General features: G+C 41.7%; 2 protein-coding genes and 1 pseudogene across 2 annotated transcripts; all 3 read left to right on the top strand.

The window, feature by feature from the left end:
* LOC138770493 (vomeronasal type-2 receptor 26-like) overlaps positions 1-3787 on the top strand; it is a 193824-nt pseudogene extending 190037 nt beyond the window's left edge.
* A 14739-nt stretch (positions 3788-18526) lies between these two features.
* Positions 18527-33729, top strand: LOC138770492 (vomeronasal type-2 receptor 26-like). Its single transcript, XM_069949598.1, has 7 exons — positions 18527-18600; positions 20114-20405; positions 27483-28283; positions 28405-28434; positions 31782-32003; positions 32595-32718; positions 32831-33729. The coding sequence occupies exons 1-7, from the start codon at positions 18527-18529 to the stop codon at positions 33727-33729; spliced, it is 2442 nt and encodes an 813-aa protein (XP_069805699.1).
* Positions 33730-43866: 10137 nt separating this feature from the next.
* LOC138770491 (vomeronasal type-2 receptor 116-like) lies at positions 43867-64342 on the top strand. Its single transcript, XM_069949597.1, has 6 exons — positions 43867-44056; positions 54162-54373; positions 58261-58911; positions 60477-60695; positions 62313-62436; positions 63429-64342. The coding sequence occupies exons 1-6, from the start codon at positions 43867-43869 to the stop codon at positions 64340-64342; spliced, it is 2310 nt and encodes a 769-aa protein (XP_069805698.1).
* Positions 64343-72089: the final 7747 nt, after the last annotated feature.

The raw sequence follows: 72089 nt of genomic DNA, 5'->3' as shown, positions 1-72089 counted from the left end.
TGCTGCTTGTAATACATTAAGTAGAGAAAAGGTATGTTGGCGGAAGTCCACCTCTCACCAGTCCTGTGTTGTTCTTAAAATCTACGGCCATAGATGCAGAGGATTAGATTAGAGCTCTGAACACCTCCTGGGGACATTTGACGTACGGGTACGTCATATGTCCCTAAGAGGTTAATAGTAAAAACAGAGAAAGAACGGTGACAAAAGAAAAACTGTGTGAACAACTAATAAAAAATGTTCGTTGTTTGCAAAAGACGTCTGAAAATGATTATCATGATCATTATTTTGACGTCTGCGGTGATAACGTCTGTTATTCAATACATTCTGTGCATTGGATGTCCGTCTTACCTTTTACTTCAGGTAGCAAGATTTTCTCCCCTTTATTTTCTAAAGTCTAATATATATTTTTCAGCTTTCGTATTACATTAAAAGAATAAACTTTATCAACACTGCAGGGGAACAAATTTACTTTGACAAGAACGGAGATATTCCACTTTCATTGGATATTCTTAACTGGCAGCTCCATCCCAATGGCAGCAACCAGTACAATAACATTGGCAAAATTGATAACCGTGCTGCGAAAGGAAAAGAGCTACAGATTGAAGAGCGAAAGATTGTGTGGAATGGTCACAGTCATGTAAGTTCTTCAACTACTTTTCTCATTTGAAAGCCAAGTATGAGTCCTACATAACGCGTGCTTAATTTTATCTATGTCTATTCACTCTCTATGTACCTTACATATGCTTTTATTATTTAACTTTCAGACCCCAGTTTCGTTATGCAGTAATCCGTGTCCAAAAGGATTTAGAAGAGCAATACAACAGGGACAGAAGATTTGTTGTTTTGATTGTGTCTCATGCTCAGAAGGAGAAATCCTCAATCCAAATGGTATGTCAATGTCTTTTTATTTGCAAAAGGTAAAAAACTGTTACAGAATTATGTACAAAAGTGACCAAGATGTACAGGAAAAAAACAGAATGATGGTACATATATCATATTAAAAGTATAATAAAGTACAAGGGACCAAACTTGGTATGGGAATTGATCATAAATAGAAGATAACATATAAAAAAGGAGAGGTGGTGGTGTGTGTGTGTGTGTGTGTGGGGGGGGGGGGGGTAAAGGAAGGATAGGGAAGGGGCTGGGGAGGTACAGGAGCAATAATTACATACCAGTGGCGGGGCAAAAATATTATCTAGTAGTCTGGAGAGTGTTCTTATAGCTTGAGGGCACAAGGTAAAGCTTCTAATGTGATAGAGATTGCCAGCTAATTTCCTCTGTGAAATCTGTTCTAAGTAAAAGAATGTTGGTGGTTTTTTTTTACTAGCATTTTGTATCTCCAATTCTTTAATATAAATTCTTCAGTCAAATGATGGTAAAATCATAGTAAAAGTCTTGTAATGAATAAAGTGATAGAGATAAAATGCAAATCTAGACTAATATACACAAATAAAAAAAAAAACTGCAACATGGAAGTAAAAAGAGAGACAATATGTTTTTTATGTTTTTTTCCAGCCTAATTAATGACCCTTAATAAACCATGACGTACCTCATACGTCAAACCATTAAGGGAGTTCAGAGGGGGGTCATGCCGTGACCCCGCTCTGAACCATTGCAAACCCGGCTGTTTTTAATTGGGACATTTCAATTCAGCTGTCAAACATGACAGCTGCATTTAAATGCCCTGCGGTGCCTCTCTGTGGTTGTCAGTGGGGGGATCCCTTCTTCTTACTTGGCCAGGCTTCAGCATTGGACTGACATTGATCCTTGCTCGACATCCAATGTGTCTGGTCTGTAGCAGCCCAGAGTAATACAGCACTGATCTAATGGTTCAGTGGTGTATTAAGTATACTACACTTATTTATATGATAGATCAGTGTAGTTGTATCAGAAGTCACCCAAAGGGACTTCTAATTAATGTGTATGTTAAAAAAAAAGAAAAAAAATATAATAATAATAATATTAATAATAATTAATAAAAAATGCCCTCTCCTAATAAAAGTTTGAATCACCCCCCTTTTCTCATTTAATAAATAAAAATAAATAAATAAAACAATGAACACATTTTGTCTCGCCGTGTGTGTGTTATCACCTGAATTATTAAATAATGCCAAATTACAATTCCAAAGTGTAAAATTGCTAATTTTTGATTGCATCAAATCGAGAAAAAATTGTGATAAAAAGTGATTAAAAAATTGCATATATGCAAACAAGGTACCAATAGAAAGTACAGATCATGGCGCAAAAAATGACATGTCACACAGCCCCATAGACCAAAAAATAAGTGTTATAAGCATGGTCATAGAGCAATTTTAAGGAACGTTTAGTTTTTTTTTTAAAATATATATTTAAATTGTTTTAAAAGCTGTCAAATAAATAAAACTTATGCAACTTGAATATTATTGTAATTGTATCGACTTGAATAACATATTTAACATGCCAGTTTTATCATAAACTGAATAGTGTAAACATCCCCCCCAAAAAAGAATAATAATAAAAAATAATAGTAATAATAATAATAATAATAATAATAATAATAATAATAATAATGTTTTATTTTCAAGTTCACTGCACAAGTTGACAGCATATTTTGTGCAAAAATAAAGTCCGTCATTGCAAGGTACAATTAGCTGTGCAAAACATGAGAGCTCATGTGGGTCTCTAGGTAGGAAAAAAAAAACGGCTGTGGCCTTTTAAAAACGAAAAGGAAAAAACAAGAATGAACAAATTAAAATTGGCTCAGACCTTAAGGGGTTAAAAGTTAAAATCAGTTCTTGAAAAAAAACTGCATGTAATATATATATATATATATATATATATATATATATATATATATACTAAGCTCAAAATATTTGTTTTCTTCCCAGATGATACCAAATGTCTTAAGTGTCCAGAAGATCAGTGGCCAAATTTATTAAAGGAGAAATGTGAGCCAAAATCCATCCAGTTCCTTGCTTATGACGAGTTACTGGGTTCATCTCTAGCTTGTATCGCCATTATTTGCTGTGCTCTCACATTTTCCGTCCTATGCCTATTCATTATCAAGCATAACACACCAATAGTCAAGGCCAACAACAGAGAACTAAGTTATCTACTCCTGATATCCTTAATGTTGTGCTTTCTGTGTTCTTTAGTATTCATTGGACGTCCCAATATTATTACTTGTATGATACGTCAAGTACTGTTTGGAATTATATTTTCCCTATGTCTATCTGCAATACTGGCCAAAACCACCACTGTCATCATGGTATTCAGTGCTACATATCCAGACAGTCGGATAAAAAGACTTGCTGGCAAGAGAATTCCAATATACATCGTCCCATCCTGTACAATCATCCAAATAGTCCTGTGCTTAGTATGGTTATATAGCTCTGCCCCCTTTGAAGAGTTCAATATGGCGGCCGAGATTGGAATCATAGTCCTGGAATGTAATGAGGGGTCCAAAGTGTTTTTTGCGTGTGTCTTGGGCTACATGGGACTCTTGGCTCTCGTCAGTCTTATTGTTGCCTTTTTAGCCCGAAATCTTCCAGATACATTCAATGAGACCAAATTTATTACCTTTAGTATGTTGGTGTTTGCCAGTGTATGGATAACATTTGTTCCAGCTTATCTGAGCACCAAGGGAAAACATATGGTGGCAGTGGAGATATTTGCTATTATATCTTCTAGCGCTGGGTTACTTGTCTGTATATTCTTCCCAAAGTGTTACATTATTTTACTGCAGCCGGAAATGAATGACAAGAGATTTATAACTGGGAGGAAAGGCAAACTGGGAAGTAATCAATGACATGAAACACACTATTGATTTTATCCGTTCTAATACTGTGTCAACTAAACAAGAGACTGATGTTTTAAAATAAAAATAATACACACAAAGGCTAGGTTCACACATCGTTTTTTTTTTTAAATAAAGAACGGACGTTGACTGCAATGACCTCAGCGTCCGTTCTTTACTTCAGGGGCGGCATTGCATTGAAGTCAATAATGTGCCTGTCAATTATTTCCGGACGCTGTTTACTGTTTACACAACACAATGTGCAGCGGCGGCCGTACATTGCATTGAGGTAAATGGCTGATTGATTTGCAGGGACACCCGACGGTACCGGCAAATCAATTGTGAAAAAAGAACGTTCCTCTGTATCGGCTGCATCGGTTGCTGTGCAACTGACGCTGTTAAACCTTGTAGATACATAGCGATAAGCTGAGCTTGGCTCTGAATTGATGATGATTCTCTTCACTTTATACTGGGGTATTACTTAGGGTTCTTGTCCACATTTTTTTTTCTTTTTGTCAGAAAGGTATTAGAATTACCCTCAGTGCTGAGTTTCACACACCATAAATATGACGTTGGTTTATTATTGGATGGACAGCATTTAACGCCAAATAACAGCCGTTAAAATAATGTTAACTATTAAATGTTAAATGCTGTCCAGCCAATAAAAACAGGCTTCTTCTTGATGTTTTGTGAATATAGCCTCATAAGCAGGGCCGGCGTTGGGGGGGGGGGCAAGCAGGGCAAATGCCCAGGCACCCCATCCCCCAGGGGCCCCCTACCGCAGTTCCAGTAGGAGAGGAGAGCACAGACAGGGTCCTGCAGCGTCTGTGAATGATCCCTGGCTGCTGCTATCAGGGGTCACGCAGAGGCTGCAGGACGCTGGGCTCGGTGTCTGCTCCCCCTCCCCCTCCCTCCAGCTCCTCTTACTGCACGTGACTTCCTGCTCTGGTGTGGAGCTGTCGGGACGATGGAGGAGAGGGCTGCCGGGTGAGGATGACAGCCTGCTGCTGCTGCTGCAAGGTACATGAGGGAGATTCACCACTACACCCAGCATGCTAGAGGGAGTAAGTATTCTGTACATGTAGTGTGTAATGTGTATGAATGTAAGTGTATAATGGATGAATGTAGTGTGTGTTACATGTCCTGTGTATAGTGTGTGGACTGGATGGTTTGTATCTGTATAATGTGTTTTCATGGATGTGTGAGTGTGTGTGTATATATATATATATATATATATATATATATATATATATATATATATATATATATATGTATATATATATATAATGGTGTGTGTGTGTGTGTGTATATATATATATATATATATATATATATATATATATAATGGTGTGTGTGTATAAGCACTGCTGACTCCAAGTGTTGAGGTGAATAGACTGTATATAGGAGCTGCAGCCATTCTCTGGCCTCATCAGTCTTATGTAATTGCCGCAGGTGACCACTGAGGCTGCTGATTGGCTGCAGCTCTTATGTATATAAGGCAATACAGTGAGAAAAAAAATAAGGTGGTATTCAGTCCTTAGGTGGTGGTCACTGTATGGCGGTAATATTGGTCTGTATATAGTGTCATTATGCAGTGGTCACTCTTTGGCATTAATATTGGTCTGTATATAGTGTATATATAGTCATTACTGCCATAGATTGACTACCACATAATGACACTATATACAGACCAATATTACCGCCATACAGTGACCATCACATAATGACTCCATATACACACTATATACAGACCAAAAGTACAGCCATAGAGTGACAGCCACATAATGTTGGTCTGTATACAGTGTATATAGAGTCATTCATTATACAGTGGAAAGTCTATAGCGGTAATATTGGTCTGTATATAGTGTATATAGAGTCATGCGGTGGTCACTCTATGGCGGTAATATTGGTCTGTATATAATGTATATAGAGTCATGCGGTGGTCACTCTATGGCGGTAATATTGGTCTGTATATAGTATATATAGAGTCATTATGGGGCGGTCACTTTATGGTGGTAATATTGGCCTATATATAGTGTGTTTTCTTCAATAACGGTATGGAGGTAATATTTGGTCCTGTTTATAGTGATTTTTTTATTTAATTTTTTTAATGCAATTCATATAAATAGTTCTTGTGTTTACACCACTAGCGGAGTCCTGGCATGTAGTGGCAGTCCCAGAATGTAGCAGCAGTCCTGGCATGTAAGGCAGTCCTGACATGTAGTGGCAGTCCCAGAATGTAGCGGCAGTCCCAGAATGTAGCGGCAGTCCTGGCATGTAGGGGCAGTCCTGGCATGTAGCGGCAGTTCCAGAATGTAGGGGCAGTCCTGACATGTAGTGGCAGTCCCAGAATGTAGTGGCAGTCCCAGAATGTAGCGGCAGTCCTGGCATGTAGGGGCAGTCCTGACATATAGCGATAGTCCCAGAATATAGCGGCAGTCCCGGCATGTAGGGGCAGTCCCGGCATGTAGCGGCAGTCCCAGTATGTAGCGGCAGTCCCGGCATGTAGGGGCAGTCCCGGCATGTAGCGGCAGTCCCGGCATGTAGCGGCAGTCCCGGCATGTAGCGGCAGTCCCAGAATGTAGGGGCAGTCCTGACATGTAGTGGCAGTCCTTGCATATAGCGGCAGTCCCGGCATGTAGCGGCAGTCCCAGAATGTAGCGGCAGTCCCAGAATGTAGGGGCAGTCCTGACATGTAGTGGCAGTCCTTGCATATAGCGGCAGTCCCGGCATGTAGCGGCAGTGCCAGAATGTAGGGGCAATCCTGTCATGTAGCGGCAGTCCTTGCATATAGCAGCAGTCCCGGCATGTAACCTTCTGAACTGAGTAGGGGCCCTAATACATGGAGCCAAAATAGTCTGAATCAGGACGCTATCGCTCTGTGAGGACACTGGGGAATATGATCAGGTAGTATATATCACAGTCAAGGCCTGAGGACACCGGGGAACGTGATCAGGTAGTATATATCTTTATTGTTTACTATATACAGCAAGGATTGCACAGACATCACTAATGATATACTGTATATATACACATAGGGGGAGATTTATCAAACATGGTGTAAAGTGAAACTGGCTCAGTTGCCCCTAGCAACCAATCAGATTCCACCTTTCATTACTCAGATTCTAAGTAGGTGGAATCTGATTGGTTGCTAGGGGCAACTGAGCCAATTCTTCTTTACACCAGTTTGATAAATCTCCTTCATAGCTTTTGCTGCATCATAAAATAGCCATGTAGTAGGCTCTCTAAGCGAGCTCCATTCTACCAGATTGGCGCTCACTTCTGCAGAATATCAGGCCGTGTAATACGGCCTTAAAAGTGGCCGTACACTTCCAATAACTGCTGGCTGAACAATCCTTCAGCTGACAATAATCTGTCCCATCCGGTCCCGTCCTCCCCATACACAGAAATTTGGCACATCTGAGTGTTCCTGTGTTCTCTATGAGAGAGGAAAGCCATAGCCATACAGATCTGATAGCGGCTTATCTCTCTGAGAACAAAGAGGTTGGGCGTTGATTTTCCATCAAGCTCGACCCCCTATGTCCACTGATATCATCTGTCAGTGGACTGTCCAGAGAGCCCATACACCTTACACTGACGGCCGAACCCACCAGGAGCAACAGGTACCACCAACAAAAGAGTAAAATGTATGGGGACCTTAAATTGTTGCTAAAATATTTCAGCATTTGGGGCCCCACCTTCAACTTTGCCCAGGGCCACATATAGTCTAAAACCGGCCCTGCTCATAAGGAAACCAACAAGTTCCTAGATAAAAGGCAAGGTAACTCAGAGTAAGGCTACGTTCATACAGTGTTTTATTTTACCCAAAAAAACTTTTATAGTTACAGACAGCTGTAAATAACGATCACTTTAAAAAAAAAGTAAATTTTTGTCTCCTTATTGAGCTAAACTTCCCGCACAGTATTTTTGCTCAGTATTGTTTATCAGCCAAAACCAGGAGTGGGTTGAAAATGGAGAAAACACTGTTGAAATTAAGTAAATGGCCATCATTTAATGGCAAAAAAAATTGCTGGTATTCTAAAACAACACTTTTGAAATAACAGACGTTATTTTGCATTAAATGATGTCCATCCACTCAATTTCAAAAGTGTTTTCTGTGTTTTTGGTTTTGGTTGCAAAATACTGAGCGAAAATACTGTGTGGGAACATAGCCAAAATCTGTATCTGTCTCCCATTCATTTATTTGCCTGCCAACAACAACATTTCCCTTATTATTATAGGACCATATTTTAGTCTCTAGATCTATAAAGGGGAATATGGTTCAATAATATGTTAACTGGACAATATGCAAAGTTTTATTATTCACATAAGTTTAAGCAAGTAATGTCAGTAATGCAATACAGTCGCATCTACAAATAAGTAAAAAAAAAAAAAAAAAAGCTAAAAGCTAAAAGACTTTGGTCATGTTCCCATGTTCCAGTTTGAGGCCAAATAACAGTCGTTATTTCACAATGGCTGTCATCATTTGGAGAATAATGGAGGTTATTAGGAAATAATGGCTGTTATTTAGCCTCAAACAGCGTCCCCCCACCCAAAAAAATAAAATTAAAAAAATAACACCAAAACATACAGAACCGTTATTTTTAGTAAAAAATCAAACAGGTGAACAAGTGAAAAAGAATGGTGAATGGCTAATTGATTTGCGGGCACAGCCGCCGGTGCCCGCAAATCAATTGTGCATAAAGAACGTTCCTGCAGCCGATACGGAGGTATTGGCTGCAGGAACGGGCTCAATGCAGCCCGGTGGCCGGCTGTTTAACAGCGTCTGTTGCTATGCAACGGACGCTGTTAAACGTTGTGTGAACATAGCCATTGACTTCAATCAAACAGATTATTGGTCTATGTTCACACACTTTTTATTTTTCATTTGTAACCGTCAGGATCAATATTTTCAACCATATTTATCAAAGAGACAGCCGCAAAACGACAGTGTGTGAACATAGCCTTACATTACATTGTGACTGTATTTTAATACAATAATATGCCTGTATTTTCATATAATTTTACTGTGTGTAAACATACACTCACCGGCCACTTTATTAGGTACACCATGCTAGTAACGGGTTGGACCCCCTTTTGCCTTCAGAACTGCCTCAATTCTTCGTGGCATAGATTCAACAAGGTGCTGGAAGCTTCCTCAGAGATTTTGGTCCATATTGACATGATGGCATCACACAGTTGCCGCAGATTTGTCGGCTGCACATCCATGATGCCAATCTCCCGTTCCACCACATCCCAAAGATGCTCTATTGGATTGAGATCTGGTGACTGTGGAGGCCATTTGAGTACAGTGAACTCATTGTCATGTTCAAGAAACCAGTCGGAGATGATTCTAGCTTTATGACATGGCGCATTATCCTGCTGAAAGTAGCCATCAGATGTTGGGTACATTGTGGTCATAAAGGGATGGACATGGTCAGCAACAATACTCAGGTAGGCTGTGGCGTTGCAACGATGCTCAATTGGTACCAAGGGGCTCAAAGAGTGCCAAGAAAATATTCCCTACACCATGACACCACCACCACCAGCCTGAACCGTTGATACAAGGCAGGATGGATCCATGCTTTCATGTTGTTGACGCCAAATTCTGACCCTACCATACGAATGTCGCAGCAGAAATCGAGACTCATCAGACCAGGCAAAGTTTTTCCATTCTTCTACTGTCCAATTTCGATGAGCTTGTGCAAATTGTAGCCTCAGTTTCCTGTTCTTAGCTGAAAGGAGTGGCACCCGGTGTGGTCTTCTGGTGCTGTAGCCCATCTGCCTCAAAGTTCGACGTACTATGCGTTCAGAGATGCTCTTCTGCCTACCTTGGTTGTAACGGTTGGCTATTTGAGTCACTGTTGCCTTTCTATCAGCTTGAACCAGTCTGCCCATTCTCCTCTGACCTCTGGCATCAACAAGGCATTTCCGCCCACAGAACTGCCGCTCACTGGATGTTTTTTCTTTTTCGGACCATTCTCTGTAAACCCTAGAGATGGTTGTGCGTGAAAATCCCAGTAGATCAGCAGTTTCTGAAATACTCAGACCAACCCTTCTGGCACCAACAACCATGCCACGTTCAAAGGCACTCAAATCACCTTTCTTCCCCATACTGATGCTCGGTTTGAACTGCAGGAGATTGTCTTGACCATGTCTACATGCCTAAATGCACTGAGTTGTCGCCATGTGATTGGCTGATTAGAAATTAAGTGGTAACGTGCAGTTGGACAGGTGTACCTAATAAAGTGGCCGGTGAGTGTAGATAAATGCCACAAGCACCATAGAAAGTCTTACTTCCATTACTATAAAGTGAGAAGGCCAAACATACGTCCAAAACCACATTGCCATCCTATTCCTGATCATGATTTTTTTTTTTTTTTTTAACTAAAATTGCTGTTTGGATTGCTTTACATACTGTAATATAACCTGTTACTATTTTTATGTTATATTTTTATTATTATTTTATTTAATTTTAAGTATTTTTTTTAATAAATCCTAAATAAAAATAACACAGTGACATTTGACTTCTCACACTTATTTTCACACTCAATTTATGGCTATGGTTTTTTGAAAAGGATCAGGATTTATTTGAATTTATAAAGTAACTGAACCGTCCTACACTTTTACCTTTATTTTCATGTCTTGTTACTTTTTGATATTTCTAAACTCCTTTTGCTTTGTCTCTGTTTAATTTCTGTATAAAAGTAGAATTAGCCACTATTCTGCTAAACTTATAAAACAGCAAGGGAATATCATAGATCTATAAAGTGACGATACCCGGCAGACAGTTCTGTAGAGGTATAGGGAAGCTGCTTGCCGTATACATCACATCAGTGGATGGCTATAGAGAACACGGCTATAGAGAACACGGCACAACCTGTGAGATGGAAACAAGCAGCTCTGAAGTGATTCTTTTTACAAATCATCTGAAGTCTCTCGTAATCCTTATGTGTTTCCTGACTATATCATTATGTTCTCACAATGACTTGGGATGTGAGCTGCTTAGCAGTGACAATGATTCGCCTATGGGATATTCAAGGGACGGCGATGTCATCATTGCTGGTATTTTACAAATCCTCCTTACACATGATGAGAATATAGTGGATTTTTTAGAGAGACCCTATACTGATTGCTGTGCGGGGTAAGGAACACAAAGTAATAGGAGTAGCTTTCCAAACTTTATTGTGATTAGTTACCATTGTAAAATATTTCCTAGTTAGGCTATGTTCACACACAGAAAAATAATACAGTGGTTCCTCAATGTATTATATTAATTGGTTCTGGGAGGACCCCTGTATGTGGCATCCATTGTATGTTAAGACTATAAGAGATAAATGGAGTTAGATAGGGAATAGATAGATAGATAACAGATAGATAGATAGATAGATAGATAGATAGATAGATAGATGATATACACACATATAGACACATAGATGAATAGATAAATACAAAACGAAAGTCCCAAGCACTCTAGCATAAGTGAAAGAAAGTAGTGGTTTATTGCAAAGTGCAAAAAAATACAAAGATGCAACGTTTCAGTTCCCTCTCAGAACCGTTCTCAAGCATGCAAGATGCTTGAGAACGGTTCTGAGAGGGAACTGAAACGTTGCATCTTTGTATTTTTTTGCCGTTTGCAATAAACCACTACTTTCTTTCACTTATGCTGGAGTGCTTGGGACTTTCGTTTTGTATCTGGGGATCCCTCCTGCCAAGGGACTTACATCCTGCAGCACCCGCTACATCCACTAAGAAGTGCGGCTCCTACTTCTCCTCTGAATAGATAAATAGATAGATAGATAGATGTGACATACAGTATATCAGGATAAAATAATCTACAGATAAGGCCCACAAAAAAAAAATGTGATGTCTACAGCTGGATGCAGTCTTTGGATTGACTTAAGCCCCTATTCCAAGGGCCGACAGTGAGGAGCAAACGAGCTGCTCGCTGTCACCGCTATTACACGCGGCAGGAGCGAGTGGGTGAGTGCAGGGGGGCTGCTGAAAGCTGAGAGGGGGGGCTGCTCGGGTGGTCCCTAGATCTTCTGGGCAGCCCATAGAGGATAGTGGCGGTCTGCTGCCGCTGCTCCTATTCCGCCGATCGACGGCAGCAGATCTCTGCTATTACAGTCGTTTGTTGTTCAACATTTTTAAAAAACAAACGACAGCAACGATCAGACGACATGAACGTTGTCGGCTGATCGCTGCCTTCTATTCCACGGGACGATCATCGGCCGTAACGGAATCGTTCCGTGGAATAGGGCCTTAAGGATCATTAAACAAAGCGATTTTTTTTGTTTGTTTCTCAGAGTAAGTATAAATGATTGCAAGTAAACGCTTTAGTGAATGACATGTAACCATTCACCATTATACTGTTCACAGAACAATAGCCATTAGTTACAACCATAATTAGGATTGTTATTACAATCATTTGTACACTGCATAATACGAGGGGATGAATGATATGTACATACATCTAATGATTAGAGAACAGTTGTCAATGTTTTTATTGTCAGCTCATAAGATGCAAGCAATGGCACACAGATTTTCGTTAGTCGTTTAACCATTGCCGGCATACACAGGGAAAGATTATCGCTTAAATTCAAATGATATAACAATTTTTGGCACAATAATCTTTCCGTGTAATAGGACCCTAAAACTAGGTCTCAAAGTGTACCTGTCGTTATAAAAAAAACTTTTAAAATGTCATAGATACATTTCAAAAAATTGGATTGGTCCGGGTCTGAGTGCTCAAAACTGTCAAAAAGAGTCAGATTTATATAGGTTCCTATGGAGCCCTACTTTTTGTAATGCAGAGCGGAGAGAGGATGCGCTGCAGCTGCGGTCCTCTCCCCGCTCAATCTCCCGACCGGTACAGTTCTGAGCACTTGGACTCAGACCAATCAAAACTTTTGACATGTTTCTTTAAAATGTCAAAAGTTTTTTTTTTTTATAACAACCGATACACATTAAGAGATGATGCATGACACCATCCTCTTGACAATGCTGGTACTGCCTGGGGTCTAGCCTGGCACACAATGCTCTCCCTTCCTTTCTCCCTGACAAGGGGCATTGTGGGTCCCCCAGCTTCTTCATGTCAGCTCTGGCACTACACACATCTAATCTAGCACTGGCTGCTCTACCTTCTGACCTCCTAGACAACGGACTCTGCAGGGTTCCCCTAGTTTCTGAAACTAGTGTCTGAAAATCACACACTCACAGAAGCCTTCACACAATCCCAGTCCCTTGGCTTGAAGCTGCTGTGGCGGGGATGAGGAAGTCTGTGTGATGGAACAGGTGGGGTGTTCTGGCCTCACCCTCTTTCCATATGACAGCCCTACTGTTTGTATTTTAGTCTATTTACTTATTTTCTGTGATGCTCCTGCACTGTTTTGGTATTCGGCAATGTGATACTGCATTATATTATATTTATACAGTTTTACCTTGGTTTAAGAGTAACTTGAATTGAGAGCGTTTTTCAAGAAAAGCTCACAGATTTTCAAAATTGTAACTTGGTTTAAGAGCATTGCTTTGGTTTAAGAGCTCCCTTTACTGGGTGGGTGGGGGAGGGGCATGGTTTGCATAGCATGGTCTACAGCACTGTACTCTGACCCAGGAAGTCTCCCTCACCTTCCAAATCACAGCAGATCCATTTCAGGCTGGGGCTTGCATCAGGGGACAGGACTGTGAGGGTAATATCACCAGGGCCATAGCAAGGGGGCAGCTGCCCTGGGCGCAAGGCTTAGGGGGGGGCACCAGTCTCCCTGCACACTCCTGCCCCCTCTGCTATGCCTGTTCATAATCAGGCAGCGCTGTTGTTACAGAGGCAAGGCAGGAGCAGGGCACGGCACTTGGGGAAGGGAGGGGGGGGATTGAGGTGGAGTGATGTACCCTGACACACACACACACAACAGACAGGCGGACAGGACACTGTACAATGCACACAAGAAGCGTATATGCCAGCATGTATTGTCTATGTGTGTGTACTATGTACTGTGTGTGTGTGTGTGTGTGTGTATATATATATATATATATATATATATATATATATATGCTCTGTGTGTGTACTATGTACTGTATGTATATATGTATGTGACTCTGTATTGTCTGTGTGTGTATGTTCTGTATGCATACATGTATGTGCTCTGTGTGCATTGTCCATGTGAGAATACAGAAGGAGAACACCCATCCGTGCTCTGGCTGCTTCTGGGGCTCCTTTAGGTCCTGCTCAGCCAATCAGTGCGCTGTCCCGCCACAGCCACTGATTGGCTGAGCAGGAGCTAGAGGAGTTAGGAGCCACAGAAGCAAGCCGGAGCACAGACAGGTAAAGTATTCTCCGGTCACCAGTGGGTTAAAGGGGGGCGGCATTTACATAATCGCAGTGGAATGAAAATTCCGCTGCTAGTATGTGAACCCATTCAAACTGACAGTACAGGGAATCACAGCAGATTTCACGCTGTGAGCTCCTGTCATTTTCTATGGCTGTACATACTTGCAGAAGCTTTTTCATTCCACTGCGAGTATGTAAAGCCCCTTCCCACTAAACCCACCGGTGCTGGGCTAATATATTGCCTGCCCACGTTCCTGCTTGCTTCTCAGGCTGTGCAGGACACTAGGGGGCCTGTGAAGCAAGCCCGGATGGGACTGAAGAGGAGCTGCAGCAGCTTGTGACAGTGCTTATTGTCTGTCTGCTGAACATTATAATGTAGAGGGTGGACTGGGTGAGGAGAAGTACAGAGAAGAACTCTTCCCCCTCAACATACAGAAAATGCTTCTCACCTGTGCCCCCCATTTCCAGTGTGTCCATCCCTCTTCTCTGCTCTTCTCCCCTAGAGTCTTCAGTAGTCCCCCCTAAACTACTACACCCTTGGGTTACACAGTGGTTTTGGCTATGATAGGAGACGTGGGACTGTAAATTGCTATCTCGCTATGCAGGAGATCTATGCTGTGTTAGATTAAATGGGCACTGTCATAAAAAAAAACGAAAGGGGGTGCAAAACTGAATCTTTGCCCTGGGTGCAGGAAAGGCTAACTACACCTCTGATATCACTATAGCTGTAACCCCTCTCTCCCCGGACAGAGAGCGCTGCATTTATGTTCCCACATCTGCCCTGCTCATTCCTTCATGCTCTGTCAGCCCATACTCTCCATTCCTGCTAGAATGTGCCTGCACTCTCACTCAGCTATACACACTACTGCTACAATATGCCTGCACTTACACTCAGCTAAACACACTGCTGCTATAATGTTTCTGTCACTGTCTTCCTGCACAGCTCAGTAATTCTCACTTTCTGATTGTTCCATGCTAAACACACACCCCTTCCCCATTGCTGTCATGTGCTGTGTGGGACCATTTGTCTGCATTTCATTCATTCCTTATGGGAAAATTTGCTTTGGTTTAAGAGTTGACTTGGATTACAAGCACAGTCCTGGAACTAAATATGCTTGTAATCCAAGGCACCACTGTATTGGTTTGTGATTTCATCCTGTATAAATTTTTACCTTTATTTTATACCTTTATTTTCACTTGGTTATATTATGTAGTGTGCTTTGTTCTGGCTTCCATCTCATTTTTTAGGTCCCATTAGATTGCATCATAGTTAGTGAAGTGTTGAGTGTGTGTGTTTTTTTTTAAAACATATTTTTAATTGTTTGTCCCTGCATTTATGTCAAGTTTTTCTAGTATGTAAGAGTTATTTGTGAGGTGCAGTCCATTATTTTTAGCTTGTTTGTTGTTTTTATTCATGGGGGGGGATAACTGACATAACAGATGCCTGGATGCATTGTATTCACTTGTGCACTGATGGTCTTTTCCCAATAGATATCAACTGAGCACATTGGGGGAGATTTATCAAACTGGTGTAAAGTAGAATTGGCCCAGTTGCCCCTAGCAACCATTCAGATTTCTCCTTTCATTTTTCAAAGAACGTGTGAGGAACGGAAAGTGGAATCTGATTGGTTCCTAGGGGCAACTGGACCAATTCTACTTTACAACAATCTCCCCCATTATTTTAATTAAAATAAGGTCGTATTTTGCTTATATTTTACTGTGTGTGAACCAAACCTTTCACTCATATCTATGATAAGAAATGTTCTACATGAAAAAGGCAGAAGAAGGAATAAGGAATTCAACATTCAGTTGAGGTTTTTGCATTATTTTGTGAAAATTCTGACAAAACATGTTTATTGGGTCCTTTAAGATTCTTAACCCCTTAACGACACAGGGCATATATTTACGCCCTGTGGTCGCCTTGGGGACTTCAGAGGGGGGCTGCATTGCGACCCCACTTTAAACCCCCGCGGTCTCGGGTGCGGCATGTAGCGGGCACAATCCGATCGCCATGCCCACTAATCAGCATTTTAAATGCAGCCGTCAGAAGGTACCATTACCTGCCGGGGTCTGCGCCGTAATGGCGTTGATCCCGGTTTGGCACTCGATTGCTTTTGGCTGCAGCAGCCGAAAGCAAGCTAGTGCCTATCTCATTGATCTATGCAGTATAACTATACAGCATAGATCTCAATGAGAGATCAGTGTGCATATACTAGAAGTCCCCCAGGGGGACTTCTAGTATATGTGTTTAAAAAAAGTGTTATTATTAATAAAAAGTCCCTTCCTCTAATAAAAGTGTAAATTACCCCCCTTTTTCCATGTTATAAATAAAAATAAAAAAATAAATAAACAAACATGTTAGGTATCGCCGCATGCGTAATCACCCGAACTATTAATTTATCACATTCCTGATCTCGCACGGTAAACGGCGTAAGCGCAAAAATTCCCAAAATGCCAAATTGCGCATTTTTGGTCGCATCAAATCCAGAAAAAATGTAATAAAAAGTGATCAAAAAGTCACAAATGCGCAATGAAGGTATTGATAGAAAGAACACATCATGGCGCAAAAAATGACACCTCACACAGCCCAATAGACCAAAGGATAAAAGCGCTATAAGCCTGGGAATGGAGCGATTTTAAGGAACATATATTTGTTATCAATGGTTTGAATTTTTTACAAGCCATCAGATAAAATTAAAGTTATACACGTTACATATTGTTGTAATCGAGGAACATATATAACAAGTCAGTTAACTCCGTTAAAACAAATACCCCCCAAATAAAAGATATGCGTTTGTTTTTTTTACAATTTCACAAAACTTTGAATTTTTTTCTGCTTTTGCAGTGTACTTTATGAAAAAAAATCAGCCTGTCATTGCAAAGTACAATTAGTGGCACAAAATAAAAGGGGCTCATGTGGGTGTCTAGATGAAAAAATGCAAGTGCTATGGCCTTTTAAGCACAAGGAGTAAAAAAATGAAAAATGCAAATTGGCTCTGTCCTCAAGGCGTTAATAACATGATATATTTTGAGAATATTTTGTGGGAAACAATTATATTCATAATCCATAATAAGGCTATGTTTACACACAGTATTTTAACCAGTATTTTGGTCAGTCTATTTTTAACCAAAACCAAGAGTGAGTTTAAAGAGGACCTGTCACCCCCCGTGCCGGGGTGACAGGCTCCCGACCCCCCATTAGAGCCCCCTATACTCACATGATACTGCCGGGTCCCGCTTCCTGAGCCGGTCGGATCACCGAGATATCAGCGCCCGAAGCCCGGCACTCGCGCTGACAGGAGAGTCCGATGCCCATAGAGAATGACAGAGCATCAGACTCCCCATTCATTCTCTATGGGCATCTGACTCTGCTTTGGGCACTGATATCTCTGTGACCCGACCGGCTCAGGAAGCAGGACCCGGCGGGATCATGTGAGTATAGGGGGCTCTAACGGGGGCTCGGGAGCCTGTCACCCCGGCACGGGGGGTGACAGGTCTCCTTTAAAGCACAGAAACTGGGCTATTCTTCCCATTATAATTTTGCCCTGTCAGTTCCACGCCTGATTTGGGTTAAAAAAAAAAAAAAGAAAGACTTACCAAAAGTGTGTGAACATAGCTTTAAGGGGAAGGCTGGATAACTATGAGCAGCCATGCGGCAGCCAGTAGCTGTATGATTATGGTGGCAAATTTGTGCCACTATTGCCTGCTACCTTTCTGCAATGGTTACTTGTGTGGCCTCTCTGTTAACTGTTGACCATGTGGCCTAACTGTTGATCGCGACATAGTGCTCTCTGCTGACATCTCTGGCCGAGACAGGAACTGTCCAGAGCAGCAGAGGTTTTCTATGGGGATTCATTGAAAACCGAGACAGAGTTCCTGTCTCGGCCAGAGATGTCAGCAGAGAGCACTGTGTCAGACTGAAAATCAAACAACATTTCCTGCATCACATAAAGCAGCTAATAAGTATGGGAAGACTTGAAATTTTTTAATAGAAGTAAATTACAACTCTGTATACTTTCTGATATCAGTTGATGTAAAAGAAAAATATTTTTTTGCTGGACAACCTCTTTAACAGACGTTAAAATAATGAAGTGGGAACTTATGAACTTGAGTGTTTTCCATTGGGCATAAGACATTCCAGTTTATAACTTATGTTTCTATTTGTAGTGATATTTATGCCTATTGCACTTTGTTTGTGAATATTCACCTATTCTGCTATTATCTTGCATATGAGGAATGTATGTTAAATTTGAGAGAAAAATTTGCACTTATTGACTCATCTGTGCCTAGTGGCTATTTAGAAGGTACTCCACAGATAAAAGACTTTTACCCATTGTACCTGACATCTTAGTAAAGTCACTATAGAACAATAATGCCTAATTTCCCTGTTTGCTGATTTCTTCTGCTCTTCATCAACGACAATGGCATCACCTGACAGGTTTACCCAAGAAATGTGGACGGTGGTGGATCACTGGCTTACAATGACTGAATGTAGGTAAGTGATACACCAATGTCCACAGCTCTCCTGTGTGAAGTTAATTCTGTCAGTCACATGTCAGGCTACATCAGGTGGCCTGCTGTAAAAACCCTGTCAGGCAGAAGAATAAGTGTAATTGTAAATGACAGTTATTTTGCTGCCAGACATCATTTTTCAACAGGCCACCTTATATAGTTCAACAGGTGAGTCACTGGGCTAACTTAAAACAGGAGAGCTGTGTAAAGGGTGTACTTGCACACACATTTAAAGTAGCCATTTCTCAGATACACAGCTTACACTACTACACTGACATTATTCATCTGTCCCTGATACTTGATCAACCTCTTATAACCCTCTTTAACCCTGCCTCTACCTACAGTATCTTTTTCTAGTTAGTATCAGGGCCGCTTCTGCCCTGAGGCGGAATGAGTATCCCACCTCGGGTGGAAGATTCTGCGCCCCTGCAGGGGGAGGCAATATCTTCACCGCTGTCATTTTAGTTAAGTTTAACTTTGCTAAAATGACAGCAGCAGTCATGGCCCCACCGCACATCTTGCGCTCCCCGGCATCCCACACATACCACCGGATTTCTTGTCAGACGTCACTCGGCAGCCTTGTCCCTCATTGGTTGCACAGCTGTGTGTTGCCCTGCACTCTGGTAAGCTCCAGGGGGGAGAGAATGGGTGTGCGGCGTGGGTGTGTCTGAAATTATGGGCCCTCAGGGGTGGGGGGGAGGCGGCAGCCTCTCAGCTTTGCCCTAGGTGGCACAAAGCCTGGAAATGGCCCTGATTAGTATAAATGTATGTGTTCACTTCACTGTAATTGAGCTGACTTGCTCCAATATAAAAATACAGTATAGTGAAGGAGGAAGTGTGACATCACAGAGGGATGCCTTGCAGCCCATTGTCTGGCCCCAAGGGATTATGGATAAGGCACTGCACCTGGGATTTGGCTGCAATGTAATGTACAATGTACCTCCTCCATTTTGAACTTCGATTTGTTCGAATTATTGCAAAAAAAACAAACAAAAAAAAAACGATTCAGGGACAAACATTTTTTCAAAAATTTAGGAATGAATCTCAGTTCGGGAAGTTTACTCGCACTATAGAAATAAACCCTCAAACAAGCAAACAAACATTAGAAAGCACCACAAATTAAGTACTTAAGATAGTTTGTCCTGCAAATAGGAAGACTTAGCTATATCTAAAATCTGAAAATGTATGGTCCTTGATAGTTGAAAAAAAAAAAAAAATAATAAAGATAATATTAAAATGAAAAAAAAAAAAATAATAATAAATAAATAAACAAAAAACACAATAAAACTTAAAATTGCCTGCGTTACAGATCCTGCTTCTTCTTTATATTGAGCTAGTTAATTTAAACATTGTTTTATGATAAATGGGCTGATACATAAATTGTATCTTATGATGTCAAAAAGAGCAAAACTGCATGGCCTACTTTCAGCAGCTGCAACTTAGAGGTGTCAGCAATTTTTCTTATTAAAATAAAGCATGTTTTTTTTCCATTATAGGACATCATTTAAGTTCCTAAAGCATCTTATGGCCTTCATATATGCCATTGAAGAGATTAACAATAGCACTGAAATTCTTCCCAATGTTACGTTAGGATTTCAGATCTATGATTCCTGTACCAGTGAAAATTTAGCTATAAAAAGTACTCTGAACATTATTTCAGAGTCTTGGGCACCGGCTCCAAACTATATCTGTAAGAAGACACAAAAGACAGTTGCCATAGTTGGGCATTTGTTATCATCTTCCACCTACACCATAGCAAGATTAACTCAACATTATGGATATCCACAGGTAGGATTTTTATTTTAAGGGTTTATCCACCTTAAAAAATAAAATAAAAAAACTTTTAAAGGGCCCTCAAAATAACCATCAGGTGGACATTATGTGATCTCTGTAGCCAGTGAGCAGAATTGGAGGTCATGGACCGTTATGCTGGCATCACTGCTCAATTCATGGGAGTTATAATTCCCTTTAGCCCCTTAACGACATCGGGCGTAAACTTACGCCCTCGCGCCCTGGTACTTAGCGCATCAGGGCGTAAATTTACGCCCGATGTTTCCCCGATCGCTGCATGTTCACACACAGCGGTCGGGGAAGATGGCCTGCTATAAATCATAGCAGGCCATCATAGCTTCTCGGCACGGGGGGTGGTTAACACCCCCCGTGCTTACGATCGCCGCTATAGGCTAATCAATTCAGATCAGCCAATAGCGGCGATCGGAACCTTTCCGGGTCAACGGTGACCCGATGACCCGGAAAAAAATGGCGGTCGGTGCTGTCCGAGGACGGCACCGACCGCCATTACTGTAAAAAGTAATGGTGTTCACCGTGCCACCGGCCCGATCGCCGTGAACGGCCGGCCGGCCGTTCACGACGATCGGGCCGGTGGCACGGCGATCAGAGTCCAGCAAAATAATAAATACCTGCCCTGGACCCCTCAGCTAGGTAGCGGAGGGGTCCAGAGCAGGTATTTGTACATTACTCACCTGTCCCGGGCTCCTGATCGGCGTCTTCCGGGTTCGCGGCGTCCTCCGTCATTCCGTTCGGTCTTCGGGTCTTTCCGCCGTTCCCCGTCGTCTTCTTTCGGCTATTTTCGGCTCCAGCCTCGTCATTTTCCGGATTTTGCGCTCTGCTGCCCCCTAGCGGCTGATATGTGTAATACACTTATCAGCAGCTACAGGGATATTCAGAATATAGAAAAAGTTTTGTTTTTTTTTCCAAAATTTTTTTTTTCTTCTATTTTCCGCACCCTATCGCCGCTGAGTGTTGATCAGCATTGCACGAAAGTGCGCTGCTAATCAGCAACTCCTCCTTTTTGGCGTAGGGTGTTTTTTTCTATATTCTACTGCCACGGTCTGCTGATAAGTGCCGCACATAAGTGCGGCATTTATCAGCAACTCCTCTGTTGGCGTAGGTTTTTTTTTATACTTTCTGTAAAAAAAAACACGTAAAAAACACTACATTACACCACACTACACTACATTGAATAAAGTTTGACACTACACCACTACATACCCCATATACTAGTCCCCGTATAAAGATGGCCCCCAGGGTGTTTTCGGTGTCAGAGGGATACGTTATTATTGCCTCCGACACCGAAACAGCCAGTGAGGATGAATGGGGGGTCCTTCTTTCCTCCATTCATCCTCATCATCCTCATCATCCAGTGACGTGTCTGGGGGTAGCGTAGCGTACGCTGCCCCCCAGACACGTCTTTTCCGCCAGTACCGTCCCAATAAGAGATGACGGTATGGCGTGAAATTCTACAAACTGTGTGAGCCTACCTCTGGGTACTCTTACAGATTTAGGGTACGTGCACACTGCGGAATGGCGAAGGATAACCCTTTGTGCATTCCGCAGCTGGCACCCGCCGGCAGACTGATGCGGGCGCATGTCTCTATCCGTGTCATAGACTCCATGTTATGCACGGGCGGATTCCGTCGTCCATCCAAAGAATGAACACGTTGGACGGAGAGCGGAATCTGCCCGTGCATAGAATGGAGTCTATGACACGGACGGAGACGTGCGCCTGCATCACTCCGCCAGCAGGTGCCAACTGTGGAATGCACGAGGGGTTATCTGCCGCGATTCCGCAGTGTGCACGTACCCTTAAGAGTGTATGTAGAAAGGGACACCCAAATCCAGCCCCCAGATGCCCCCACAATGCCCCCCCATCCTCGGAACAAGTGGAAAGATCGTACGGGACCTGATCTTCCCACTGCTGGATAAAGATCACCACCTGTACGGGGATAACTTTTATACCAGCACCCCCTCTTCCGGTCCGTGGCTGCCCGAGCTACTGTAGCTTGCGACACGATCCGAACATATCAGAAGTAGTAATAGCGCCCTAATATTTAGCAGCCATGGAGCGGACCCAGCGCTTCTGGATATGAAGGACCCCGTATCGCACCAGGGCAACATTTTCCAGGTGACGTCCCCCACACTGGAGAACGGGAGACCCCAGAAGAAGTGCAGAGTGTGGCGTAACAGGGGGATCAGGAAGGACACCATTTTCCCGTGTGACACCTGTCCTGATCCCCCCGGCCTCTGCATACTGGATCGCTTCAAGGCGCACCACACGTCACTGGGGTTCTACATTATCTAAATTCTGTCCCTTATTCCTATTTCAGGGGTCACGTTGATCCAGGGATTATTCTGATCGCCATTATGGAGTCGGGAAGGAATTTTTCCCCTGTGATGAGGCTACTGTCGTCTGCCTCACAAGGGTTTTTTGCCTTCCTCTGGATCAACACAGGTTGAGTTTGATGGACACCTGTCATTTTCAACCTTATAAACCAATAGTTGGCCTAATACCCCCAAATAAATTAGAATTGTCCCTTTTCCCCAGCTAAATAGGTATGGCCGCCATTCCCATTAGAGGATGCCATGATGCAATTACAGAGCCTCTGTGCGGCCAGGACAGTAGAAACCCCCCACAAGTGACCCCATTCTGGAAACTACACCCCATAAGGAATCTAACAAGGGGGGCAGCGGAAATATGGCCCCCTGGTGACGGACACATTTGGGACGTGAAAATGAAAAAAATTGTATTTTTTATTTTCTCGGCACATGTTCTACGTAAGTGCCTGTCACCAGTGGGGTCCATATCCTCACTGCACCCCTTGTTAGATTCCTTATGGGGTGTAGTTTCCAGAATGGGGTCACTTGTCGGGGGTTTCTACTGACCTGGCAGCACAGGAGCTTTGTAATTGCGACATGGCCTCCATCCTCCATTCCAGCCTCTAAATGGCGCTCTGTCCCTTTGGTGGCTTGCCCTGTGCCCATATGGCATATTATGCCCACATATGGGGTATTTTCGTAATCAGGGGAAACTACCCTACACGTTTTGTGTTAATTTTCTTTTTTAACCCCTTGTGGAAATGGAAAAAATCAAGGCTAGACCAACATTTAGTGTAATTTTTGTAAAATTTTTACTCTAAATCATTAATCTTGTCATGATTTTTTCATTTTCACAAGGGGCTAAAAGATAAAAAAAAACACTAAATGTGTAGAGCAATTTCCCCTGAGTACGGAAATACCCAACATGTGGACATAAAGCGCAATGCGGGTGCAGGGTAAGCCTCCGAAGGGGAGGAGCGCCATTTCGTTTTTGAAGGCTGGATTTGGATGGAATGGATTTTAAGGGGCCATGTTGCATTCAAAAGGCCTCTGTGTTGCCAAGACAGTTGAAACCCCCCACAAGTGACCCCATTATGGAAACTACACCCCTCATGGAATGTAACAAGGGGTGTAGTGAGCATATGGACCCCACTGGTGACGGGCACAAATGTGGAACAATGTGGCGTGAAAATGAAATATTACATTTTTTACACTATAATGTTGGTTTAGCCTTGAATTTATCATTTTCACAAGGGGTTAAAAGAGAAAAAAACACACAATATGTGTAGAGCAATTTCCCCCGAGTCCGTAAATACCCCACATGTGGACATAAAGCGCCATGTGGGCGCAGGGCAAGCCTCCGAAGGGAAGGAGCGCCATTTGGATTTTGGAGGTTGGATTTGGCTAGAATGGATGATGAACGCCATGTCGCATTTACAGAGCCCTCGTGCTGCCAAAACACTGGAAACCCCCCACAAGTGACCCCATTATGGAAACTGCACCCCTCAAGGAATCTAACAAGGGGTGCAGTGAGGATATGGCCCCCTTGATGACGGGCACATTTGTGCCATGAAAGTTAAAAAATGAAATTTTTTACTTTTACGTCACATTGTTCCACATTTGTGCCCGTCACCAGTGGGGTCCATATGCTCACTGCACCCCTTGTTAGATTCCTTGAGGGGTGTAGTTTCCAGAATGGGGTCACTTGTGGGGGGTTTCCAGTGTCTTGGCAGCACGAGGGCTCTGTAAATGTGACATGGCCCTTGAAATCCTTTCCAGTGAAATTCAGCTTCCAAAAGCCAATTGGCGCTCCTTCCCTTTGGAGGCTCGTGCTGCGCCCCCTTGGCACTTTATCGCCACATGTGGGGTATTTCCGTAATCGGGAGAAACTGCTCTACACATTTTGTGTCTTTTTTTTCCTCTTATCCCTTTAAGAAAATGAAAAATTGAAGGCTAGAACAACGTTTTAGTGTAAAAAATAAATTTTTCTTTTTTCACGCCATATTGTTCGGAAAATCTGTGAAGCACCTGTGGGGTCCAAATGCTCACCGCACCCCTTGTTACATTCCTTGAGGGGTGTAGTTTTCTAAATGGTGTCCCTTTAGGGGTGTTTTTTAGGTTTTGGCACCCCAGAGCCTCTGCCAACCTGAAGTGGTACAGTCAGAAATGACCAAATATAACGGAGGCGTTGAAATTCACTAGGCGCTCCTTTGTATCTGAGGCTTGTGGTTGCGTCAAATAGCGCAATAGGGTCACATATGGGGTATTTCTATAAACTGCAGAAACAGGGCAATAATTATTGGGGTGCATTTCTCTGGTAATAGGTTTATAATTATGAAAAATATTGGATTACAATAAAATCTCTGCACAGAAAATTAAAATTTTCAAATTTCTTACACACTTAGCTTTTATTTCTGTGACTCCCCTAAAGTGTTAAAACACTTTCTGGATATTCTTTTGCAGAGTGTGGGGGGTGCAGTTTCTGAAATGGGGTGCTTTGTGGGGCTTTCTAACATACAGGCCCCTCAAATACACTTAAACCTGAACAGGTCCCTAAAAATATCTGATTTTGAAATTTTACTGAAAATTTGGAAATTTGCTGCTAATGTTTTAAGCTTCCTATTGTCTAAAAAAAATTAAAGATCGTTTAATAAATGCCGCCAACATAAAGTAGACATGTTGCTAATGCTATTTAATATATAATTTATGTGGTATAACCACTTTCTGTATACGCAAAGAAGTTTCAAAGTTGGAAAAATGCAGTTTTTCACATTATTTGGGTTTTTTTCATAAAGATTTGTTATGATTATCGACTCCAATTTACCAGAAATGTAAAGTACAATATGTCACGAGAAAACAATCTCAGAATCAGCCGGATAGGTAAAAGCATCCCGAAGTTATTAATGAATAAAGTGACACTGGTCATATTCATAAAATTTGTCTCTGTCATTAAGGCCATTTCAGGCTCTGTCCTTAAGGGGTTAGGAAGCTTTACTTTTTTTTTGTTTGTTTATTTATTTATTTATGTATTTTTTTTTTACAAAATATGGATTACCTCTTTAACAAATTTGACATTAATTACTAAGGAATATGTGGATTGTGGGTGGAATTTAAGCAAAACGTAAAAAGTTGATACTACATTGATTTCCTCATCTCAAACAATTTTTTGAAACAAAGGTCAACAACAGTGGTGGGTAAACCCCAACAAAAAAGTCAATGTCTCAATAACTTGTCAAAGTTAAAGCAAGGCGACAAAATCTCATGTTCACAAGATGACCTACTGTCTGTCATGGCATGGCATCACACTCTTTTTGAAGGCCTCAGGTCATTGAGGTATCCTCCCTCTAGGTAGTCTCCATGGTAGTTGGCCCACCAGTAAATATTATCCCCAATGTAGGTAATCCCCTAGTAGTTAACCCCTATATAGATATTCCCTTTAGGCAATCCTCCAGTAGGCAGCCCACCCATGTAAACATACAAACCCATGTATGTAATTCCCCTAATAGTCAGCCTCTTTAGGGTGCCCTCACACACTCTGGGTCCGAGGCCGATTTCAAACTGCGAATTCACAGTAAAAATTGCTGCGGATCCATTGCCACTTCTTTCCTATGAGAAAACATACTCGCAGCGGGATTGATATCCCGCTGCGAGTATGTAAGTTAACCCCTCGCTGGCTGGAGCATACATCACCTGTTCTTCGTGGTTCCCGGCATCTGCACGTCCCGCTCAGCCAGTGTGCTGCCCGTCGCAGCCACTGATTGGCTGAGCCGGAAGTCCAGCCAGGAACCCCCCGAAGTAAGCCGAAGTGTGATGTGTGCTCTAGCCGGCGGGGGGTTAACTTACATACTCGCAGCGTGATATCAATCCCACTGTGAGTATGTATTCTGATAGGAAAGAACTGGCAATGCACCCACAGCAGATTTTGCACCCTTAGAGTAGGAAGTATCACCCAATTCAGACATCTCCCTATATAGAATCCCTTCTGGGAGCCACCCCAGGAGATTGCATCTCCATGTTAGGCATCTCCCCTCTCCCCTTATGTAGGTATCAAACCTGTGTAATAAAAAAAAAAGCCATGGTCACCTGCCTACAGTCCTCTGGCATCTTCTCTCCCTGCTCTGCCAGCTCACAACAGAAGTTAATTGTGCTTAGAAATACTTGGGGAGGAAGTATCCTGTTTATCCTGTAAAAAAAAAAAAAAAAAAACTAATCTTATGGTTCCTTATAATTTTATTTAACACCTACAGTATATTGCCTCTGAAATGTCTTCATGGGGTACAGTCTTTTGAGTGATGTAGTCAATTTATACACAAGTGTATGGTATAAGTGTTGTTGAGCTTTTGTAATGTAATGTTTAATGAATAAGCCCAATAATACTTTAAAGGAGACGTCTGGTGGGGGGGATCATCACCCACAGGGGTATGCTTACCGACCCCCGTGCCCATGCTGTGGCCCCTTCAACAGCTCCCGTGCCTTGCTGGATGCCGTCTTCTCCAGACTTCGGGGTCAGCTGACATTTCAACAGGTAGGATTTAGTCTCATCAGCCAACCAGGGACTGCAGTGGTCTCTTACACCAGTCAATGACTGGCTGAATGGGGCACTCGTCAGCTGGGTCGTGATATAACTGCAGTAGAGCTAGGAAGACTGCCGGCTTGTATCCTTTTCCTTATATCGTTGTATTGCAACCTCCTGCTTCACTGTTTTAAGAATGGAAAAACTGAAAAAGAATTAAAAATTTGAACTTGCAGATTAGTTATGGAGCACTCAACTGTGCCTTTGGTGACAGTGAAAACATCCCATTCCTTTACCAGACTGTTTCAAGTGAATTATCTCAGTTTTTCGCCATTATTCAACTTTTGATCCACTTTGAGTGGACATGGGTTGGGATTATTGCAACAGATAATAACAGTAATCAAAAGGCAGCTGAGGAACTTAAGAAACAAACGGAGAAACATGGCATTTGTGTTGACTTCTTAACATACATTTCAATGAATCCAAATAATCATCCAAAGAATAAAAATAAAGTTTTACAAATAATTCTAAAATCATCTGTAAAGGTCATTATTTTATTTCGCATGGACAGTTTCTTTGTTGGAATTTTGGAAACTAGTTCACATGGGGTTATTGGGAAAGTATGGATAACAACAATAGGAACAGACCACTATTTCAATTATAAATTTCCTAATTTTGTTAGTAAATTTAATGGTTCCTTAGTAATAACAATCCAAAAAGGAAAGATTCCAGGGTTTAAGAATTTTTTGTATCGATCCACATATATGAATATGCCTGATAATGTCTTTATAAAATCCTTTTGGCATTTTAATCTTGAGCGTACTGATGGTTTTGACCTATCAAGCAATAAGGAAATTTGTGCAGCTGAAAATTTTTGGAAAAGTCTTGTGTCTGAAGACGAGGCAACTATCTATCGATATTCTTATACCATTTTTAATGCTGTTCATTTAATTTCTGAGGCTTTGCATCGCATGAATTTAGAGAAACAACCACTTGAACAATCATCAATAAACCTTCTGGATAAAGTGAAATTTAAAGTTAGTGATATTCACATATCTAAATAAAAAAAAAATTGCTTGAGAAAAAATTAGGTTACAAAATGGACATTTTTTTAAAACTTATTTTACTGCTGTATTTTGCTTTTTCTTTGTCATATAGACAAAAATGTTGTCATATCGACCATTGCAAGTAAGATGGTGTGTTTGAAGCTGTAATGTACGGGGTAATTTAATTTTGGAGTACTGTGTAATAATATCTTTTTCTGTTATGAAGGGAAAGATCATTAGTAAAGAAGTCAATCAAACAATAGTAGCATGGGATGGATCAGTTATTGTAGTTTTTTTTTTTTTTTTAATTTATTGCTGGTAACTAGAGATGAGCGAACCTCGAGCATGCTTGGGTCCATCCGAACCCGATCGTTCGGCATTTGATTAGCGGTTGCTGCTGAAGTTGGATAAAGCCCTAAGGCTATGTAGAAATCATGGATATATGCCTTGGCTGTATCCATATTTTATAGACAACTTTAGAGCTTTATCCAACTTCAGCAGCTCCAGCTAATCAAATGCTGAACGATCAGGTTCGGATGGATTTGAGCATGCTCGAGGTTTGCTCATCTCTAGTTACCAGCAATAAATTAAAATAAAAAAAAGAGCAAACTAAACAAAAGTTCGGTTTGGCAAGTTGAGGTCTGTCCAAACATTTTTTTTTTTTTAACTTTATTAATCTTTTTTAATTTTCTTTCCATTCGATACAGATAAATATACACTTTAAAAACAATATTGTACATCCATCTTTATAGAGGGGAACAAAAAGGGATAATACATCCCCATGGGTACATTCCATTGAGAGTGGAAACATAACACAGTAAATTAAAATTTATCATATCCCTTCATCCAACTGCTTATATTAGTTTTACTGACCACTTCTTGCAGCTTCCAGCTTCCCTCTATTTCCATACAACCCCCAACCCCTCCCAGCTCCCCCCCCCCCCCCCCCCCCCCCCCCCCCCCCGATTTCCAAATTTGCAAAAACTTTTGTTGCATCCCCCTCTTTTTCTTAAGGAACCATATTATTTCATACTGGCAAGCCTTAAACCAAACCTTAAATGAACAGCACTAAAATAGCTAAACAAATTGCAGGCATTTAGCTATTTTAGTGTGGTTCACAAAGTTCCCTCTTCTATACCTGTCTGAGCTCTCTGGTTGTTCTCCTTCTCTAGTGTTCTCCGGGGCCGTCAAAATCCCACTGAATCACTGACTGAGATGGCACAGCACCGCAGCCAGTGATTGACTGAGTGACAAGAGTGACAGCCCACTCAGCCAATCACTGGCTACAGCACTTTCCCTCAGTCAGTCAGTTATTGGCTGAGCATGCTGTCACTCTCATCTCAGAAACACCTACCCAGCTTTTCAATTAATCACACTCCAATTTTTCACAATGGTCAAGACCAAAAAGCTGCCTAAATACACTAGGGACAAAATTCTAGACCTGCACAGGGCTGGGATGGGCTACAGGGTAAAAGGAAGCAGATCAATAAGAAGGCAAAAACTGTTGGCACAATTATTAAAAAATAGAAGAAACACAAGATTGCTATTTTGCTGATTCTGGGGCTCCATGCAAGGTCTTTCAAGGCCTCGTAAAGATAATTGTGAAAAAGCTCAAGATTCCGCCAAAACTATATGGGAGTAGAGATGAGTGAGTAGTGAAATATTCTAAAGTTTGAAATTCAATTTAAATAGACCAGGATACTTGATACAATTCTTTAGCTGTTTTAGTAAAGCTCGTTTAGATTTGAATTTTCAATTGGATACTCAATCGAAAATGAATCTTTGTAGTGCAATACTTGATCGAATAACTACTCGATCGAGTATTCCTCGCTCATCTCTACATAGGAGGACCAGGTCAATGGCTTGAAGAAAGCTGGGACTAAAGTCTTAAAGATTACCATTAGTAACACACTATGCGGTCATTGATTAAAATACTGGAGGCGTACTTATTTCATGCAAAAAATACAAAATAGTAATTTGAAAATCATACACTGTCATTATATATATATATATATATATATATATACATTTTTTTTATAGATTCTGTCTCTCATATACCTACGATAAAAATTACAGACCTCTCCATTCTTTGTAGTTGTGAAAACGAATAGTGGCCTTACTTTATTTCAACCATGTAAAGGCTTTTAAAGCCATTTTAGTGATCAGCATAAGTCAGTGATTTTGCGCCAAAATTTCTGCCGTCCCAGTAGGCTGCCATAAAATGGCCAGAAAACATGTGGGAACATAGCCAAATAATGATCATTCTCATTATTTACAACCTGCTTTTATTTCACTTTCTTGCATCCTTTGGGTATTTTCTTTACATTTTAAGTTTTCTGTAACTACACATTTTTTTTCGATACTTGATTGCTATGTTCACACAATGGTTGAGATTAATCAAAGGGTGTAAAATTTAGACTGGTGAAAACTGGCCACAGTGACCAATCATGGCTCAGCTTTAGGCTCTAGTGAAAGTAAAGAGGAGCTGTGATTGGTTGCTGTGGGTAGTTTGCACCAGTCTAAATTTTACACCCTATGATAAATCTCTCCCAATGTCTTTTTATGCAAAATAAAGGCCATTATTATCAAATAACAGGCACTTCCTTGCTGGGATGGGCACAGTGTGTGTTTCAGGACACTGAGCTTGATGTGTGCCCCGCTCTGGTTCCTGCAACTTTACTCAGCCAATCAGTGACCTTGCATACAATAAAGTCAATGTTCCAGGTCTGGAGCCAGCCACAGGAAGGAAGGGGTCACTGAACAGGTGAGTGAAGGTTAGTGTTTGGACCTGAACATGGACTTTAGTGATGAAGTTCATGTTCAGTTCCAAATAGTGACCCCAAAAAATGCCAAACTGCACAAGTGAAGTAAAAAAATTCCACAAAAGAAAAAAAAAAGTTATAACATTTAATAAAAATACCACACACAGCTAAACACCACTAAAAACCTGTGTCTGGGGGCACCCTTTCAGCTTGATGTGTGCCGGGCTCTGGTTCCTGCAACTTTACTCAGCCAATCAGCAACCTGGCATACAAAAAACTTGATGTACCAGGTCTGGAGCCGACCCTAGCAAGAAAGGGGTTACTTAACCTCTTCTTTTCTGGTTGAGGTGAGTTCAGGTTAGTGTATGGACCTGAACATGATTTCAGCGCTGAAGTTCATGTTCGGTTCTGAGCACCGACCCAAAAAATGCATAAAGTAAAATGAAGTAAAAAAAATCCATAAAAAAAAAAAAAAACAATAATAAAGTGCAAAGGTTTGAAAAAAATACCACACACAGCATTGGTGTATTTTGTGGCTTTTTTGGAGGCAAGAAAAACATCACTAAAAACCTGCGTCTGGGGGCACCCTAAGAGTTATCTTGTGATCTTTCAACCAACAGATGTGTTCCTGTTGCTGCTTTAGATGGTAGTAAGTTACTTCTCAATAAAACTTTAGGTAATATTAAGTAATGTTAGTACTTATGTACTTTTCCTTGTTTTCGTAAAGCTAAAACATTATTTAAAACGTGTGAGTCTGAAATCATCATCTGGTGAAGATATTTTCTTCAATCAAAAAGGATATGTTGAAGGAAACTTTGATATTTTAAACTTGATTGCAGATAAAAATAATAAAGTAAGAAAAGTAATTGTAGGCAGCTGGATGCCATATGCTCAAGACAAGCTTCAAATGAACAATAATGCAATTTTATGGAATCCACATTTCAATAAGGTAAAGTATAAGGGGGCGGGGGTTTAGGATCAGCATAAATAGCGATCTTCCATGAATCCTTGTCCATATATCCTGTGAAAGGCGCACGCTAAGGGTATGTTCACATCTCGTATATGTCAACGTATACAGCAAAGAAAAAGTAAAAACGCATGCACTTTTGAACCATCTGTTTCCTCTTTCCTGACGGATCAGTCGCATCAGTCGCATCCGTTTTCATACTTTGTATTGTTAAAAAAAGTATACTTTTTTATAAAAAAAAAAGGAAGAGAGGACATTATATACATATATATATATATATATATATATATATATATATATATATATACATACATATATACACACACACACACATATATATATATATATATATATATATATATATATATATATAAATATATATATATATATTTATTTACATACTCCTCCCCTCCTCCCCTGACAGGAGGAAAAAACTAGATGTGAACATACCCTAATACGTCCCTTTGCACCATGACACATGTTCCATTTAGGTTTCTATAGGTTTTCTATATGCTAAAATATTCTTTAATGGACTCTTGAGGTATATACTCATACTTCCCACTTCCTCCTCAGATCCCGCAATCATTGTGCAGTTATCCTTGTTCTCCGGGTTACCGGAAATCTATAGCGAAGGGTAAATTAGCATGTTGCTTTGACTGTGTATTGTGTACAGATGGAGAAATAACCACTGGAACAGGTACTTATAGTACATGATGGGAATTAAAGATATACCAATTGCAAACATATAGGGTGGTGGATAGCACTTGGTACATAGTGTTATTCTACTGTGCAATCTTGTTTTCTTTTAGCTATGGAATCTTGTGAAAGTTGTCCCGATGACAAATGGTCTAATCCTACGAGAGACAAATGTATTAAACGTCCTCTACATTTCCTCTCCTATGAAGAGGAGTTAGGGATGTCATTGGCGGTCATTGCGGCCATGTTCTTCGGAATTACTACATCAGTGCTCTGGGTTTTTGTTAAACATAGGAACACTCCTCTGGTCAGAGCCAACAACCGTAACCTGAGCTATGTTCTCCTGGTGTCTTTGATGATATGTTTCCTTCTCTCATTCTTATTTATTGGACATCCTGAAGAACTCACCTGCCTCATGAGACAAGCAGCATTTGGCTTTATCTTTGCTGTTGCCATTTCCTCTGTTCTTGGCAAAACAACAACAGTTCTCATTGCCTTTAATGCTACAAAACCAGGAAGCAAATTAAAAAAATGCGTAGGATCCAGAATACCCAACGTACTTGTTATTCTGTGTTCTTTGGGTGAATTTATAATATGTGTAACTTGGCTGATCTGGGCTCCTCCATTTGTTGAGCTTGATACTAAGACCATTCCTGGAACAACTATAGTACAATGTAATGAAGGTTCCATCATTGCTTTTTATGTTGCAGTCTCATATAATGGTGTTTTAGCAGTTTTAAGTTTTATTGTTGCATATATATCTAGGAGACTTCCAGACACTTTCAACGAGGCCCAGTACATTACTCTCAGTATGCTGGTATTCTGTAGTGTCTGGATGTCTTTCTTTCCTACATACATATGCACTAAGGGAAAATATATGGTTGCTGTTGAAATTTTTGCTATTTTATCTTCTAATGGGGCTATATTATGTTTTATATTTTTGCCCAAATGTTATATTATTTTACTAAAACCCCAATACAACAGTAAAAGAGATATTGTCATAAAGGCTTAGTTACTTGAAGCATCAATTTATTAAACAACAAATATAACAACAGAATATAAAATTCTTAAAGTGTACCTTTTATTTCACTGGCGAAGCAGGATACGTTGCCAGAACTCTGACAGGTATGCTGTCCTCTTCTAAGGCAGGTGGTCAATGGAACTTTCGGAAAGGCCATAGACAGCATTGTAAGTGTATTAAAGTGAGCCTACAGTGCTTCGCTCTAGAATAGGGCAGCATACCTGCAGTTATTTTAAGTGCATATCTTGTCACACCAGCGGAATGATAAGTACCCTTTAAGCATATTTCATTGGTGTCAAACATACCTATAGAGCAGCAATGGGCCTGCTCTCTCTGGTTATAATATATAAATGGTATTTGGGCTTTTTTTCTGTACCTGTTCCTTATTTTTTTGCTCTTCCATTTTCACTATTTATCATCCACAGTCATTGCTATGTCAACTTTCTGTCTGAGGCAGAATGGTACCTGGGAAATGTAACACTTTTGGAGTTATTTTCTTGAAAATAAAGAATGAAGCTAGTATGAAGCTGTGACTCGTTGTGTAATCTCAAAAAAAAAAAAAAATACATGTCAGATGCAAATGACAGGCAAACCAATAGAATGTAGAAATATGGAGAAATATGAATATCTATTTAAAAAAACCAAGTGTACAAACAGTGGACAAAAAGTTTGCGCTCATTTTGCGGGGATGGCGGTCACTGACTGACACGGTGTTGAGTTAGTGTAGGGACTCATGTGAACCAGGGGACCTGCACGTGGTACATGAGGCAATATGGTTTGATCAAATGATATACCAACATCCTGGCGCTGGTTTTTAAATGTAGTCGAGAGGCATTAGTGTCAGCCATAGGTGTGAGGTGCAGTAGCTCCTTTCTCTCCATGTCTGCAAGTGTACAAATAACTAACAATTCAAAATAAAAACACTTACAAACCTTATTAATTCCAAGGGATTGTTATAAGATTAAAATGGAACCCAGGACACACCGACATGTAAAATGGAATGGACCAGTCATGACCTATTACCTAGTACATAAAAATGAAACAGTGAAAAGGAAAAATACGAAAATAAGTAGGGGTTAGTGATGAGCGAATACTGTTCGATCGAATAGATATTCGATCGAATAGTAGGGTTTTCGATCTATCGAATATTATCCCCCAGCTTCCGGTTTTTACTTCCAAGTAGTTGAATAGATGTTTGTTTGTTTTTTAACTGTTTATTTTTCAGGTTTTCAGATTTTAAATTTTACAAAAACCAAAGAAAAACAAAACAACAACAAAAAAAAAAACACCTATTACACAGAGTCCCGAGATCAAGCATGGCAGACATATGATACAGTCAAAAGTCTCATATAACAGTTCAGCAGTGTATCCGCACATACTAATCAAAAAGGCAGGTTTCCGTGTCCCCCAATATAAACAAGTGAGACAAGCAAACCAACTCCCTGGCATCAGTCCCACTGTGAGAAGGCAGGAGTATAGGGGGAATCCTGACATAAGAATACAGTGCCTATAGATATCCCGGACTCAAAACTATACAACAACCAAAATATTAAGCAACTTGAAACTAGGAAGAAAACCAGCTGTTCACACACAAACAGAAATACATAAAACTTTGGACATAACAACATCAAACATTGGGAAGACACAGTAAGGAAGGAGAAAGGCTGTGGGAGAGAGAGGGGGGGAGGGGGAGGACAATCCCATTCCAGTGACTCCTATGTGTTGTGGGTCAGGTCCCATGGGCTCCATATTAGGTTAAATTTATCTACAGCCGAGTTGTTGAGGGCTGAAATATATTCCATGCGTCGAACATCCGCTATGCGATTCATCAGCTGCTCTCTAGATGGGGGGGTCAGGGATTTCCAATTAGTCGCTATCAAGCATTTAGCTGCGGTGAGTATATGTAATAGCAACTTAGCTGAATTTTTTTCTCATAGTTTTTGGGGGTAGGTTGAGCAGGTAGGCGCCGGCCTCGAGTGGAATATCCACTGAGAGGACCGAGCGTACAAGGTCCCTCACCATTCGCCAGTAGTCCCTTAACAGGGGACAATCCCAGAATATATGAAATAGGGTCCCCCCAGCACGAGAGCAGCACCAGCACACATCTGGGACTTGTGGGAATATACGATGCAATAAACTCAGTGTGTGGTACCAGAAGAGTAAAATTTTATATTGGTTTTCTTTGAAGGACACACAGGACGAAGATTTTGCCGCTTTGGACCAAGAAATTTGCCAAGTCTCAGTGGAAAGAGTTCTACCTAGATAGGCTTCCCATTTAGTCATATATCCATGCCGGGCAACGGGGGAATCGAGAGGGGGTGCCAGGAGGCTGTAGATATCAGATATCAGTCCTCTGGTGGACACTGCACATTTACAAAGCCACTCAAAACGTGTGGGCTTAGAAGCCGGTTCCGGGCCGTATAAGGTTTCTATCCAGTGAGCAAGGACTTCATAGAGAGGACGGGCCTGAAATGGTAGTTTGTACCTTTCCTGCAATTTATGAAAGGGCAAGAGTTTTTTCTGAAACACATCCACTATGTCTGCTAAGTGAAATAGTTTCGCCGTTTGCCATGGCCGTATCATGGGGCCAATCATACTCTCCGGTATAGCTGGATTACAGAGGATGGGAATCAGAGAAATACAAAACGATTGCAAAGGATATAGCTTGGTAGCTGTAAACCAGAGGTCCTTAGTTAGTTTCATAGGGCCCAACAGTGAAATACTACCACGTATTCCCTGTGGGAACCAAATCAGAACCCCTGGGTGAATTGGAGCTATTAACAGTTTTTCTATCTCAAACCACCTAGAGAAAGCCTGGAGAGCCGTCCACGGCGATATTCTACGAAGGTGGGAAGCTAAATAATAGTGGTACAAATCAGGTACCCCCATACCACCCCTAGAGGTCCTGGCCAACATCACCGAAGCCGGTATTCTATGCCTCCCCTTATTCCATATGAACCTAAAGAATTTAGATTGGAGGTACCTGAAAGCCGATCTGGGGATGGGTATCGGGAGGGTTTCTAATAGATATAGAATCTTGGGTAGAATAGACATTTTTATCGCCGTAATCCAGCCAATAAGTGAAAGAGGGACAGTAGCCCATCTAGTGAGTAAGGAGGAGATCTCATTAAACAGCGGGAGGAAATTATGTTTATATAAGGTTGTGAATGATGCAGTAATATTAGTACCTAGATACCTGAGGGGCGTATTTTTCCACGTATAGGGGTACGAAGCTTTAAGGTTGTCTACCTCAGTTTTTAGGAGATTAGTACCTAGATACCTGAGGGGCGTATTTTTCCACGTATAGGGGTACGAAGCTTTAAGGTTGTCTACCTCAGTTTTTAGGAGATCCGTTTTTGTCTGATTAATTTTATATCCAGAAAGCCGCCCATACTCATCAAGCAGTTTATGGAGATTGGGGAGGGACGTACATGGGTTCCGCAGTGACAGTAATATGTCATCTGCAAACAGTGACAATTTAAATTCCCTGTCTTGGACCTGTATCCCTTGGATGTCCGGGCAAAGATGGATCTGGGCCGCTAAAGGCTCTATACATAAAACAAACAGTAAGATTGAGAGGGGACACCCCTGCCGAGTACCGTTACTAATCGTTAGTCTAGAGGAGGTGGCATGTGGAAGACGCACCATTGCTCCTGGGTTGGAGTACAGGGTCTGTATGGCCGTCAAAAACGGACCACAAATTCCAAAAACTTCTAGGGTGGCCTGAAGGAATGGCCAACTGAGCCTATCGAAGGCCTTTTCTGCGTCCAACCCAAGGAGCAGGCCGGAAGCATTAGTTTTGCGAATAACTTCAATAAGGTCAATGGTGCGCCTTGTATTGTCGCCGGCTTGGCGTAAGGCCACAAATCCCACCTGATCCTTATGTATAAGACTCGGCAGGAGGGCCCCCAGTCTATTAGCCAATATTTTGGTAAAAAATTTTAGATCGGCATTCAGCAATGATATAGGTCGGTAGCTACCACACTCAGATGGGTCCTTGCCCGGTTTAGGTATGACCGTAATAAAGGAGTCTAACATAGTTTGTGGGATCGGGAACCCAGACAAAAAGGAATTCTATAAAGGCAACAAGTGGTGGGACAATACATTGATAAAAGATTTATAATAGAGATATGTTAACCCGTCGGGGCCTGGGGCTTTACCGTTAGGGAGTTCCTTCAGTACCTCTAGCAATTCCTCCGAGGAGATGGGGGCGTTGAGTGTGTCTCTATCAATCTCCGAGAGGGTCGGCAACAGACACGAATGCAAGTACTCCTGAAGGCAGGCAGCACGGGTCGGTGGATCCGAGGGCAACTCAGGTGGGAGGGAATACAATTTGGAATAATAGTCTGCAAATAGAGAAGCTATACGATCTGGCGCGTATTGAAGGCATCCAGTCGGATCTTTGACAGCTTGTGGAAAGGCCTGAGCTTTGTCATCTCGCAACTGAGAGGCGAGCAGGGAGTGGGCTTTGTTGGCTCGTTCGTAGTATTTATGTTTGGTATTGACCAGCATTTTGTCAATTTGGAGGACCATTAGATCCTTCAACTGGGAGCACACTGCCACAAGTCGTCGCAATGTAGAAATACTGGGGGTAGCAGCCAATTTACTTTCCAGGGAGCGCATCCTGGCCAGCAATTGCCGTTTTAGTAGATCAGTGTTTATCTTTAACCTGGAGGATAGGGAGATACAATGTCCCCGTAATACTGATTAGTGTGCTTCCCAGAGCACGGATAACAAAGAAACACTGCCAGTATTTTCCAGGAAATATTGATGTATACATTGCGCCAGAGATTCCCTATGCTCCGGTACTCTAACCAAGAATTCATTTAATCGCCAGTGGCCTCTTTTACGGGAAGTAACCAGTGATTTAACCCCTTAATGACAAAGGGCGTATAGGTACGCCCTATTGCCGGTAAGGGCGTTCAGAGCGGGGCCGCATGGCCACCCCGCTCTGAACCGCGGCGGTCCCGGGTGCCGCTTGTAGCCCGGGACCGTAGGTATTAGCTGCATCCGATTACCGGATCCAGCGTCTCCCTGGGGTCTAGTGGCGGAGATCGCTCCTCCGGGATGTTATCCCGGAGGAGCGATCTCAGTTTCTGAAGCCGGCCGGGGACCGCTCCAAGATGGCGCCATCCCCGACTCGGCACTCATTTACTTCCGGCTGCAGCAGTCAGAAGTAAACGAGTGCCTATCTCATGGATCTCTGCAGCATATCCATGCTGCAGAGATCTTAATGAGAGATCAAAGTGTATATACTAGAAGTCCCCTAGTGGGGCTTCTAGTATATGTGTAAAAAAAAAATATATAGTGTTGTTATCAATAAAAAGCCCCCTCCCCTAATAAAAGTCTGAATCACCCCCCTTTTCCCAGGTTATAAATAAAAGTAAACAAATAAATAAATAAATAAACAAACATGTTTGCTATCGCCGCGTGCGTAATCGCTCGAAATATTCATTAATCACATTCCTGATCTTGTTCGGTGAACGGCGTAAGCGCAAAAAAATCCCAAAGTACAAAATTGCGCATTTTTGATCGCATCAAATCCAGAAAAATTGTAATAAAAAGCGATCAAAAAGTCGTATATGCGCAATCAAGGTACTGATAGAAAGAACACATCATGGCGCAAAGAATCCCACCTGACACAGCCCCATAGACCAAAGGATAAAAGCGCTATAAGCCTGGGAATGGAGCGGTTTTAAGTGACGTATATTTGTTGACAACGGTTTGAATTTTTTACAGGCCATCCGATACAATATAAGTTATACATGTTATATATTGTTTTAATCGTAACGACTTGAGGAACGTGCATAACAAGTAAATTTTACCCCAGGGTGAATGGCGTAAAAACACATTTCCCCCAAATAAACAAAATGCGTTTTTTTTTTCAATTTCACCACACTTTGAATTTTTTTCTGGTTTTGCAGTGTACTTTATGCAAAAATTCAGCCTGTCATTGCAAAGTACAATTAGTGACTCAAAAAATAAGGGCTCATGTGGGTTTCTAGGTGGAAAAATGCAAGTGCTATGGCCTTTGATGCACAAGGAGGAAAAAACGAAAACGCAAAAATCGAAATTGGCTCTGTCCTTAAGGGGTTAAAGTCCAGAAGCACAGGTGATCCGACTATGTGATGCCTGTAATATCAGAAGTGTCTAGCAGTCTCAGGCCTATAATGTTACTAAAAAAATAATCTATGCGTGAGTGAGTGGAGTGAGGGTGGGAATAAAACGAGAACGCCTTTTCAGAAGGATGGGCAATCCTCCATAGGTCAAACAGTTGATATTTGCGCATGAGTTGCCGGAACCTCTGGGAGAGTTGGGTTAAGGGGGCCGGTATGGGTCCTGACCTCAAGGATAATCTATCAGAGCTCGGGGAAAAGGGCATATTAAAGTCCCCTACAATGAGGAGTATCGGAGAGGTAAGGGGTCGCAAGGTATCAGAAATGAGTGAAAATAACCTAGAGAGAAAACGTATCTGGCCCGTATTGGGACAGTAAACATTGCATAAGAGTACGGGCGTGTTCTGTAAGCTCCCCACCACTAGAGTGGGCAATTCTTAGAGACTAGGATGGCTACTCCCCCTCGTTTATGGTCTAAGAAGGCTGAATAGGCCGTAGGGAAGTAATGCTTAGCAAAGTTAAAAGTGCTGGAGCCATCATGATGCGTCTCCTGAATGAAGGCTATATCCGCACGGGAGGACTTCAATTCTTACAAAGGAAGCCTTCGCTTGCGGTTATAATTAAGGCCCTTAGCATTGATTGTCAGGAAACGCACCATGACTGCGATTTAAAAGAGTTACAACCCTGCATCGCCCTCCCAATACCCTTTACCTCCAAACCGAGAGACCACCAAGGACCAATTGTGTGTGGGCCAGCCCTTTGTGACTGGATCCAATAGGGAACAGGATCCACATGTGCAGCACAGTGTCCACCAGAAGCTGGAAGAGAAGCAAAATTAGTAAGGGGAAAAGAAAGGGAAACAGCAAGGGAGGGAAGAGGGGGAGACCAGACACACAAGACAAAGACAAAAACATAACAATATAAGATCATCCAGCTGTAAAATAAATATTCCATAACTAAGAACGGAGAACCCCTGATACAGCTCCTGCTAGAGAGTGAGATAATCGCACAGTCAGTCTAAAAGTGATACAGCAGAATCAAAGACCCTCTTCAGTACTGAAGAGAAATGGGTAACCCTTAGCAGCTACAGGGGGAGTAAGACCAATATCAGGTAAGGCAACTAAAGTATAACAAAGTAGTGCGGCGCCGGGGGAACGCCTGAACTGTCTAGCATATGACAAGGTGCAAATTAACAGGGGGAAAATGTAAACATGAAACCAGGAAGTGTACCAGGCCCTCAATAAACTGTAAACACTTTATAGTAAACCCAGCGGGGAGAGGCCTCTGCAGGGCATAAACGAAGGACTAGCAATGTAGTCTAATTAAGTCATAGGACGCCATTCATCGTAGTTTAAGGTCTCCGATTTCTGGAAGACCTCTGGGACTTCTGTGGCGAGTCACGCGGCGGGGTACGTTTCCTCCTATTGCGTTTCTTGGTCCAGACCGGGGGCGGTGGGGGTGGAATTGGCACCATTTCCCAAGGGGGCAAGCTCGGCGGGTCCAAGCCTAGTTCCTCACAGAAATCTCTGAGGTCCGCAGCAGTACGCATAGTCACTGAGCGGCCGTCCTTTCGGGCCGTCAAACTGAAGGGGTAACCCCAACGGTAAGGAATGTTGGAGTCCTTCAGCAATTGAAGGAGTGGTCGAAGTAGGCGTCTCTTCTGAAGGGTGACCCACGAGAGGTCCGGCATCAACTGTATCTGGGCACCATTGAACTCAATTTCCCTTAGGTTCCTTGCTTTAGTCATTATAGTCTCTTTGAGCATGTAATCTGTCACGCAGCATATAACGTCTCTCGGTTGAGAGGATTTATCTTTAGGGCGCAATGCTCTATGCGCTCGATCCAATTGTACTGTGAAGTCAGAGGGAGCAGAAATGATCATATTAGACAGTGAATTGAGAGTTGTTCGCAAGTCTTCCTCCCCATGAATAGATGTTTTTTAATAATCGAATACTTGTTCCCATAGACTTTAATGGGATCGAATATTCGATCGAATAATCGAATATTCTGGAGACATTCGTACGAATATCGAATATTCAAAATTTCACTATTCACTCATCACTAGTAGGGGTAAAGGTAATGGAAAAATATCACCAAGTGTATGACATGTCAGATAGGTCCATCTCATGGTCTAGTGAGCCCCATGCATTCCGTCCCTCATTGGAGACTTACTCAGGAGTAAGGGCAGTTGGAATAAAAAGATGACTTAATCAGAACAATCAACACTTGTGATCTTATACCTGTGTGTAAGCGTCTAATCATACCGAGAACCAAATCTCCAAAATGGGTGCGGTATGCAGGATAGAACAGTGTGCATACCTATGGTTCACATGTCATGATTTTTAGCACCCCCAGTATACAGAGCAGTGCATGATCCATTCTTTGGTTGTCATTGTGTAATCTTACACTTTTCAGATATAGAAATCTTTCCTGCCAAGGCTCTTGTATGGGATCGGACTAGATAGGCAAAACTTTACTCACCATGTAAATCCTTTTGTACAAAATCTGACTGTTAAATTGCATACTATTATATCCCACCCTTTGATAGGTGCCATTGTAGCAGGATCAATAATCTTATTCCTTTCACCTATCAAAGAGATATACTAGAGAGTAGGGATGGTACGAACTGAGATCGGTTAGGGTTCGTACGAACCCGAACCCTCGGTAATGATTCCCGCTGTCTGCCCGCTCCATGCAGCGGGCGGATCGCCTGGAAAACTGGGATACAGCCATAGCCATAGGCTGTATCCCAGTTTTCCAGGCGGTCCTCCCGCTGGATCCGCCTGCTGCACGGAGCGGGCAGACAGCGGGAATTCGATGCCGAGCGTTCGGGTTCATGCGAACCCGAACCATCGGCGGGTTCGGACCATCCCTATGAGAGTTATTTCATCCTTAGGTGTGCAGTTAAATCCAATACCTTCCTAAATGCCCCCCCCCCCCACACACACACACACCAACACATACACTACACCTACACCCCGTGTTTCGGACATAGCCTAAAAGATAAGCCTCCTCACCCATTACTTTCTGGGATATAAATGAATGTCATATTTTTGGAAATACAGGGGGAGATTTATCAAACATGGTGTAAAGTGAAAGTGGCACAGTTACTCCTAGCAACCAATCAGATTCCACCTTTCATTCCTTTGGACTCTTTGGCAAATGAAAGGTGGAATCTGATTGGTTGCTAGGGGCAACTGAGCCAGTTTCCCTTTACACCATATTTGATAAATTTCCCCCACAGAGTCTATATAAAAAAATATAATATATCCTTGACCGAACAGGAATCTAAAAGTGTCAAGAGTTTGAGACTACTTCTGCTCATAGATGACCAACCTACATTATGATCACAAACTAAACGGACTAAAATATTTAATAATAAATCCTTTCCAGAAGTAAGCAATTATTAATCCCCATTAAGCCAGTCACCAATGTTCCCCCTAAGCTTTAAGGTGCGTTTACATGTAACGATTATCGTGCAAATTTGCGTGATAACAATCGAATTCAAACGATAATCGTACGTGTAAAAGCAGCGAACGATCAAACTATGTGTATACGCTCTGGCCGGGATTCCTAGGCAGCAATGGACATATATATATATATATGGTGTGCACCCATTGGCCTCAAAAAGCGGAAGTAAATGTTGGGGAAATAAATTTTTACTGGAATTCACAGACTCGAAAACAGATTTGAAAACAAATTTCTATCTGACCTAAGTTTAGTGCAGAAGTTTTGTAGGAGTACCTAGTCTATAAGCAAATTTATTAAAATCTGAAAATTATTTAGGATTTCTAACTTTTAACAACAACGGTAAAAAAAAAAAGTGAGAGTGCAAAGTAGTCAAAATTATATGCATATTAGAAATAGCAACTTGTACCAAACAGCAAGGGAATAAAATAGATTTATAAGGAGAAGATAAGCTGTACAGTTCTGTATAAGTCTGGGCAGACTACCTGTCATACACATTGCATTTCAAGCTGATGGCTATAGAGAACACTGAGAGAAACATGAGATGGACACAACCCGTTCTGAAACAATTCTTTTGTTTGACGTTCTGAAGCTTTTAAAGTCTCTTGCTGTAATCCTTATCATTTTTCTCACAGTATCATTATGTTCTAAGAATGACTTAGGATGTAAGCTCCTTAACTATGACAAGGAATCACCTACGGGTTACTCTAGAAATGGAGATGTCATCATTGCTGGTATTTTACAAATCCTTCTCATACATAATCAGGAGACATTAGACTTTTCCGAGAGGCCTGACACCGGCTCCTGCATGGGGTATGTATTTTAAGGCAACAGTACTAAACCTACAGACTCAGCAAGCTTGAATTTGTCATTTGACCCTAAGGGTGGGTTCACAGGCACATGCCTAGATTAACTACTCCCATACTAACAGTTTAATGGCAAATTATGCAACGCTATTATGCCCCAAATTTTAGCAAATTGTTAGACTTTACAAGAAGAAATTTAAATGACCCTAAAATCCCATTTTAACCAGATAAAGTGGGCATAGTGATGCCCCCCGCCCCCTCCCAAAAAAAAAATAAAAAAAAATCAAATCCTATAATCAAATAAATCCTAAAGTGGTCAGAAAAAAACAATAAAATTGTATAGATTGTATTGTTGTTGTTGTTGTTATTGTTGTTTTGTTGTATGATTTAGTGACATATGGTTTACATCTCACTTTGGTCAGTAGTTTTACTAAAGTAGATCCAAAAGAAAAAAAAAGTGGCAAATCTTTCCATTACAGTTTTTCTCTGTGTTGTTTCACTCCTTCATTTTTTAACAAAATTGGGACAAACTGCTATCCAAAATTCTGTGCAACCTGCCTATATTTTCAGCTGTTCCTGGCAGCTTAATATTTGAAAGTGGTTAACTCTGTCATTAGTTTGGTGCATTGTACAGTTTTAGGTTATATCCACACAATGTAACTTTTGTATTAATCACTACCGTTGTTGCCGATTTGCACAATCGGCCGTGATTAACACAAAATTTAAGTTGCACTTTAGTGAAGGGAATCCCTAGTGGCCGCATGAAAAACGGACATGTCAGTTTTGTGGCGCTGCTATTCATTGAATAGTGGCCGCACAACACTGACAGCTCACACAGTGGAGAGTGCGGCTCCGGCCGCACTCTCCATTGTCAGCTATAGTGAATTGGGATACAGGCGCACGTACTACTGTACCGGCTGGGGTGATCTTCACTGACATTGGCCGTTATGTGATCCGGGCATTTAGTTACGATGTGTGAACCCGGGCTTGAAAAAAAATAAAAAAAGTTTTTTTCGAACAGTTCTAGGCTATGTTCATTCAAAAAAATTTGTGACAAAAATATGGCTGTATTTTAATAATTACTGCTGTAAATATGTATTAAAAATGTCAGCTTTTGGCTATGTTCACACAACGTTGAAAAAAACAGAAAAGATGTCAATTAAAAAAAAAAAGGCTGTTTTGCCGCAATTTAATTGACTTCAATGCAATGCATACACGCTTTGCCTAAAATAAAAAAAATACTTAAATACTTATAAAAATACTTTTCCCCAAACCTTTTCATCCCATAGTCTCAGGCATAAGCTTCCTACAAGAGCGATTGTGTATATGGCTTGACGATTTACTACAGCCTTTAGCCAAGAGAAGATTTGAATACATTAGGGATAGCAAAAGTCTCGCAGTTAATATTGACAAGTTGCCTATTGTGAAAACTGCATCTTGGTTATCTTGCGATGTTACCGCACTGTATCCTAGTATACCACATGAATTAGCTGTCATAGCACTCACTTTCCACCTACAGAAATACAGTAACTACAATTTGGTTCTACAGGATTATATTTTGATCATGGAATTTTTGTTGTCAAATATTTTTTTTTCAGTTCATGGATGTTTATTATTTGCAGTTAACTGACTGCCAAATGGGCCCAAGCTTTTTCTCTGTCCCTTGTCAACCTTCATATGGTTTATTGGTAGGAGGTCGTCCTTCACAGTACTCACAACCTGGGCATGATTGCCTGGTACGGGTGATGCATCGACAACCTCCTCCTAATATGGCAAGAGACGAAGAATTAAGATAAAGATTTTGTTAGTTATATCAATGGCAACACTTTAAATTTAAATTTTATGTTTCAATTTGACCAGTAAGCAATTTCATTTTTAGATCTTACATTAAGTTTTAAGTTACAAGAAATCTCCCGATAGGAGAAATCATTAGAATAAGACGTAATTGTTCAGATTCTATGTCTTATATTAGTGCTTGAGATCTAGAAGATAGATTTAAAAGGAGAGAATATAACCAGTATGTAATTAACCCCTTAAGGACAGAGCTTGAAATGGCCTTAAGGACCGGGCCAATTGTAATTTTTTTTGTTTTCGTTTTTCCTCCTCGCCTTCTAAGACCCATTACGCTTTAATTTTTCAACCTACAGGGCCATGTGAGGGCTTGTTTTTTTTTCAGGAGCAGCTGTACTTTGTAATGGCATCGTTCAATCTGCCATAAAATGAATGATGGAACCCCCAAAATATAATTTATAGGGTGAATTTGTGTCAAAGAATGCGATTCCGCAATTTTTTTTTTTTTTTTTTTTTTTGGGGGGGGGGGGGTTGGGGTCATTTTTTTCTTTATTCTATAGGTCGGTCTGAACACAGCAATTTGCAGGTTTACTAGGTTTTCTAACATTTTACTATTTTTATTAGCAGTAAAACTTTTTTACTGCTAATGTGGCAGGCTGAATCAGAACACCAAACAGAAGACTGAATGGAGGTAAGGAGAGGACCTCCGGCAGTCAGGAAATTCAATCGGGACCCCTGCAGACATGCTGCAGGGGTCCTGATAGCTAAGTGACCGGAGATGCTCCGGTCACCTATACTTAAATGCCGCGGCCCGCCATTGAGGGTGAGGACCTGGCTGCAGATAGCAGCCAGTCCTCACCCGCTGTGGGGAGGGCTCAGCTAGTGAGCCCGCTCCATAGCCTGGGACCGCACCAGGGAGTACATTTATGCCCTCCTGCGTTAAGTCACAGGCAATGAGGGCGTAAATGTATGCCCTCGGTCATTAAGGGGTTAAACAAGCATGCACCATAGCAGGTTGCATCACCTGTTAGACAAGTCAGACATCAGGAAAAAGAGGGAGAAGTAAGAAAGTATAGAACATTACACAGGACACCCTTTAACTTTTTCCACCAGTTATAGTCCCCATTATAGTGACATTTGTGGTATTATCTGTAAATACTTACCCATGTTGTATCAGAATAACAAGTGTTAACAGGTGCTGACCAAAGAGATAAGATGTGTTGCCCAAAGCAATCTGTACTTTGATGGAACTACAGTAGGTGTTAATCCTTTGTCAAACCCTTCCAGAAAAAATTCCAACAAATGAGCATTAGAAGGTTTAAGGGCATCCAACTGTCTAGCGCGACACCAAGATTGAAAGATCTTCCAGATGCTGAGATAAGACCTATTCGAAGAAAAAAAGACTGCTGTATGGGAGGGGATTAAAGTTTTTGTGAGTTAATTCATTAAATATTCCTTTGTTTCAGGGGCTCGCAGGGGCGATAATGCCCCATATGTTGTGATGCCAATGGGGCGAAAGGGAATAGATGTTTTGCCAACTGCTCCACTAACCAAACATTTTATTTAGTGCATTGCACAACATGCAATTTACAGTATATAGGGTCTAGTAAAAGAAAATTTAAGGTCCGCATGGGGGAAAATCTGAGTGACATTAGACCAGTGACGGAATCCTACTAAAGAAAATCCATGTCGGGTGTTCCTAAGCATTTTCGTTATAACGGAGATACGAGTAGTCTTAAGGTTAGTGTTATAGAATTAGTTAATAAACCAGCTAGAGGGGGAGATTGGTTACGTCTGTTTTGGACTGTTAATTTTGATACTAAATTCCCTAAAGAATTAAATTACAGAAGTGATCTATATTATGTTTATTGGTTTTTCTTTTCGTTTAGTCCATTTCATGTTTTCCTGTAAGCGGGTTATGTGGCTTCTCCAGGTCAGGTGATCCCACTGCTGTGGGCTGGATTTAGGCTGGGGGTGTTCCATCTGCAAACATATATACTGTATATGTTGTTAAATGCCAGCAACATTTGCCTTGATTAAGAGGAAGTACCTCGCAACGCGTTGGATTTTTTTTAAGCTGTTTGGTTTTTTAGTAGTTTATGCCATAATAAAGGAATTAATTTTTAACCCCTTAACAACTACATTTACGTGGTTTCCCCGATCGCTGTGTGTACACACACAACGATCGGGGAAAAAGGCCTGCTATAATGTATAGCAGGCCATCTCTGCTCATCGGCACGGTGGGTGGTTAACCACTGTATCTTGTGGCACAATCCCAAAATATCAGAAGCAGTAATTAAAGCCCTAATATTTAACAGCCATGGAGCGGATCCAGTGCTTCTGGATATGAAGGACCCCGTGTCGCACTAGGGCAACATTTTCCAGGTGACGTCCCGCACACTGGAAAATTGGAGACCCCAGAAGAAGTGCAGAGTGTGGCGTAACACTGGGATCAGGAAGGACACCATGTTCCACTGTGACACCTGTCCTGATCACCCTGGCCTTTGCATAAAGGATCGCTTCAAGGCGTACCACACGTCATTGGAGTTCTACATTTTCTAAATTATTTCCCTGATTTCTGTTTCAGGGGTCACGTTGATCCAGGGATTATTCTGATTACCATTTTGGAGTCAGGAGGGTTTTTTGCCTTCCTCTGGATCAAGACAGGTTGAATTTGAAAGACTCCTGTCCTTTTCAACCATATAAAATAATCATTGGCATAATACCTGCAAATAAATAAAAAATTGTCCCATTACCCAACTAAATAGGTATGACCATCATTCCCATTAGAGGCTTGCCATGATGCAATTACAAACCCTTGTGCTGCCAGGATGGTAGAAATCCCCCAACAGTGACCCCATTCTGGAAACTACACCCCATAAGGAATCTAACAAGGGGTGCAGCGGGGATATGGCCCCCTGGTGACAGGCAAATGAAAAGAATGTAATTTTTTTCCCACAACACATGTTCTATATATGTGCCCGTCACCAGTGGGGTTCATATGCTCACTGCACCCCTTGTTAGATTCCTTATGGGGTGTAGTTTCCAGAATGGGGTCACTTGTGGGGGGGTTTCTACTGTCCTGGCAGCACAGGGGCTTTGTAATTGTGACATTGCCTCCATCCTCCATTCCAGCCTCTCAATGGTTCTCTGTCCCTTTGGTGGCTTGCCCTGTGCCCATATGGCACATTATGTCCACATGTGGGATATTTTCGTACTCAGGGGAAATAACCCTACATGTTTTGTGTTCATTTTCTTTTTTAACCCCTTGTGGGAAAAGAAAAAAAATCTAGGCTGGATCAACATTTAGTGTAATTTTTTTTTTTTTTTTTTTTACACTAAATCATTGATCTTGATTTTTTCATTTTCACAAGGTGTTAAAAGATAAAAAAAAAAAACACAAAATGTGTAGAGCAATTTCCCCTGAGTACGAAAATACCCCACATGTGGACATAAAGCGGCATGCGAATGCAGGGTAAGGCTCCAAAGGGTAGAATTGCCATTTGGCTTTTGGAGACTAGATTTGGCTGGAATTGATTTCAAGGGCCTTGTTGCATTTAACCCTTTAAGGACCGTGCTAACTTTCGTTTTTTCCTCCATGTGCTTAAAAGGCCATAGCACTTGCATTTTACACCTACAGACCCACTTGAGCCCTTATTTTTTGCGTCACTAATTGTACTTCGCAATGACAGGCTGAATTTTTCCATAAAATATGCTGCGAAACCAGAAAAAAATTATATGCGCAGTGAAATTGAAAAAAAAAACACAATTATTTTTCTTTGGGGGGGCTTCATTTTTACGCCGTGTGTCCTATGGAAAAACTTAGTTGTTATATATGTTCCTCAAGTCATTACAATTAAAACGATATACAACATGTATAACTTTTATTGTATCTGATGGCCTGTAAAAAATTAAACCCATTGTTAACAAATATAGGTTCCTTAAAATCGCTCTATTCCCAGGCTTACAGCGCTTTTATCCTTTGGTCTATGAGGCTGTGTGAGGTGTCATTTTTTGCGCCATGATGTGTTCTTTCTATCGGTACCTTGATTGCGCATATCCGACTTTTTGATCGCTTTATATTACATTTTTTCTGGATTTGATGCGACCAAAAATGCACAATTTTGCACTTTGGGATTTTTTTGCGCTTACACCGTTTACCGTGCGAGATCAGGAATGTGATTAATTAATAGTTCGGGCAATTACGCACGCGGTGATAAAAAACATGTTTATTTATTTATTTATTTTTATTTGTAAAATGGGAAAAGGGGGGTGATTCAGACTTTTATTAGGGGAGGGGATTTTTTATTAATAAAAACACTTTTTTTTAACTTTCCCTTACAGTAATATGAAGCCCCCTGGGGGACTTCTATATACACAGAACTGATCTCCCATTGAGATCAATCCTGTGTATATAATAGAGCAATGATCCATCAGATCGGTGCTCTATTATAATGGTCTGCTGCAGACCATCTGAATAGATTGCCGAGCCGGGATCAGCGTCATTCCGATGCTGAGCCCCGGCCGGCTCATTAGAACGGATCTCCCCTCCGCGATCGCATCGCGGGGGGGGAGATCCCCCACTGGACACCAGGGAGAGGGGGCACAGCTGCTATTCAAATGCAGCTGTCAGCTTTGACAGCGGCATTTGTATAGTTAATTAGCCGGCCGCGGCGATCAGCCGCGCCGGCTAATACACGCGGTCCCTTGCTGCACTTAGCAACCGGGGACCGCGCTCTCTGTTTACTATTAACGGCCGCATGACGGGTATACCCGTCATGCTTCGTTAAGAGGTTAAAAGGCCTCTGTGTTGCCAAGTTGAAACCCCCCACAAGTGACCCCATTATGGAAACTACACCCCTCAGGGAATGTAACAAGGGGTGTAGTGAGCATATGGACCCCACTGGTGACGGGCACAAATGTGTAACAATGTGGAGTGAAAATGAAATATTACATTTTTTACACTATAATGTTGGTTTAGCCTTGAATTGTTTATTTTCCCCAAGGGGTTAAAAAAAACACAAAATGTATAGAGCAATTCCCCCTGAGTCCATAAATACCCCACATGTGGACATAAAGCGCCATGTGGGCGCAGGGCAAGCCTCCAAAAGGAAGGAGCACCATTTGGATTTTGGAGGCTGGATTTGGCCAGAATGGATGATGAACGCCATGGCGCATTTACAAAGCCCTCATGCTGCCAAGACCCCATTCTGGAAAACCCCATTCTGCAAACTACACCCCTAAAGGAATCTAACAAGGGGCTCAAAGAGGATATGGTCCCCTTGATACCGGCCAAATTTGTACCGTGAAAGAGAAAAAATGAAAATTTTCCCTTTCACGTCACATTGTTCCACATTTGTGCCCATCACCAGTGGGGTCCATATGCTCAGTGCACCCCTTGTTAGATTCCTTGAGGGGTGTAGTTTCCAGAATGGGGTCACTTGTGTGGGGTGTCCAGTGTTTTGACAGTTTCTAAGGGCCAATTGGCGCTCCTTCCCTTTGGAGGCTCGTCCTCCGCCCACTTGGCACTTTATGTTCACATGTGGGGTATTTCTGTACTCGGAAGAAACTGCGCTACACGATAGTTTTTTTTTTTGGTTTTTTTTAATCTCCTTATGAAAAATTGAAGGCTAGAACAACGTTTTAGTGTTGTTCAGAAAATCTGTGAAGCACCTGTGGGGTCCAAATGCTCACCGCACCCCTTGTTACATTCCTTGAGGGGTGAAGTTTTCTAAATGGTGTCCCTTTAGGGGTGTTTTATATGTTTTGGCACCCCGGAGCCTCTGCCAACCTGAAGTGGTACAGTCAAAAATGACCAAATATAACGGAGGCGTTGAAACTCACTAGGCGCTCCTTTATATCTGAGTCTTTTGGTTGCGTCAAATAGCGCAATAGGGCCACATATGGGGTATTTCTATAGACTGCAGAAACGGGGCAATCAATATTGTGGTGCATTTCTCTGGTAATAGGTTTACAATTATGAAAGACATTGGATTACAATAAAATATCTGCACAGAAAACTAAAATTTTCTAATTTTTCACACACTTAGGGGGGTTTTTACTAACAAATCTAAATACACGATTTTGTCAAAGATGTTTTGGCATAATTTCCAATCTAATGTGTTTAGTCAAATTTATGTAAATTGTCTAATAGCATAGTAAATGTGTCTTAAAAATAATGGTCTTTTAATTAGTCTAATAAATTCACCTGGTTCGGAGCAGACGTAGCGATGCGCCAATATATGCGACTTTTTTAAAAATTGTGCAGTTAATAAATTAAGCTAAAAAAGAATTCTGGAGCACTTTCGGTCTAATTAACAACAAAAAATCTAATTCAAAGAGTCGCATCTAATTTGGATAGTTTTGTTAAAAAAAACTTCATAAATTCATATAAGATTTATTTTGAGCGCAAACTAGATATATTAGACTAAAAACAGGCGTAATTAGTTTGATAAATGTCCCCCTTAGCTTTTATTTTTGTGACTCCCCTAAAGGGTTAAAAACTTTCTGGATGTGCTTTTGCAGAGTTTGGGGGGTGCAGTTTCTGAAATGGGGTGCTTTGTGGGGCTTTCTAACATACAGTCCCCTCAAATACACTTTAAGGCTATGTTCACAATACGTATGAGTCCGGCCGTAGTTCGTACGCAGCCGGACATGTGCGGCTGAAAGTACGGCCGTGGGAAAAATAGACATGCGGCCGGATAGCGAACATGCAGGCGAACCACGAACATACGCCCGTAGTATAGTTATGCTTCCCTAGCTTGTTTCGAAGCGATCTGAAACAGGTCATTTACTTGGAAATCTTCGCCCAGCCCAATAAAACTCACAGAACCTTTTGGATCTAAAAATCAAGTTCAATTTGGCTGAAATAAGTACTCCGTACCGGACCGCATGGAAATCCACGGCCGTGAGTTGGAACAGTTCCGCCCTCAAACAATGGTCTTGTTCATTTTTCACAGCGCCGTATACGATCCGGCCGTAGTCTCATACGTAGTGTGTATTGTGCAGCCGTATATCGTATACTTTCAAGCAAACGCATCAACCTCAAAACTACGGGCGTATATTCGCGGTTCACACTACAGCCGGAAGTATACGTAGTGTGAACATAGCCCAAACCTGAACAGGTCCCTAAAAATATCTGATTTTTAAATTTTACTAAAAATTAGCAAAATTGCTGCTAATGTTTTAAGCTTTCTATTGTCTAAAAAAATGAAAGATAGTGTATTAAATGCCGCCAACATAAAGTAGACATATTGCTAATGCTAATTAATGTATAATTTATGTGGCATAACTATTTTTTCTATAAGCAGAAAAGTTTCAAAGTTGGAAAAATGCATTTTTTCACAATTTTTCACATTATTTTGGGTTTATTCATAAAGATTCGTTATAAGTGTCAACTCCAATTTACCAGAAATGTAGAGTACCATATGTCTCGAGAAAACGTTCTCAGAATCAGCCAGATTCTTCCAAGGTATTAATGAATAAAGTAACACAAGTCATATTCACAAAATTTGTCTCGGTCCTTAAGGCCATTTCAGGCCCGGTCCTTAAGGGGTTAAGAAGCTGGAGACCCACATTATCACATTTTTCTGCCTAGACCACAAACATACCCAAGTGTGAATGGGGGGGGGGGGTCACACTGGGGAGAAACAGAAATTACCCTGTATTAGAGAAATGGAGTGCCCAGAAGGCTGGGAAACCAAGACTGCTGTTTATTCTCACCAGCCTAATGCTAAGATGGTAAATTTCTATTTTTCTTAAGTTTTCCTTTAAAGGGAACCTGTCACCAGGGACAAGGGCACAGAGCCTGCCCGACCCCCGGTTCAGCCCCCAGATACTTACCCTTTCCGACAAATGCCGTTCCTGGAGACGGTCCCAGGACGAAGATATCAGTGCCAGAAGCCGTGCACGCGCCACTGAGATGAGTCCGACGTCCAAAGAGAATAACTGGAGCTGTCATTCTCTATGGGCGTCGGACTCATCTCAGCGGCGCGCGCAGCTTCGGGTGCTGATATCTTTGTCCCGGGACCAGCTCCAGGAATGGGACTCGTCGGAAAGGGTAAGGTTCACTTTAAGTGCTTGGTATTGCTATTCTTTTTTTTTTTTTTTTTTTTTTTGCAACATTACTACACAGCTTTCTATTGCAGGACATCATATGAGTACTTGAAACATTTATTGGCCTTTATTTTTGCCATTGAAGAGATTAACAACAGCCATGAAATTCTTCCTAATATTACATTAGGATTACAGGTTTATGACTCTTGTACCAGTGAAAATCTGGCTGTAAAAAGTGTCCTGAACATTATTTCAAAGAACCCGGAACCCATCCCAAACTACGTCTGTAACTGCCAAAGGAGTCAAAAGAATACAAAGACAATTGCTATAGTCGGACACTTGTTATCATCTTCTACCTATACTATAGCCAAACTAAGTCATCTTTATGGATACCCACAGGTAGTTTATATAGATGAGGAGCTAGCAAAATACATGTTTTTTAGTTACTATCCAAATGAAGTAGAACAACTGCAAGACCACCATTACTAGCGATGAGCGAATCGGCCGAGGTTCGGGTTCGTATGAACCTGAACTATCTGCTTCTGATTCCCGATGTCTGCCCGCTCTATGGAGAGGGTGGATACAGCCTGAGGACTGCCTAGAAAACTGGGATACAGCCTATGCCTATGGCTATGGCTGTATCCCAGTTTTCCAGGCGGTCCTCAGGCTGTATCCACCCTCTCCACGGAGCGGGCAGACAGCAGGAATCAGAAGCCGATAGTTCAGGTTCATACGAACCCGAACCTCGGCCGATTTGCTAATCCCTAACCATTACCACTGGTCATATTACTGAGGTATGCACTCACTGTACGTTCAATGGTACCTCTATCACTAATGGAAATGATTTCTGAAATGCTGCATCCTCTTCCCAGTTTTCCCCACATAACAGTACCCCGGCCACCTACCATGCAGGAAACTTCAATACAGTACCTGGACGCATCAGTATACCATATTTCTCATGTCCATTGATAATCATTGAAAGTATCCTATCAATATGCCATCATTTTACAACCATTTGATTTTGAACAAAGCTATGATTTTAAAACCATTTTTATGCCCATATATTATTCTTACAGTAACACTAAAAACCTTGAGAGTGGAATGGCAGACATGAGTGGGGGTAATCTTTCCCCATTGTGCTTGTTGCAAAGTTTTGAGCTGTACAATGGCCATTACTGTCCAGAACTGGTTAAATCTGGTTACAAGAAGTATATAATTAAAAAAAAAAATCATTTTATACGTACTAGGGAAGGAGAAAAGAAAACAGATTTGGAGTAAATAGGATAAATTAGAAACAGAACTACCATAAAAATGTTTCCCTTTTTTTCTTTCTTTCTTCCCACCCCCCCTTTTCCTCTCTCTCATCAGACATAGGGCGGGTTCACACTACGGAATTCTCACGGACAATGTCTGCGGAATTCCGTCAGCTGTCCGCCTGCACAGGCACGCGCTTTTCCGCCGGCTCCATAGACACCATTCTATGGGCCTGCGTTAGCGGAATACGCCGGCCCATAGAATGGTGTCTATAGGGCTGGCGAAAAGGCGCCCAGATGTGCGGGCGGACAGCTGACGGAATTCCGCGGACATTGTCCACGAGAATTCCGTAGTGTGAACCCGCCCATAGGGTGGGTGATTTAAAGGGAAAGAATCTGGAGGGAGAAATGGCTGCTCTGTGTTTTCTGTTTTAAATTTTAAATTTAAAGAGATTTTTTTTTTAAATGTAAAGCCTTTGTCAAGGACAGTGATGGGGCTAACACTAACATTCTTACATTTCTGGCAGTAAGGCATATCTAGGGGAATATTTCCTACAATTCTTGGTCTAGTGCACTTAAGTGGTTACTCTTCCCTCGAGTACTAAAGCTATGACAAGAAAGTAATCACTAAGGCCAGCCTTTTCTGTGAGGGTGGGTTCACACTGAGGAATAGGTGGGGAATTAGACAAGGAATTGAAGAGGAATCCGCTCTTAATTCAGCTTGAAATTTCTCCCGTAAAATACGTACAGAGCAATGTTCCGTTGCGTTCAAAGGATTTCTGCTCTGTTGTTCACACTGCAGAATTTCTGAGCAGTATCTTCCGCCGCTGATCCACTTTCTGCCCAAGGAATTGACATGTAGGCGTCATGCACACTGAGCAAAAGACGAGGAATTGGGGTATGTGCACACTGAGAAATTCTAGCGGAATTCTGCCCGAATTCCGCCATAAAAAGCGGGCGGGATCCCGCCCGTGTAAATGCAACATTGCTCCTTCCATAGAGAACAATGGGATTTCCGACTGCCCGTGCACACAGAGTAAATTTCCGCGCGGAATACGCATTTCCGCACAAATAATTGACATGTCAATTCTTTGGGCGGATTCCGCTAGAGGAATCCTATAAAGTCAATGGGGCTTGAAATTCTGCTTGAAATCCGCTTGCATTCCGCTCGATTTCCGCTTTGTGGGGTATGTGCACACTGAGCACTTCTCGAGGAATTGAAGCAGAAAGTTTTCAGGCAGAATTCAAGCCCCCCATTGACTTCTATAGGATTCCTCTAGCAGATCTACAGCAGAAAATTCTGCTCGGAAATTCTGTAGTGTGAACAACAGAGCAGAAAACCCATTGAACACAATGGGACTTTGCACTGTACATATTTTACGTGAGGAATTTCAAGCTAAAATTCATCTTCAATTCCTCACCTAATTCGACTTTTCGGCTATGTGCACACTGAGCAATTCTCGAGGAATTGTAGCTGAAAGTTTTCAGGCAGAATTCAAGCAGAATTTAAGCCCCCCATTGACTTCTATAGGATTCCTCTAGCAGATCTACAGCAGAAAATTCTGCTTGGAAATTCTGCAGTGTGAACAACAGAGCAGAAAACCCATTGAACACAATGGGACTTTGCTCTGTACATATTTTACGTGAGGGATTTCAAGCCTTCGGCTATGTGCACACTGAGGAAAAGGCGAGGAATTCAGCTTGAAATTCAGCTTGAAATTCAGCTTGAAATTCCTCCCGTAAAAAATGTGCAGAGCAAAGTCCCATTGTGTTCAATGGGTTTTCTGCTCTGTTGTTCACACTGCAGAATTTCTGAGCAGAATTTTCTGCTGTAGATCTGCTAGAGGAATCCTATAGAAGTCAATGGGGGGCTTAAATTCTGCTTGAATTCTGCCTGAAAACTTTCAGCTACAATTCCTCGAGAATTGCTCAGTGTGCACATAGCCTTCCTCAGTTCGCACATTGCCAAATTCAGCTCAAATTCAGCTACTTTTTTGCTCGAAGCAGAATAGGGGTATGTGCACACTGAGCAGTTCTTGAGGAATTGAAGCAGAAAGTTTTCAGGCAGAATTCAAGCTGAATTTAAGCCCCCCATTGACTTCTATAGGATTCCTCTAGCAGATCTACAGCTGAAAATTCTGCTTGGAAATTCTGCAGTGTGAACAACAGAGCAAAAAAAAAAACAAAAAAAAAAAAACATTGAACACAATGTTTATATGTACATCCGTACATATTTTACGGGAGGAATTTCAAGCTGAAATTCTGCAGTGTAAACAACAGAGCAGAAATCCCATTGAACACAATGATCCATTGCCCTGTTCATTCTTTTACAGGAGGATTTTCAAGCAGAATTTAAAGGGGTTATCCAGCGCTACAAAAACATGGCCACTTTCCCCCTACTGTTGTCTCCAGTTTGGGTGGGGTTTTGAAACTCAGTTCCATTGAAGTAAATGGAGCTTAATTGCAAACTGTACCTGAACTGGAGACAACAGTAGGGGGAAAAGTGGCCATGTTTTTGTAGCGCTGGAGAACCCCTTTAGGGCCCTTGCACACTGAGCAATTCTCGAGGAATTGTAGCTGAAAGATTTCTGCATGAAATTCCTCGCCTATTCTGCTCTGGCAGAATTTGAGCAGAATTCGGGCGGAATTCGAGCGGAATTTGAGCGGAATCCGCGCGGAAATCAAGCGGAATGCAAGCGGAATTACCAGCGGAATTCAAACCCCATTGACTTCTATAGGATTCCTCTAGCGGAATCCGCCCAAAGAATTGACATGTACATTCTTTGGGCGGAATGCGGATTCTGCGCGGAATCCGCGCGGAATTCCGGACGGAAATTTACTCTGTGTGCACGGGCAGTCGGAAATCCCATTGTTCTCTATGGAAAGAGCAATGTTGCATTTACACGGGCGGAATTCCACGCGGATTCCGCCCGCTTTTTATGGCGGAATTCGGGCGGAATTCCGCGAGAATTGCTCCGTGTGCACATACCCTAGAAGTTAAGTATCAGTAATATTAATATTTCTATTCCGCAGATAAGTTATGGAGCATCTAATTCAATTTTTAGTGACCGAGAAATGTTTCCTTTGCTTCACCGTACTGTTCCGAGTCAATTATCTCAGTTTCATGCCATCATTCGACTTCTTGTCCACTTTGGTTGGACATGGGTTGGGATTATTACAACAGATGATGACAGCAACCAATTAGCGAGCGTTGGACTTAAAAAAGAAATGGCAAAACATGGAATTTGTGTTGACTTCTTAACATTTATTTCCATAGATCCAGAGGTTCATGATAGTAGCGCACTAAAGGTTATGCAAACAATTAAAAACTCTTCTGCTAATGTTATTATTTTATACCTTATAGAAATTATACTTGTTGGCTTTCTGGAAAGTGGGTTATTTGGAGTCACAGGGAAAGTATGGATAACAACAGTTGGTATGGATAGCATTATTGATAAGACATTTTCTACTTTTATAAACAAGTTCAATGGTTCCTTAATAATAACTGTTCAAACAGGAGAAATGACAGGATTTCAGAACTTTTTGTTGCAGGCAACATATGCCAATATGCCAAGCAATGTTTTTTTAATTCGTTTTTGGCAATTCAGTCTTGGATGTATGGATGTTCAAGATAAACTCAGTATTGAACAAAGTTGTGCAGATGATACCTTGTGGAAAAATCTTGTATCAAAAGATGGGGAAAATATCTATCGCTACACATATACTATTTATAATGCTGTCTATTTAATCTCAGAGGCACTACATCAAATGAATTTACTGAATAAATTAAATAAACCAGGAACGAGTATCGAACGTTCACTGAAACAAAAAGTAGTAAAACTACAGTTTTTTTTTTTAAATTTAGTTTATTTTACATATTAACCCCTTCCCGCAGAAGGACGTACCAGCACATACTGCTGCGAGTGGGGAGGTTCAGAGAGGGGTCTGAACCACCGCGATCCTGGCTACTTTCTGCAGCCAATCACACACGCTAATTAGGACAGTTAAATGCTGTCAAACATGACAGCTGCATTTAAGTGCCCTGCACAGCCCCTCTCCCTGGTGCCTAGTGGCTTGACCCCCCCCCCCCCCCCACACACACACACACACACTCACGAGTGATGCAATTGTGGAGGGGGGATTCGTTGTACTGGCTAGGCCGGGACTCAGCATCTGAATGACGCTGATCCCGATTCAGCAATCTATGTATCTGCTCTGCAGAAGACCAGACTAATAGAGCACTGATCTAATGGATCAATACTCTATTATATACACAGCATTTATCTCAATGGGAGATCAGTGCTTTGTATATGAAAGTCCCTCAGGGAACTTCTAATTAATGTTTGTGAAAAAAAAGTGCAGGTTGCTCACCGCGCAAGACAAATTTTGGGTTATAGATGTGAATTTACAGTCAAGGGGTATGTAATAGGCATATATGCCTCTTAATATAACCCATTCCTCCTGGCTGTATAATCCCATCCATCACCTGATATTCACTCTCATTATCAAAATTTGCATAGCTGCTTTTAATCCAAGATCTGTCCTGGGGTCTGTTCGGCAGGTGATGCAGTTATTGTCCTAAAAAACAACTTTTAAACTTGCAGCCCTGTGTCAAATTGCTGTGGACTAAAGTACCCGTGCCCTAAGATTGCGACACCCCTCTGTCCCTCCTCCCCACCCTAATCATCATTAGGAATGCCCCCATAACAATTTCTCCAATTTATCACCTGTGTGAACACTGCACATGAGCTGGATTGTTAAGGCACCTGTGCAGTGTTCAGACAAGTGAGAATTAGGAAAAATCCTGTCCAGGGGCTTTCCTAGTAATGAGGAGGGATGGAGGGGTGTTGTATTTCTATGGCATATACACTCTAGGCTACTCCAATTTGACACAGGGCTGCAAGTTTAAAAGTTGATTTTTGGGGACAATAACTGCATCACCTACCAAACGGACCCCAGGGCAGATCTTGGATTAAAAGCAGCTATTCAAAAAGCAGCTATCCGAGTAGTTTGGGGAGGCAGATTGTGGGAGCAGAGTAGCTTTAGGTTCAACCAGGGGATGGCTAAGGACTTTGGTAAAAGGAGGGGGGTGGAGGGGGTAGAGAAGGGTAAAGTTTTGTTTCCCCTATTTACAAGAAAGAAAGCAAAATGTTTATAAAATGAAACATCTACTTACCCTGTTTTAATAGAATAATGTGAAATATTCACGGTTTAACGCTATTAAAATCTGATAATGTTTTCCACTTTAGCTAAATTATTACTTAAAACATGTCAGACTAAAGACCATATCAGGTGGAGAAGTTTTTATCAACAATGAAGGATTTGTTGAGGGGAATTTCGATATTTTAAACTTTGTTGCAGATTCAAATAGCAAAATAACAAAACCCATTGTTGGCAGCTGGTCATCTTCTTGTAATCAAGTTCAAATGAACAATAATGCCATCATCTGGAATCCATCCTTCAATAAGGTAGCAATCATGGAATTGGCTTTTTTTTTTTTTTAAGATTGTTATTTTTATTGTTATGATAAGCTTACCGGACAAAAAATTAGTTACCCCTTAATAAATCATGAAAATAATCATTTAACATGGTGTAATACCTACCTCTGGCTTTGATAACCCATTGCAATGTTCGCTCACTAAAAGGTTGGGAAAGACCTTCATTCACTGACTAAAGCAATTCTCGCCGGGTTTTGAAACGGTTTCGATTCACAAGCCGTGAAACTCTTCTCCGGTCCCTCTCAGTTAGGATCCTTTTCCGACCACAATTCTGATGTCTTGTTTTGTAGCCACATGTATTTACACCACTGCTTGTAGATTCGCTGCTAAACACCAACAAATCCAACAACTTCGCTGACCATATGGCCATGGGTATGGCCAAACACAAATGACCCCTTTGGCCACTCTGTCACATCTTTACATTTACCCCTGTTTAGATAAAATTACAGCTTGCAAACTGTGTAACTGGTCGTTACTGCCTTATGATTACGTAGAGGCAGTGCACATGCAGTTGAGCATGTGACTCAACCCCTGCCCCATCTGCCGATTAATTTCTGTTTGCGCACTGAGTAATTTTTTGTCCAGTATTTAAAATAGCATACAAATCAAGTAATAAAAAACGCCCCTAGTAGATGGCTCCATTTCAACCTGAAATGAAATAGTCTTCTCCTGGACCTTTTGCGGAGGCACATTTTTTTGCCAAGACCTGGGTCTTTGAGAAGATGCTTTTAAAATAAGTCTCAAGTGCATTTTAGTTGGTTTATTTCATACTAGCTTTATTTATTTATTATTTATTTTTTTAAGTATGCTGGGCTTAAATGGTGGCATGGACAGTTCTTTAAAAACTGCAGTGAGAGGCTATGCTTACAGTACTGTTTGCTTTTTCTGCTCTCTGTCTTTTCGGCTGGGAGAGAGCCTAGTTGAGAGAATGTGCAGCGATGCATACTGTACACATACAGTTGTCTTCAATGTGTTTTGGTAGGCCAGTCCAATTCTAAATACAGTAAGGCGAACACCAGGGAGAAGGCAAAGATTTGCACCTTCACCTGCCATATCCCTTGCCCGCGTGGCAAATTGGAGAGGAGGCGTTGCCTGCTCACAGGCGTAAATTGTGATCCAAATTTGGTATGCCGGGTGCTGGTTCAGGCGCTCGTCTGGATTTACTAAGAGGCGTGCGCGATTCAAGTATGCCGGTCTTCATAAATCCCCCCCCTTTGACTTTGGCTATGAAGTTTGCAACAATTTGCTTAGTTGACTTAATTAATTTTTGCATGCTTCATCGTAAAGATTCCTAAGAAAAAAAAAAAATTACCTGCTCACCTGCACACGCTCCCCTGGTGTCCTCTTCTGTGTCCCTTTGCCTTTTTTTTCACACCAATTAGTGACTCACTGAGATATGACAGCACTGTGGCCAGTGATTGTCTAAACAGGCTGTCACTCTGCAGACAAGAGTTACAGTCTTCTCAGCCAATCACTGGCTGTGCTGCTGTCTGGTCTCAGCCAGTTAATAATTGGGTTGGAAAAAAAGGACTCACATTTCCAGTTTTCAGGTGATGTAGTAATCTAATTTTTTTTTTTTTTTACTAGACTCCACAATCTTTTTGCAGCTATCCATGCTCTCCAGGCTATAGAAAGGCTCTTATGACTGGTAAACTAGAATGCTGCTTTGACTGTGTACAATGTAATGATGGAGAGGTAACAAGTGGTACGGGTATGTAGAGTAACCAATTTATCACAATTTTTTTTCAGTAAGTGTTTTTTGTGCATTTTACTAAATTGCAGTATATAAACCTAATTTTAGCAATAGAGAAAAAAAAAATACTGTCTATTGCATTACGGAAGTAGGAATACAGTAGCATAAGGTAATTTCATATGCCTTGGTCTAAATATAAATATAAATAATATCATGTATAGAAAACTGAAATTTAAACATTGATATGGAACGTTCGAAAAGGCTTTATTTTTCTTCCTGATAGCTAGTTGAGCAGCGTGTGTCATAAACATGTGACCTATGATAGCTACCTGATTTGCTGCCTTTTCTCATCTCACCGTAGGAGATGGTCTTCACTGTAAATCTATAGATATTAAAAAGACAGACATGTGTTTCAGACCTGTGCATACACATGCAAGGAGAACAAATCCAACATAAAGTTGCACCGCATGGGTATTGTGTGAACCAGCACCTTAGGTAATGTCTCAGTAATGGGGTTCTCTATGACATTGGTTTATGATCATTTGGTATATGTTGTTTACTGAAATGAACCCCTGCTGAATATGTAGACTTAATTATTTATTGTGCCAGGCACTTTATTTGTAGCACTTGCATTTTTGCACATTCTTGTTGTATGCCGGCACTTTAGTATATGCACTTTACCCATGTGTTTTCTGTAATCATCTGTTCTGATTCATTTTGCGATTTTATTGCATTTTTATATTTATTTTTGTTTGTGATTAATAAAATATCTTTTTGTGATTATATTATATCTGGGTACAGTATTTCTTTGTAGGTGTATATGATCATGTAAAAGAGTTAACCCCCAGTATATAGTGTTAGCTGGACAAATACTGAATATACTGAATATGGTTCATGTACATGTATAAATACTAGATTCAATTCAAGTCATGAAATTCTCCATAAACACATGTACATTCTAAAATAAAATAATATAATACAATAGAATGTAGCCTATAATTATTTTTTAGCTATGGAATCCTGTCAAAAATGTCCTGAAGATCAATGGTCTAATCCCGCGAGAGATAAATGTATTAAACGTCCTCTACATTTCCTATCCTATGAAGAGGAGTTAGGGATGTCATTAGCGGTCATTGCCTCCATCTTCTTCGGAATCACTACATCAGTGCTCTGGGTTTTTGTTAAAAACAGGAACACTCCTCTGGTCAGAGCCAACAACCGGAACCTGAGCTATGTTCTCCTGGTGTCTTTGATGATATGTTTCCTTCTCTCTTTCTTATTTATTGGACATCCTGAAGAACTCACCTGTCTCTTGAGACAAACAAGTTTTTTCTCTATCTTTGCTGTCGCCATTTCCTCTGTTCTTGGCAAAACAACAACAGTTCTCATTGCCTTCAATGCTACAAAACCTGGAAGCAGGTTTAAAAAAATTGCTGGTTCCAGAATACCCCACGGACTTGTTATTTTGTGCTCTTTGGGTGAATTTCTAATATGTATATCTTGGCTGATCTGGGCTCCACCATTTGTTGAGCTTGATACTAAGACTATTTCTGGAACAATTATAGTACAATGTAATGAAGGCTCCATTGTTGCTTTCTATGTTGCTATCTCATATGTTTGGGTTTTAGCAGTTTCTAGCTTTATTATTGCTTATATATCTAGAAGGCTTCCAGACACTTTCAATGAGGCCCAGTACATTACCTTCAGTATGCTGGTATTCTGTAGTGTCTGGATGTCTTTTATTCCAACATATATATGCACCAAAGGTAAATATATGGTCGCTGTTGAGATCTTTGCTATATTGGCCTCAAATGGAGCCTTGCTGTTTTTTGTATTTTTTCCTAAATGCTACATCATACTTCTACGGCCTGACCATAACACAAAAAGTAATATTAAAGTAAAAGTATTTCAACTTTATAAATAGATTGTATACATTTTAATTCTAAAAATAATAAATTATTAAGAATCCTCAAAGTAGAATTCTATGTATTGTCCTGTAAATACTGTATGAAGATTAAAGCTATTCCTGTATACTATAATTATTGGTTTATATACATTAATATCTGAACTGATATTGGTCCATATTCACTATATCATTTGTGTGTAAACATTTTTTTTTTCTTTCTCTAGGGAATGTTAAAAGAAACCATTTTAAAAAAATTATAAATTGTAACACTCTAAATCTAAAAACCTAGAAAACTCACAATATTATTGGAAGAGTATATATAAATAAATAAATAATTTCTAGATGATAACTTCAAAATGTAGAATGTAAAAAAATAGATTAATACATGCCTATCATATAAAAAAAAAATTCTCTTGGCATGTCCTAAGGAATATGCCATGAGAGAATCCTTCTGCTGCCTGATCCGGTCCCTACTCTCTGTCTATGAAATCTAGACAGCTCCATAGATTTATAAAATGAGTCCTTCTCCGTCAGGTGATACAGAGCCTGTCTCATTTTCACAATCTGTCAAGGTCTGAGCACTAAGACCCAACTGATCAAAACTTTTGACATGTCCCTTGGACATAGAAAAACTGAAAATTTCCCAGCACATCCAACTATTTTTGCTATTTGTGCCACATTGCCATGGCTAAAATGGCTGTCCATCTTTCAAATTGCCGCCCAGTTGCCTCTATCTGCACCGGTTTTGTAAGATGCAAATGTCCCCTCCCCTCGGTGAGTGTTCTTTGGAATTACGAGTTATGAAATGTTCTCTTATATCTGACTATAATTCGATCAAGATACAGCAATTGTTAAAAAATGAAATTTTAAGCTTGCTTTTTTGACAATTGCTCTCTGTTCAATCTTACAGGTGTGATTTTCAGAAAGAAAAAAATTTGAATATGGGCAGCACAATTCCAAATGGCAATCTAAAACAGACACAATAAATTAGTACATTTGAATTAATTATTTACGCTACATTTAAGATAGTGAAATTTATCAAACATAATATTGGTATGAGCTTTCAGGTTAGATAAAATAACAAGTGTCAATACCTTCGCTAAATCGTGAAACTGGGAACAGTAGTTACGTAGGCACTGAAAGTATATGGATAGTATCAGGTAAGAAATCAGAGTCTGGAGGGCATGTGCAGTAACCCATGTGGATCATCTGGTGGTGGATGCCCAACAGGATTAATGGATGGTGGAAGTTGTAGTCCTAAGTCTGGTCACAGTGGTTTTCACAGTTGTCACAGTGACTGTGTTCTTTCTCCTAGAGCTCAAGCACTCCTTGAACTAGCACAATAGCAGAGGTTGTCCTAGATTTTTAGATGGTGGTGGGAGAATATATCCTATATTTCGTACATGACAATGAGGACGTTGAAGTTTAGATTTCCCAAAAATGTGTGCTCCTGTTTCTTTCTACCTTAAGACTAGCTTCTCACATTTAGGTTGACAATTACTTGGTTTGCAATGTCCTCCAGTCCACTCTACTGGGGCTATTCCTAAGAGCAGGGTGCAAAGCCTCGAACTATGCAACTATGCAAAGCAGACCCTGCATTGCCCCAATACAAATAAAGGCCTAGTGCATGCGTCGCTCTCTGTCCAAAGAATTGACATGTGAATTCTTTGCATAAAGAGCGGTGGGAGCAGTGGGAACAGAGGTGCCCGAGCCCTCCCATAGAGAAACAGTGTCACACTGAGGCAGGTGGAACTCTCCGTCTGCCTCTTCCGCCACATTTGCTCAATATGAATATACCAATAGCGTTTGATTTCCAGTGGCTGAAGAAGTTGTATACCCCCTTGGGGAGTCCTGTAAAACATGAATAAAGCCTATGGAAGTGCAGAGAAACAAATGCAGAGTGTTCAAGTTTTGATAACGTTGCTAAAACCAAACATATAACAGATTAACAGATACACTCAACACTATTTTTGTGTGCACATGTGTATAATTTAAAGTGACACTGTCACCCCCTTTGAGCATTCTGACATCTTTACACAGGTGTTAAGGGTAAATTTAGCATTTTTCATACCTTATTTCATATCATACGTCATGGTGTTTGTTCAAGTAAAAAGTGTCCTTTTATTAACTGCAGATTGTATTCAGTGGGCGTGGCCTCACGGCATTAGCACCACTTAGCTCCACCCACAACGGTACAACGGGTCTAGACCTTTCGGCAAGCCTGTTCCAATGGCTGGTGAGGGGGCGGGGCCAACTGTGAAGTTGTGGGCGGGGCTAAGTGGTGCTAATGCTGCAAGGTCCCGCCCACTTAACACAATCTGCAGTTGATAAAAGATGACTTTTTACTTGAACAAGCACCATGACGTATGATATAAAATAAGGTATGAAAACCACTAAATTTACCCTTTACACCTGTGTAGAGATGTCAGAATGCAAAAAGGAGGTGACGGTGTCACTTTAAGTTTAACCCATTAAAGTGTTACTGTAATTTGTAGTGATTTTTATCATCAGACGTGTCAAAAGCTACTCATCACAGAGGGATCCAGAAATTCAGGGTGTGAGTGGCAGTGTGCATCACTCTCCAGGTTACAATTCAATTCAATCCAATTCAAAAAAGCTTTATTGGCAGGTCCAAAATAGCATTGCCAAAGCAAAAGAGTAGTGATGAGCGAGTATTGAAATATTCGAAAATTCGAAATGCAATCCGAATAGCCCCCAATATTCGGCTATTCGATCGAATATCGAATCCCATTATAGTCTATGGGAGAAAAATGGTCAAGACTTGGAAATCAAGATTCAACCACTTAGTGGTTCCCAAGTCCACAATGACACCTCAGGAAATGATACCAACACCTCTGGAATGTATATGGGACAGCAGGGGAAGCATGCCTGGGGGCATCTAACATGCCAAAGTTGCCTCATTATGCCACTATCACAGCCTATCAACTATACATTCCAAACACAATATAACCGCTATGTATGATGGCAAAAAAACTCTGAAAACTTCTTTCCTCTACATTAGGAAATCACAAAAAACAAAGTTAGGGCTGCTGGGATTACTTTAAACAGCAATAGAAACTCTCTCCCCATGCTGTTTAGCCAAACAGCAGTCGTTTTAATTTTTGAGGCAATGGAAAAGCCTGGAATATGTGGGGGCAGTCGTCCCACCCATCGCTTTGACTGCTCCAGTAAAGCCGGACCCGGATCAGCTGTGGAAACAGCTGATACATTTAATAAAAGTGACAATAACCTACAATTACTGTCTAAAGCTACCGGTTCACTTCACCAAGGCCAGGCACCTCGGTGACAAGTATCTGTCCTCAAAAATGACAAATAGTATCTTCTCACAAGGCCCACGATCTTAGCTCTCGAAAAAATAGCTTGAGACCCATGAGGTTAACCCTCGAAAAATTAGCTTGAGGCCCATGATTTGAGCCCTAAAAAAATTGTATAGAGGCCAATAAACTTTGAACCATGAGGTGAGCGCCCTTAAAAAAAATTGTATAGACGCCTATGAACTTCGGCCCATGAGGTGAGCCCTCAAGAACATTGTATATAGGCCTATGAACTTTTGCCCATTAGAGGTGATCTCCCTGTAAAAAAATTATATGGAGGCCCATGAGGTGAGCCCTGTAAAAGATTATACGGAGGCCCATGAGGTGAGCCCTGTAAAAAATTATATGGAGGCCCAAAAGGTTTTACCTTTTGAAAATCACTTGGGGGCCCTTGAAGCAAGCTCCAGGAAAAAAATGGGTCTAGTAGGCCCTGCAGGTGCAGTTAGTGGTTAGGGTGGAAGTAGGAGGTTGAGGAGGAGTAGCAGGTAATGTTAGAGGGCACTTCACTGTGGGCTGCTTTGCTGTGGTGGACAAGTTCGGAACTCTTGGTCTATCTAGTTGCTGTTCATATTAATAGGCGTCAGGCGGTCAGTTTTCCAAAAATCCGAGTCCGATCGGATTCGGATTTTTGGAAATCTGCTCCGATTTTTTTCTCTTGCTTTCTAAAATGGCAGCCGCCATTCTAGAAAGCAGGAAGTGTTCTGGGCGGGAAAAGCGCACACACATCCAATCAGCAGGGATCTTGCAGTAGCCCACCCCCTGTGTGACGTCAGTATTGGTTTAAGAGGAGCGGTCATATGACCGCACCATGCAGTCTGCACAGAGAGAGGAAGGAGGTTGTTACTGGCTGCAGTGCACACAGCTTGTGATTATCAAAACGCGGCTGATGCTGCTGCTGCTGTTGTGGACTACAGACTAGGGATGCACGATGCAACGAAATATCGATACTACTATCGATATTTCGGGCAGAAAAACGGTTCGATACCAGGATTTCCTTCCATCGATACTTTATGTTAATTTGCATAAAAGCGCAGTTTAACATAAATTATAGAGCAGAGAACACGGCCGGCGGCTATCTGAGTGCCAGCCGTGTTCTCTGTATGCCTCTCCCTGCTCCCCACTGTCACTTCCTCCGCGCTCTCTCTCCCTACGTTCCCGGCGGTGCCAATTTCAAATAGCCGCCGGTGGGGGCCACAGGACTGTGAGGAGGAGCGGCCCGGGCCTTCAGATAACTCCCGGGCAGACATCAGTGGGGGATGACCAGGAGGTCGGCCGTGCTCTGACGGGGCAGGGGGGCTGTAACAGCTGAAGTGTGTGTGTTACATGACTACAGCCCCACCATCCTCCTCGTAGCTGAAGTATGTGTGTTACATGACTACAGCCCCCACCATCCTCCTGGTAGCTGAAGTGTGTTACATGACTACAGCCCCCACCATCCTCCTGGTAGCTGAAGTGTGTGTGTTACATGACTACAGCCCCCACCATCCTCCTGGTAGCTGAAGTGTGTGTGCTCCATGACTACAGCCCCCACCATCCCCCTGGTAGCTGAAGTGTGTGTGTTACATGACTACAGCCCCACCATCCTCCTGGTAGCTGAAGTATGTGTGTTACATGACTACAGCCCCCACCATCCTCCTGGTAGCTGAATTGTGTTACATGACTACAGCCCCCACCATCCTCCTGGTAGCTGAAGTGTGTGTGCTACATGACTACAGCCCCCACCATCCTCCTGGTAGCTGAAGTGTGTGTGTGTTACATGACTACAGCCCCCACCATCCTCCTGGTAGCTGAAGTGTGTGTTACATGACTACAGCCCCCACCATCCTCCTGGTAGCTGAAGTGTGTATTACATGACTACAGCCACCACCATCCTCTTGGTAGCTGAAGTGTGTGTGTTACATGACTACAGCCCCCACCATCCTCCTGGTAGCTGAAGTGTGTGTGTTACATGACTACAGCCCCCACCATCCTCCTGGTAGCTGAAGTGTGTGTGCTACATGACTACATCCCCCACCATCCTCCTGGTAGCTGAAGTGTGTGTGCTACATGACTACAGCCCCCACCATCCCCCTGGTAGCTGAAGTGTGTGTGTTACATGACTACAGCCCCCACCATCCTCCTGGTAGCTGAAGTGTGTGTGTTACATGACTACAGCCCCCACCATCCTCCTGGTAGCTGAAGTGTGTATTACATGACTACATCCCCCACCATCCTCCTGGTAGCTGAAGTGTGTGTGTTACATGACTACAGCCCTCACCATCCTCCTGGTAGCTGCAGTGTGTGTGTGTGTGTGTGTGTTACATGACTACAGCCCCCAGCATCCCTCTTGGAGCTGAAGTGTGTGTGTTACATGACTACAGCCCCCACCATCCTCCTGGTAGCTGAAGTGTGTGCTACATGACTACAGCCCCCACCATCCTCCTGGTAGCTGAAGTGTGTGTGTGTGTGTGTGTGTTACATGACTACAGCCCCCACCATCCTCCTGGTAGCTGAAGTGTGTGTGTGTGTGTGTGTGTGTGTGTTACATGACTACAGCCCCCACCATCCCCCTGGTAGCTGAAGTGTGTGTTACATGACTACACCCCCCACCATCCCCCTGGTAGCTGAAGTGTGTGTGTGTTACATGACTACAGCCCCCACCATCCTCCTGGTAGCTGAAGTGTGTGTGTGTTACATGACTACAGCCCCCATAATCCCCCCTGATAGCTGTTGTGTCTGTGTTTTACATGACTACAGCCCCCATCAACCCCAGCTAGCTAGTGTTACATGTCTTCAATTTCTATTCTTGTGGGTTTTTTTATGTAATTTATTCAATATCGAATTGGTATCGAGCATTGAAAAAAAAAAAAGTTGGTATTGGCATCGAACTCAAAATTCTGGTATCGTGACATCACTACTACAGACTACTGAGAAGATATTGTAGTAAAGGAAAGGAAAGATTAGGAAAGCGGAGAGGAGAAACATCTAGTGATTGAGAGAGAAATATAGACAGGGTGAAAGATAGATAGATTAGGCATAGGACAGCAAAGGGTGCACGGAACAAAAATGTGCTGTACAGATACAAAAGTCCTATACTTCTGATGCAGGTGTATAGCATAAAAGTCTTTTAAAAAAGTGATATATATATAGAGAGAGAGACAATTTCTATACTTGGACCCTTCTCATAGTGTGTATATCACATCAGTCTTATCCTGAGAGACAAAAATACCTGGTGCAGGTGTATAGCATAAAAGTCTTTGAAAAAGTGCTGTATATATATATATATATATATATATATATATATATATATATATATATATAGACAATTTCTATACTTGTCCTATATATCACAAGTCATATATATATATATATATATATATATATACACACAGGTTCTATATATTACTGAAAATACTGTTCTTATCTACCAAGTGTAGAAATCAGAGTTTGAATATAAAGTCATGGCACAGCGGCAGCAGGAAACCTCACAAAGCGTTTCAGGCAAAGGGCAGGGCAGAGAGACTGGCTCAAGGAGCAGAAGAGGAAGTAGCACAGGAAGAGGGTCCAGTGGCAGGCCTGAGCTTCCTTTGTCACACCAGGGTCGTGTCCACACGTCTAATTCCACAGTTCTGGAGTGGCTAGCTCACACTTCGACGTCCACAAGAAAGAGTAGTGAGACAGCCAGCCAGGTATCTGTGGGTACCTCAGACACGACCCTGACTTGTCACGGGCACGCAGCAATTCCCCCAAGTCCTCCATCTGACATCCTCAGCAACATCCCGCTAACTTTTGACCCACCGCCTGCAAGGTAACTGTTGGCGTCTATGAGCAGCGAACTGCTCTTTGATGATGATGAGCATGTGGGGGAAGAGAAAAGGGGCAATCAAATGCAGGGCATAGCTGTGTCAGAGGTGATATTGGAGCAGGCCCATGTTAGGCCTGGCAGGAGAGCAGTGGGGAGTAGACGAGAGAGGGCTGGGCAGGAGCCTGATGAGGATGATAGCATCATTCTGGAACAGGATGATGCTACATCGGATGTTACATGGGATCCACGGCAGGATTTGGCTTATTCGACGGATTCGTCAACCGGGTATCCGTCCGCCAGCAGGCCCGCCACAACTAAAAAGCAGACAGGCAGCAGTTGTCAGCTAACAAGTCGTAAGTATAGCCGGGACAAGCAGATGACCACTGGGGAAACCTCCTCCACTGCAGGTCCTAGTATCGGCAGCTCCCGCCCATCCTCGCAGCCTGTTGGTACTAGACCTCACCTGTGTGGCAGTTTTTTAAAAAGTGCCCGGAGGATACCTATGTGGTCATCTGTCGCCTGTGCGACATGCGCATTAAAAGAGGCAAGAGCTGCGCCAAGAGCTGCCCATATGAAGTGCCACCACCTTTCCGCCTCGCAGAAACGGGGTGATAGTGGGTCACAGCAGGCCCAGGCAGACCCGCGG

This window comes from Dendropsophus ebraccatus, chromosome 13, assembly GCF_027789765.1.
Source record: "Dendropsophus ebraccatus isolate aDenEbr1 chromosome 13, aDenEbr1.pat, whole genome shotgun sequence".
NCBI lineage: Eukaryota > Metazoa > Chordata > Amphibia > Anura > Hylidae > Dendropsophus > Dendropsophus ebraccatus.
The sequence above is the reverse complement of the archived record's forward strand: the minus strand, read 5'-3'. Positions and strand labels throughout refer to the sequence as shown.

Bases quoted from the DNA above. Each gene is read 5' to 3' on its own strand.
- LOC138770492 (XM_069949598.1), top strand. From the start codon at position 18,527: ATGGCATCACCTGACAGGTTTACCCAAGAAATGTGGACGGTGGTGGAT. The intron at 20,406-27,482 runs GTAGGATTTTTA...TTGAACTTGCAG, and splicing joins AACATTATGGATATCCACAG to ATTAGTTATGGAGCACTCAA. The intron at 28,284-28,404 runs GTTAGTGATATT...TTTGTCATATAG, and splicing joins TGGATAAAGTGAAATTTAAA to ACAAAAATGTTGTCATATCG.
- LOC138770491 (XM_069949597.1), top strand. From the start codon at position 43,867: ATGGACACAACCCGTTCTGAAACAATTCTTTTGTTTGACGTTCTGAAG. The intron at 44,057-54,161 runs GTATTTTACAAA...ATATTACATTAG, and splicing joins TGGAGATGTCATCATTGCTG to GATTACAGGTTTATGACTCT. The intron at 62,437-63,428 runs GTATGTAGAGTA...ATTATTTTTTAG, and splicing joins AGAGGTAACAAGTGGTACGG to CTATGGAATCCTGTCAAAAA.